At 34.4% G+C, this 71254-nt stretch overlaps 6 protein-coding genes across 12 annotated transcripts; 4 read left to right on the top strand and 2 right to left on the bottom strand.

The window, feature by feature from the left end:
- Window positions 1–2325: 2325 nt before the first annotated feature.
- On the top strand, window positions 2326–6083 carry LOC107846881 (zinc finger CCCH domain-containing protein 15). 2 transcript variants are annotated; one of them, XM_016691148.2, is made up of 3 exons: window positions 2326–2669; window positions 3614–4362; window positions 5337–6083. In XM_016691148.2, exons 2-3 carry the CDS (start codon window positions 3646–3648, stop codon window positions 5667–5669), a joined length of 1050 nt encoding a protein of 349 aa, XP_016546634.1. In that variant the 5' UTR covers window positions 2326–2669; window positions 3614–3645; the 3' UTR covers window positions 5670–6083. The 2 variants fall into 2 exon arrangements, with proteins under 2 accessions (XP_016546634.1, XP_016546635.1); XM_016691149.2 differs by having other exon boundaries at window positions 2574–2669; window positions 3624–4362.
- A 16362-nt stretch (window positions 6084–22445) lies between these two features.
- LOC107847557 (nuclear poly(A) polymerase 1) lies at window positions 22446–32378 on the bottom strand. Its single transcript, XM_016691889.2, has 13 exons — window positions 32161–32378; window positions 31407–32002; window positions 29579–29656; window positions 29395–29502; window positions 28284–28346; window positions 28035–28193; window positions 26983–27096; window positions 26837–26899; window positions 26388–26717; window positions 25018–25182; window positions 24083–24916; window positions 22955–23025; window positions 22446–22864 (listed from the first exon to the last, which is right to left on the bottom strand). The coding sequence occupies exons 2-13, from the start codon at window positions 31494–31496 to the stop codon at window positions 22822–22824; spliced, it is 2118 nt and encodes a 705-aa protein (XP_016547375.2). The 5' UTR covers window positions 31497–32002; window positions 32161–32378; the 3' UTR covers window positions 22446–22821.
- Window positions 32379–35159: 2781 nt separating this feature from the next.
- LOC107846889 (DNA replication complex GINS protein PSF3) lies at window positions 35160–42581 on the top strand. Of its 3 annotated transcripts, XM_016691156.2 has the most exons (8): window positions 36459–36505; window positions 36604–36709; window positions 36926–37033; window positions 37145–37216; window positions 37300–37400; window positions 37837–37935; window positions 41004–41143; window positions 42203–42581. In XM_016691156.2, the coding sequence occupies exons 3-8, from the start codon at window positions 36989–36991 to the stop codon at window positions 42310–42312; spliced, it is 567 nt and encodes a 188-aa protein (XP_016546642.1). In that variant the 5' UTR covers window positions 36459–36505; window positions 36604–36709; window positions 36926–36988; the 3' UTR covers window positions 42313–42581. The 3 variants fall into 3 exon arrangements, with proteins under 3 accessions (XP_016546643.1, XP_016546644.1, XP_016546642.1); XM_016691157.2 differs by lacking the exons at window positions 36459–36505; window positions 36604–36709 and adding an exon at window positions 35160–35303; XM_016691158.2 differs by lacking the exons at window positions 36459–36505; window positions 36604–36709 and adding an exon at window positions 35311–35403.
- Window positions 42582–43151: 570 nt separating this feature from the next.
- On the bottom strand, window positions 43152–48700 carry LOC107848210 (2-oxoglutarate and iron-dependent oxygenase domain-containing protein CP2). Of its 3 annotated transcripts, none has more exons than XM_016692913.2 (9): window positions 48227–48700; window positions 45778–45825; window positions 45357–45533; window positions 45113–45263; window positions 44915–45001; window positions 44681–44805; window positions 44253–44371; window positions 43594–43705; window positions 43152–43454 (listed from the first exon to the last, which is right to left on the bottom strand). In XM_016692913.2, exons 1-9 carry the CDS (start codon window positions 48539–48541, stop codon window positions 43422–43424), a joined length of 1167 nt encoding a protein of 388 aa, XP_016548399.1. In that variant the 5' UTR covers window positions 48542–48700; the 3' UTR covers window positions 43152–43421. The 3 variants fall into 3 exon arrangements, 1 of the variants encoding a protein (XP_016548399.1); XR_007047053.1 differs by having other exon boundaries at window positions 43279–43454; window positions 44253–44576; XR_007047054.1 differs by lacking the exon at window positions 43152–43454 and adding an exon at window positions 44464–44576 and having other exon boundaries at window positions 43631–43705.
- A 4410-nt stretch (window positions 48701–53110) lies between these two features.
- Window positions 53111–57978, top strand: LOC107847685 (fructose-bisphosphate aldolase 3, chloroplastic). Of its 2 annotated transcripts, none has more exons than XM_016692085.2 (6): window positions 53111–53556; window positions 55636–55905; window positions 56040–56149; window positions 56280–56370; window positions 56570–56839; window positions 57404–57978. In XM_016692085.2, exons 1-6 carry the CDS (start codon window positions 53395–53397, stop codon window positions 57680–57682), a joined length of 1182 nt encoding a protein of 393 aa, XP_016547571.1. In that variant the 5' UTR covers window positions 53111–53394; the 3' UTR covers window positions 57683–57978. The 2 variants fall into 2 exon arrangements, with proteins under 2 accessions (XP_016547571.1, XP_047255257.1); XM_047399301.1 differs by having other exon boundaries at window positions 53133–53556; window positions 56966–57789.
- Window positions 57979–59004: 1026 nt separating this feature from the next.
- Window positions 59005–65118, top strand: LOC107848056. Its single transcript, XM_016692716.2, has 2 exons — window positions 59005–60073; window positions 64756–65118. Exon 1 carries the CDS (start codon window positions 59158–59160, stop codon window positions 60055–60057), a length of 900 nt encoding a protein of 299 aa, XP_016548202.2. The 5' UTR covers window positions 59005–59157; the 3' UTR covers window positions 60058–60073; window positions 64756–65118.
- Window positions 65119–71254: the final 6136 nt, after the last annotated feature.

The raw sequence follows: 71254 nt of genomic DNA, 5'->3' as shown, positions 1-71254 counted from the left end.
ATAAATATCATCTGAACAACTAGACAGTGTATAAAATTAATCTAAAAAAGAAATGAGTTTATCTATTGTATATTGATAGTTTATCTTAACTCGTACACCAGTCAAATAAATTAAAGATAACATAAACCCTCCATAAAAATGGGATTAGTAACCTGAAAAATAAGACGTGTAATCTGTTATAACATGTGTGTTAAATATATTTATAGCACAAATATTAATTGTAATGTACATTGTTAGTATATATAAATTAGATTTAAAAAAGAATTGGAAAATAATAAAACCACCAAACAGCAATCTTGATAATCTTCTATATCAAGCAAACACAAGCAATCAACATATAGTCTTCCCTAACAGCAAGTTATAATGAGAAATTTTGTTGTAACCAAATCTTCTTCTTTTTTTATTTTAAGAAAATAATGGAGAAAAATAAATTTGATTTTGTGAAGTAAAAAGATGATAAATGATGGGACCCTATTTATTGTCTTTCTAAAGTTTCTTAACTGTAAAATAATTTAGATAATTATTTAATATATGGAAGTGTTTATAAGTTGATGATTGAGTACCAAGGCATAATAAGTGATAGTGAGGGGTGTGACATAATTAATCACCTACTCAAAGATTTATTATTATTGTCATGCTTGTTAGTAAAAGTTTAGGTTTGTACTTGCAAAATTGTGTAGTAATATTTTATTATTAAAAGACATGAATTTTCTGTGAACGTTTATCGTTGAACACTGTCAAAAATATAGGATTTTTGATGAAAAAATCATCTGAAATATCGTTAATAAGTCATTTTACAAGGGATCCCGTCATGGGCGGACCGACGTGTAATTTTCGGGTGCTCAAGCACCCACTAAACTCAACGTAAAAGAGGTATAATTATATAAGAATCGGGGAAAAAATGATAAAATATATACAAAAGCATCCAGAGAACAAAAGCATGGTTGGGTACTCTGGCTTTAGACATAACTTTCATGTTTTCCATTCTGGGATTGAATCCTTGTAGCTGCATTGTTTAGTAAATTTTTTTTTGAGCACCCACAACCTAAAAAAGTTGGGTCCACCACTGGATCCCATAGAAAATTGTGTTTTTTTTAGTAGTATTAACTTGCATGAGTCATTTGACATGCTAAATTAAGTATTTTGCATATACTGATAATGAAAAACAATATTTACACTATAGAATCACATTTTAAGTAATTATAGAAAAAAATTGATAAGTATAGATTGGTAATTTGGTGAATGATAAGTGACTTGCTATTATGTGTTAAATTTTTTTATTTTTTGGGGGGTAGAAATTCTTTATTCTAAAGCCTAAACATGCTATCTAATTATCTACCTTAATATATTAATTGATTCAAAGAATCAAATGATTACATGTTCAAACTCAAGAAGGTGATGTACTTTCACTAATCTTGTAAATTACACTTTTTTTCAATCAACTTCAATCATTATCTTTTTCCTTTAAAAGATTTACTTTACTCTAACAATTTTTAATTCTTGTATTGTATAATAATGTCACAAAGTAAGAATATATAAATTAATTTAGTCATATACTCAAGATTATCCAAATTTAGAAGGGAGAAGAACAAAAATTCATTAATTGGAACTTTATGTCTCTCCAATTGCTACTTTGTAGATCCAATTGCTAGGATATATAATTATTCAATAATTTAATAAAATCAAATTAAACTATATAAAGTTCTTGATTAATCACTTCTAGGAAACTGAACATAGTACTAGTTACTTTCTTTTGTTTACATAATAGTACAGTCTGGTGCACGAAGCATCTCAAGTTACCAGAATTTAAAGAAGAACCACACTTCAAGAATTGTGATTTAGACAATCAACACTAATACAAACATATCTATTAATTTCACAACTTAAATCTGTAACATATAAGTCACTATTTTGTACTTGAAATTTACTATGTGCGTGACATTAAGGATGATTAACTTGAATATTTTGGTATTTATTTTGTACAAGATATATAAATCGAGCTAGTAAGGAGTGTTTTACGTTTATATTGATCTATTAGGTGCGAAGTCAATAAATCAAACCAGTGGGGCGTGTTTTACCCCTCTGCGATCTACCCGGTGCTAATTCAAATAAGTCGAGCCGATAGAAGCGTTTTATCCCTATATTGGTTTACTCGATGCAAATCCAGATAAATTGAACCAGTAAAGTGTGTTTTATCCCTCTATTTGATTTAATCGGTGCAAATTCAAATAAGTCGAGCCAGTAGACTTCAAATACTGAATTGTTTAAAATAAAACAAATACAACTGAGGGTATTTAAGTCCACATATTATTCCCGCTTTAAACCAATTCATATTTCCACTTCATATCCCTTAGTTCGTTAGAGCTAACTTCTTGAAATGACGATACTACCCTCCAAAACTTTCTACATAATACTAAATTCAAGGTCAATAGTGTCAAATAACTGAATTGCAATTCTGTTACAGTTGAACACAAACGGTTTTTAATTTTCTTTTTTCCCAAAATACCCCTCCCCTGTTCCGAGAAATCTTTCAATTATATATACATGAAGTGATATCAGTTTCCATTATAGCAAGCTCATAATTTCTCTCTCTATAATTTTACTCTTTCTCTCTCTAGAATTAGCTGTATACTCAGTTCGGTTCGACCTGCTTGTTGCTGCTTCGTCAGGTATAATCTTCGAAATTCTTCGATTTTCGTGCTTAAGAATTGTGTGTTTTTGTTTCTGATTTCAGTTTCGATGCGATGATAGATTCAGTTCGAAGTAATTTTTGATTATGAATGTGTTCTCGTGTTAAATTCCGTGTGTTTTTTTGCTTGTGGAATCATTTTCGTCCGATGATAGATTCAGTTCTAGCCAATTTATGAATAGGAACGTGTGTAGATTTCAGTTACGTGTTATAGTGCTCCGTAAAGTGTGCATTTTTTGCTTCTGATTTCATTTTTCTCTCCGATTATAGATTCGGTTCGAAGTAATTTCTGGTTATGAATGTGCGTAGATTTCAATGATGAGTGCATTTTTCGCCTCAAATTCATTTTCATTCCGTGAATATCTCTGATTGCTGATGCAGCTGTATGTAATTTCTAGTAAGTGAGTAACTTTTCGAGTGATACAATGATCATAAATATCTGCCTGAAATATCATTCTCTTCTGCGTATTGAACGAAGAACTGCTCTTTGAAATGCATAATTTGTAACAAAATTGATAAAGTTGCGCTGTTATAATCAGAACAGTGAAATATCATCAACTTCCATTGCAAGTTTTCAAGTAAAAGAGAAATTATGAGCTGATATTGTTGTATTCCTGCTTTGATTGTTATTCAATTGATGCGATTTTCGCAAAATTGAAGGAAAATAACCGGTTGAATTTACTTCGATTACTCTCTATAGAATTACCATTGTATACTCTGTTTCACTCTGAATTTCAGTAGGAAAAATGATTCATTTACGCATTCAATTTTCTCTTATTATTGTGATCGAATTGATGCAATTTTTACAAAATTAGAACGAAATTTCCGGTTGAATTTGTTTCGATTACTCTGTTTAGGATTAGAATTGTGAGCTCTATTTGGATTAGTCATTTACGTATGCATTTTCTCTGATTATATCTGCAGCAACTTGCAGAAAATCGGCCGCGTATACGAAAATGCACAGAGAAATCTCAACCGCCGCCGGCCACGGTGGCGCGTTCAGCTATGACAACGAACTCAGCCAGCCTACCGCCTTCGATCTATCTTCACTTTACTCGTCAATGTTGCTCCATCCTACCGGACTTTTACTCGATGACAGTCAAAACTCAACGGAGACTACAGTGACGCCAGTACTAACACCACGGTTTCGTCAAAGTCAGAGCTCTAATCAATTGCTTATTGATCAGCATTATCAACAAGATCTAATGGACCGTCATAACAGAGTGTTATCTCAGTTACTTGAAACAGAGAAGAAAACTCTAGCTCTTCGTCAAGAGAATATCAATTTGAAAATGGCGAATTTCAATTTGAACAATAGACTTTCCTCGCTGTTGAGTGATTATGGACCTTCATCTGGTTTGGGCCTGGATAATGGGCTGCTGAGAGACTATGGGCCTTCATCAGGTTTGGGCCTGAATAATGGGCTGAGGAGGATGCATGTTGGTCTTGAAGAGGAGATGTCCAGTGATGGGCATTCATGGGAAGACGTAGTTGCGGATCGTCATCTGAGCCCAACAAGCGTGATGGATTCGGGTCGGGTAGAAGGCGTGGATCGGATACTATTGCCCAAGAGTATATCAGTACGTTCTAGTGGTTACTTGAAAACAATTCATGCAGCTGGTGGAAGTAGTAAGCAGCAGAATCGAGCCAAAGCATCATCAGTCAACACAGCGGTACATATTTCTTTTATCTTATTGCTTCCTTATTGAATTATTAAATATGTTGACAGTATGCCTTATATAAAAGTAAAATATGAATCTTAATTATTGATGGTGTCATATGGTGATTATAGTTACGTAGTATTTTGATTTTTGTCATGCATTTGTATTGAAATATTATGGACCGGAAGTTCGGAACAAAGCATAAATATTGATGATTCATATAGTGACATCAAGCTAGAATTTGAACTAAGGTGATACACGATAAAAAGTACGGAGATTGTAACATATATGGTACACATCTATAGACTGTAACTTCTTTCTTGCCAATAAGGTTGCTAGGCTACATCATTGCTTGGTTAGGATATCTTTATGATTCCAATTTTCTAAACTGAAAGATTTTTGCCAGACTAGGGTGGTGATCCAGACAGTCAGAAAGCTCTGTTTAATCAGATTGCAAACTAGAGAAACACCACCTTTGTATTCTTTAACTTTGACCTTGTAGATTGTTGGAAATCACCTTCCCCAATAGATTGATGTTTAATTTGTGCAGGGGCTAACACATGTATAAAGAGAAAGTTTTATAAACTTTGGGTCAAGTAAACTACTATAACAAGTGAGTTGGTATCAAGTAGGATGGGACACTAGAAAATACTCTACATGTAGTAATACAAGTAAACTTCTTTCTTGACAACAAGTTAGGATACAGCCTATAGCATGAATATAAAATGACACAAAGTTCCATTATTTTGCCTAGTCAGAAGTTCAGAATATCTTATGACACCAAGGATTCCGTAAGATTTAGGATGACCAAGACATTCAGAAAGCTCTGTTTAATCAACTTGATTGAGAACGAAGGGGAAAAACACCATCTTTGTGTTCATCTTTTACCCTGTAGAAACTGTTTGGGATCACATATGCAAGTCCAAGATATTGATGGTTAATTTGTGGATAGCCTAACACATGTTTTTGTGGTGATACTGATGCAGCAAAGGGTATATGTGAAAGGAGGAAATGAGAAGGAAGAGCAACCACTTGAATTAGATGTGTACAATCAAGGCATGTTCAAGACTGAACTCTGCAACAAATGGCAAGAAACAGCAGCATGCCCCTATGGAGACAACTGCCAATTTGCTCATGGCATTGAGGAACTTCGTCCTGTCCTACGCCACCCACGCTACAAGACTGAGGTATGCCGTATGGTCCTTAATGGTGATCCTTGTCCTTACGGCCATCGCTGCCATTTCCGCCACACACTCACTGACCAAGAGAAACTCATGAGATCACTCAACACTACAAGTTCTCTGTCTCTCAAGCCTTAATTTGACACACACTTTAAAATGATAATAACTTGATGATAAATTGAAAGATCTGTTTATAACTAAGTAAAATAATTGGAACACCTGTGAAAAAGAGTGACTGCAAATTGAGAATTAAATTGACTTTTTAAGTAAAAGAATAATTGCATCACAAGTGCTCAAGAGGAGGATGTCTGAGATAAAGAGAGTGGCTTGATTGCATGGAAGGTGGTGAAATGGTTAAGGGCTCATTATGTTCTTGTAATTCTGTTTACGTTAATGTGGTACATTTGTTGATACGTTATGATACTTCTGTCGAAATGTTTGTTTTGTTTTGTCTCTTCCAAAGCTAGTTAAAGACTCCTTTAGTGATGATTAATTCCTCCAACCATATGTCTTTGATTGTAATTCAAATGTTTAATACAGACTCCACTGGAAGTTGTTGATTTCTTTTCTTTTAAGTACTTATAGCATGTAATCATTAAGTACATTTTAGCAAATGTTGTAAACAGGATCCTCGTGGTAATCATCTCCATAAGTATTTCCAAGATTTTTGTTTCATTTTATGTGAGAAACACAACAAAGTATAGGTTTTATTTGCTTTGTTAAATTAAAATTGTTGCGCTTGCGATAATCCAAAGGTTGCGAAAAACCCCTTCAACCTCGCCCGCGTGTTAGCTTACTTGTACTATCGTTCGCCTGCCTGACCCGCTTTCTGGCTAGCTTCTTTATGGCAAGCGCTAAATCTTTAACCAATCAGTGATGGTATAATCCTCATTGGTAGAGTGTCATGCCCCGAACCCCAGGGCCTGGTCATGACGGGTATATCTCAAGTCCGCCGAGGACCGGAGACCACCCCTTTACCTAGCCAAATAGAACACAACACAGCTAGCAGCGGATGAATTCCGAACAAGTAGTTGTTAGCTACTAATGCTATGAAGGACTTTGTTAGTTGGTTTATTTTCTAGTCTAACTACCAAGATGGTCAAGAACTTCTTAAAATAAGTTAATTTGATAACCAAACAAGCTCTTCGAGAAATATGGCCAGAGAGAAAGAGGGCATGTCCTCTAATCTCTGCACTATAAATATGTACTCCATATGATGATTAATTTTGTTGCATTTCTTAATATAAACAAAAATATCATATATATTTTTTGGAGACGTGTCTCAAAAATCACTAGAGAACCAATGTTTAGTTGACTTCAAGTTTCATTTTTACTGGTATTATCATCCTTTAAAAAATATCAATGTTGTCATTGAAAATTCAAGATTACTATTACCCCTAACCTCTTAAAAAATTAACTTCAATTTGTTGGATTATGTATACATATCATCATAATAGTCGTCTTTGTGATGTGACGAATGAGTCGCATAAACTTAGATGGTTATAGATAATCACAAAAAAAAAAAAAAAACTTTTATAAACGTAATACAACAACTATTAGTGTGCTTCAACTCCAAATAAGTTGTCGAGTAATATGAGCAAATATCATATTTTTTTTACAATTACCAAAAGGTTTCAACAATTTTAAAACTCAATTAAATTAGTCAAATAACTACTTCCATTTAATTACCAAAAGGAGAAGTCTTCAATTTCGTAGGATGTTTCATCCTCCTACGTCCTAATTTGACCTGAACTTCTAGAAGAAGCCAATGGAACTGGGTGCATATGGTATGGTACGGTATGGTATGGTATGGTACGATATTTGAAATTTTGGTACGATAATTTTGGTATTCAGTTTTTAAAAATATTATATCATTATCATACCATATTAATTCGGTATGGTTCGGTATTTTGACGTTTTATTTCGGTATTTTGCAGTATGGTAATCGGTAACCATAGTTTGTTTAACTTTGACAATATATATTCGTATACTAGAGTATTATTACTTCGATTTTTCAAAAGCATGTCTTAATTGTATCATAAAAATGCATTACACATGTAGAAATATTGAAAAGGAAGTACAAACAATTCCTTTTATTAGGCAATTATACCAAAAAGACATTTCAATCAAGATAGAGTAGTGAAAGTTTCAAAGTCTAAACATTTTTATACTAATAGTAAGTTTTTTTTTTTTGTGTATATATATAAAAAAAAAATTACTTACGTAACTATATATACTTCGGTATGGTATTCGGTATTTCGGTATGTCATTTATAAATAATACCGAATACCATATCATATACCAAAAAAAAATTAAAATGTATATCATACACCATACCAAATACCATAATACCAAAAATTATAGTATCAAAAATTTTGATTCGATATGGTAATTCGGTGTGTATCATACCATGCCCATCCCTAAATGGAACCCATTCATGGTATTCTTTTCTAATGTAATGACTATAAGAAAGAAATAAAAATAACAACAAAATAGTGTGATAATTAAAACATAAGTAATAAATAAATGATAAATATTACAAATAAGAACTACAATAATGCGATTAGGAAGACGAAACTCTACTACGTACTGCTATTTTATCCTAATTTGCATCTTCGACAACCTCTTATCTAAAATCATGTTCTCAACAATATAAAGTTGCGTCATATTTTATATAAAAGATCATATTATTAAGTAGTACTACTAACAATAATGAAAGCTTTTTTACATCACTATTTAGAAAAGAGCTTCTCACCAATGCTCTTCAAAACAAAAGGAAATAATATATATTTACTTCCCCTTAAAAATAGAAACTCAAAAATATTCCCAAAAAAATGAAAATTAAAAATAAAAAGACAAAAAGCCTCAGCATCACCATCATCCACCATGTACACTCGCTCAGCTCAACGAAAACCAACCAACCAAATCACTAGCCACGCGCCGTCGCACTCTTCCCACGCGCTCACCGGCGACCAAATTCTTCCGACAAATTGGACAATTAAAATTCAACGTATTAAACCACCCATCCAAACACTCCTTATGAAACACATGCCGACATGCTAACTTACGCACCGGTTCACCTTCACTCAACCGGTTCAAACAAACCACACATGTACCCGAACCAGCACCGGTTAGATGATAAGATAATAACCGGTTTAAATTGAGCTGTTCGGTTAGGAAAATAACGCTGGTTAGACCCGACCCGATAGAATCGGAAAAGGAATTGTTGATTTGATGAGGGGTAAAATGGGAAGAAGAGAAGTGAAGGAAAGTGAGAATTAAGGAACGGAGGTAATTAATGGAATTAGCAAAAAGGGTGATTAGTAATATTGGGATTGATTCAGTAGAAATATCATTTAGCTGGTTTTGTAATCCCATATCTTTGGGATAATATGGTTTTAGAATTTGGTAGATACTTTTTCTTTCTCTTTAATGAAACGAGAGTGGGTGTGTTGTATATATAGTGTTATTTTTGTGGGATTCGGGGGAGTTGTAGAATTGGGTTGGGGTTGGGCAGAGGCGGAGTCAGAATTTTAAGAGGGTTTAATATTTAAATAAAATTAAGTTGAAGGTGGTTCAACACTTACTATAATTATATAAAAAATAATTTTAATCATATATATAAATAGTATATTTTTTCATTGTAAAGGGTTCAGACAAATCCCTAAAGAGGGCTGGTGTATGATAGGGGAAAGTGATGGGAGGTTAGTTGAGTATATGAATTTTAGCCTCACTTATTGAACCGGATTGAAGGAAAGCCTTCGAGTAACTGATAAAGTTGTTGTCATGTGACTTGGAGGTCATGGTTTCAAGCTTTGGAAACAGCCTCTGACAGAAATGCAAGGTAAGGCTGCGTACGATACACTCTTGTAGTGGGGGCTTTCTCGGACACCGCACATAGCGATAGTTTTATTGTATCGGGCTGTCCTTTTTTTATTGAACCGAATTTTATCAAAAATAATCTATCTACTTCACCTGAGATCGCTTAGCCCCGTTCATCTTCGACGTAAAAGCGCTCGATCAATGAGCTATTACGCACTTTTTCAAGGGTGGTTGCTTCTAGGTAAACCTTTTTTTTGTCTCTGTACCCCTACCTCCTTTATCACTGAACGGTCATTTATGGGTCTTAGCCGGTGATTCGGGTTGTTTCCCTCTCGGCGATGAAGTTTATCCCCCATCGTCTCACTGGCCAACTTTGACCCCTCTTTTTTAAGGTCATATTTAGTATTCAGAGTTTCCCTCGATTTGAGGTAGTGGTATGGTCTGCTTATATTTTACTCTCTCCAGACCTCGCTATGTTGGAATACACTAGGTATATTATTATTGTTGTTATATTAGTTTATTATATTATCTTTATTAATTGATGTTTAGAGTATTATATCTTGAAAATGATTTGATGAATAAGAGATTAATGTTAAGGATGAAACAGGAAAAAAAAATTATTTTTTCTTGATATGTCAAAAGTAATCAGTAAAAGTAAAAATTTATTTTAGAAATAAGTGACAAGTAAAAGTAGATGGAGGGAATATGTTTTAATTTTTCGATGTGCACGAGGAGGCACTTGAATTATTATAAAGTTGATGCATGCGCCTTATAAGTAAAATGGGGTGATACTTGTACTAAAGTGAGCTAGTTTGTTAGTTAACGCATATGATAATCAGCCAGTGATTAAAGTTGGTTATAACTAACTATGCTGAGCTGGACACATCTGTAGTATGCAGCTATTCATATATAAGTAGAGGTTGTTGTATGCGTTGGAACCAATTTTGTCATATATGAAAATATCTTCTTCCTCCCTTCTCTCTGCATTTCAATTTCTACCATTGCAGTAGCTTGAATTCATAGAAAACTAACATGGTATCAAAGCGGTAACGAGCAAAGTGACTGGGATCTCAAGCTTGAATATTCAATCAAAGTTGTTCTTCGTCAGTTGCATTATCTGAATGGCGTCGGAATTGCGATCTACCTCAGTTTCCTCTGAGAAATTACCTTCAATATCCACAGAAAAGGTGAGCAATACTCATCCCCTGTTGATACGAGTCAAATGGTCACCTTAGTTTTCGATGACATCATTCGAAGTCAATACGTGGGGCATCAAGCTTTGGTCGCTTTGAGGACATGGGATCCTACATGGAGGGGCCGATTTGAGAACACCAAAGAGCAATTCCACGTGTGGAAGATTGCTTGGAGCATTGAAAATTGAGGACTCACGGTTTTAGGCCTTCATTAAGGGTATTTTTTTCACTTAGCCTTGTCCAAGTAACACTTCATGACCACCCCTTTTCATTAAGGGTATTATGGTCATTTTGTTATGTAATAAGTTAGACTATAAATAGGTTCTATTAGTTCATTTGCTAGTTATTTTATGAAAGATGAAAGATTGAAACACTTGAAATCCTCTCTCTTGAGAGTAGACCTCCTTAGTATAGTCTTAGTTAGGACTTGGAAAAGTCATCCTTAGTATAGGGCTTGAAAAAGCCAATATTTTTCTTTGCTTGAAAACGGTGGATCTTGGGGTGAGTCGATTACCTTGGCGGTCACCGTAAGAGTGTGGTTTTAATTATTCCATTCATTAGGGGTTAATGTTGAAATATATTTGGTTCTTAATCTTGTAATAATCTTGGTCTCACTATCTATTCGGCTTATAAGTGAACCAAAGTAGAGAACTATTCGGTTCATAATCTTGGTCTCACTATCTATTCGGTTAATCTACTAGAGACCATAAGTGAACCAAAGTATTCGGCTCATCAACATATACATTTGCCAAATGGAAATACATCTAACCATCACACATGTAGGAGTTGTTGAGTTCATAAAGAATATGAGAGTGGATAATGTTTTTCATGTGCCAGATTTCAAGTATAACTTGATCTCAGTTTCAAAACTAACCAAGAGTCTATCCTGCTCTGTCACTTTCTTTCTTGATTTTTGCATTTTTAAGGATCTTTACAGTGGCAGGGTGAGGGGGATTGGTAGGGAGGAAGAAAGTCTGTACATTGTGAAGTCAGGTTCCAGTGATGAATGCTTAGTCTATACTATCTCTACATTCTACTGTACAGTCAAAGAAGCCAATAACTACTGAGATATGGCATCAAAGATTAGGACATCCACCAGTGCAAGTCATGAGCAAACTTGGTGTAGTCCAGAAATATGTTCCAGATGCATCTGCAACTGCTAATTATCCCATCTGCCCATTGGCTAAACAAAGCAGGTTAACCTTTCCTACTAGTACGTCTAGAAGCAGCAGACCTAGAAATGATTCATCTTGATGTATGGGGTCTATACAAAATTCCTACTCATGATAGAAAGAGTTTATTACTTACTATTGTTGACGACTTCACTAAATATACTTGGGTTTATTTGCTGCAGATAAAGAGTGATGTTATCACAGTATTGAAATCCTTTCTATGCTTAATAAGAACTCAGTTTGATGTTGTAGTTAAAATTGTCCGATCAGACAATGGTACTGAATTCTTTAATATGTAGTGTCATAATATTTTTTATTCTCATGGCATTATCCATCAAAGTAGTTGTGTCTATACTCCGCAACAAAATGGTATTGTTGAACGAAAGCATAGACACATTTTGAATATTGGTAGAGCATTAAAATTTCAGGCTCATATCCCTGCCTGATACTAAATTGAATGTGTTGAAAGTGCAGTATATTTATTAAACAGGCTACCAAGTGAAATTCTGTAAGGTCAATCCCCTTATACATTGTTGCATCATAAGGTGTTTTCCCTTAATCATTTAAGGGTTTTTGGATGCCTTTGCTATGCCACAAATTTAGTGCAATCTGATAAATTTGATATGAGAGCAAAACCTGCTATCATGATGGGTTATTCTACCACCCAAAAGGGCTACAAGCTACTTAATTGTGCTACTAAAAGATTCTTTGTTAGTAGGGATGTCATATGCAAGGAGCATCTGTTTCCTTTCTCCTATTCTTTTACTGATATTTGTCCTTCTACACTATCTGTTGATCGGGGGCAGTACCACTTGATCAAGAAGAAAGTGTAGAAGAACACTATGTGGATGATTATATAACAGAGGTGATATTTGTGATACTCTGAAGACATATCACATTATAGATCACAATGTAGGTGTGGAATTATTAAATCAGGAACACCATATAAATAGTGATGGTGTTGATGAACATTATGCAGATGTTGGTGGTGATGATAATAATGTAGATATGAACAATGATAACAATGAAGCTATTGGAGACAATATGATCCAAGAACAGGCACATGTTCTGCCTGATCAAGATGGAGAAAATGCTGAAGGAAATGCAGGTGCAGATGGATTTGAACAAAATCATAATACAGCTCTAAGAAGACCTGGAAGAGCTATAAAGCCACCATTGTGGCATGAAGATTATGTCATCATAAAGGGAAGAGATAAATCATCCTATCCCATCTCAAATTATGTATCTTATAATATGTTATCTGTTAGCTGCAGAAAAGTATTAGCAAACTTTTCAACATCAGTAGAACCACACAATTTCTATGAAGCCTCCAAGGATAACAATTGGGTGAAAGCAATGAAACAGGAAATCAAAGCCTTGGAAGATAACCACACCTGGGAAATAGTTGAACTTCTGACAGGAAAAAATGCTATTGGTTCTAAGTGGGTATACAAAATAAAGTACAAAGCAAATGGAGAAGTAGAAAGATACAAAGCTAGACTGATTGCTAAAGGATATAGTCAAAGAAAAAGACTTGATTATCATGAAACATTCTCCCCTGTGACTAAGATGGTGACTGTTAGATCTATTATAGCCTTGGCAGCATCAAGAGGATGGGATTTATGTCAAATGGATGTATATAATGTCTTCTTGCAAGGTAATCTAGATAAGGAAGTTTACATGAAACTTTCTCAAGGTTTTAAAAGGCAAGGAGAAAATAAAGTGTGCAAGTTAAGGAAATTATTGTACGGTTTAAAACAAGCATCGAGGCAATGGAACATAAAATTGACAGAAGCTTTGGTTGGAGTTGGGTACTGTTAAAGCAAGTATGACTATTCTATGTTCACAAAGAAGAAGGACAATGATATTGTGATAGTGTTGGTTTATGTAGATGACATGTTGATCACAGGCAGCAACAAAGAGTTCATACAAAAGACAAAACAAGCACTGCACAGAAGGTTCAAAGTTAAAGACTTAGGAGAAATAAAATTTTTCCTAGAAATTGAAGTTTTGAGATCAAAGAAAGGGATTTTGTTAAATCAAAGGAAGTATGTTCTTGAAGTTATATCTGATTTAGGGCTTGGAGGTACAAAACGATTAAACACACCTATAGATATGAATCAGAAGTTTACTACTGCAGCTTATGATGTGTGCATTGAAAATAAAGATGATACACTTTTGGAGGATGTAACAGGTTATCAAAAGTTGATTGGGAAACTGTTGTATTAACTATAACAAGACCTGATATCAGTTTTGTAGTGCAGACCCTCAGATAATTCATGCAAGTGCCTAAGAGGTCACATTGGGATGCAGCAATAAGGGTGGTGAAGTACTTAAAACAGGAACCAGGTTTAGAAATCCTGATGAGCAGTTGTTCTACTGATTCCTTGAGTTGTTTTTGTGATGCTGACTGGGCATCATGTCCCAATACTAGAAGATCCATCTCAGGTTTTGTCATTAAATTTGGAAAGTCATTAATATCTTGGAAATCGAAGAAGCAACTCACAGTCTCCAGGAGTTCTGCTGAAGCAGAATACAGGAGCTTAGCAACAGCAACAACTGAAATCGTTTGGTTACTGGGATTATTCAATGAGCTGGGAGTTAAAGTTAAGGCGCCAGTTGATGTGTTTTGTGATAGTAGAGCTGCACTGCAGATTGCAGCTAATCCAATATTTCATGAACGTACCAAGCATATAGAGATTGATTGCCATTTTGTGAGAGATAAATCAAAGAAGGAGCAGTGCAAACACATTACATTGGCACTAGAGAACAACAGGCAGACATACTGACAAAAGGACTTAGCAGAGGTCAACATGTGTATTTGTTAAACAAGCTTGGAGTGCTTAACTTGATGCAGCCTCCAGCTTGAGGGGGAGTATTAAAGTGAGCTAGTTTGTTAGTTAACACGTGTGATAATCAGTCAGTGATTAAAGTTGGTTATAATTAACTATGCTGAGCTGGACACAGCTATAGTATGCAGCTGTTCATATATAAGTAGAGGTTGTTGTATGCATTGGAACCAATTTTGTCATATATAAAAATATCTTCTTCCTCCCTTCTCTTGGCATTTCAGTTTTTATCATTGCAGTAGCTTGAATTCATAGAAAACTAACACTTGTCATATAGGATAGGTGTATCTAATATTTAATTTTATAATAATTTAAGTTTCTATTTGTATACTTTCTGACATAGATGGTCAAGCTGAATAGTATGTTTATGTACTCTGCATTTTTCGTTTGTTATGTCATTTTTTGAATTATTAAATATTTTGTTGTTAAATTATTTTTATTGTGTCTGAATATGTTTGTTTGTTCCTGCTTCACTTTTCCTATCAAAATTTGCTCTCTTTTGCCAATGTTATTTTTATGGATACTTGATGTTTCTCATTATTGAGCACTTGTTATTTTCAGTAAACACAAATATCGAATAATTTTATTCATCAAACAATTTATTGATCTCAAAAGTATAGACAATACTACTAACATAAGTATCAAATAACTATCTCTATTAAGACTTTAGATAATATATAAATCTTTAACACCAAAATATAAGAAGTACATAGCATTTCTTATATTGAACAACTTTATCTACCAAAATTTCAATAATTACGAAAAATCACCTATTATTCATTAGGATTTTAACTCCTAAACTTCAAAGTTGAGAATATATTATTTTTACCAAAAGTAACATAAACAAACAAGAATTGCAATAAAAATAGATTTATTTTTGGTTATTCTTGATTTCGAAGAATTTCAACCAGCTGTATATATATATTCTCTTGCAGACATATCTTAATTTTTGCTTTTTGCTTTTTACAAAGATTTGATTTTATCTATTACTAGCCACACAAATAAATGAGAAGAAAATTTATAGTAATATAATATTTAATTTTAGTCAATAGGAATATTCCTACTACCCTACCAATTTTCCATCAATTAAATGTGATGAAATTAGTGTATTAGAGAGAACAATTTTAGAGTCAACATACTTTACGAAATGTTTTGTACGTTTTAAATTATGATATAATTTGAATAGGTGTGAAATTTACATATATATATATGGTTTAAAATATGAAGTGGTTTACACAAATGTCTCTTTTTTAAGCCTTTGTTTAGAGTGTGTATTTAATTAGTCTCAATATAAAAAAGATTATTTTCAATAGACCATCGATTCAAGTAAAACATATTAAACAAGAAGTATGTAATGCGTAAATCAAATAAAAGAAAAAAGAACAATAATAACAACAAATAATATGATAATTGAAGCAAAGAAACAACATGTAATAGCAAAATCGAAGAATAACATAGTACGCGAGTTATAATACTAGCAAAACTAAACACTCTCGACTATCTACTAACCTTCTACGATAGTTATCGATCTTTATATCTTTTTATTTAGGATCGTGTCTTCGAAAAGTTACAAATACGCATGTTAATCAACTCGCCCTCCTTATAATACCCATTATAGTCAACCTCTCACACCTCTTCATCGAAACATTTGCCTATCTTTTCCTCACCTGTTCGAATTATCTCAACCTCGTTTCTCATATTTACTCATAGGGTTTAGGGTTTTGGATTATAATGTGTAATTTCTCCCTTCATTCCACAGTTAATTTCCTTTTTATTTTTGGCATGTTGCTTTGTGGGTATCAATCAATATACTATTTATTTATTTATTTATTTATTTTACAGACAAAAGTGAATTGAAATGTCCCATTAAAATCTTTAATTAAACAAAAAGCTACAATTAGTAGGCAGTTTTTGGATCAACCACACAGTTCTCTTTAAGAAAAAAACTTATAAATAATTAATGAACTGAAACAAAGGAGAACCAAGTGAACTAATTAATTAATTATAATTAATGGTATAATATAATACAGGTTATAATTAGGAAGAAGAATATTAATTGAGTGATCAGAAAGTACCAAAATAGTCAAAAGTTCTAAAAAGATTTGCAAATCCACCGACTGCACTTGTAATCTAAAAAATAACCACTCCCCTCCAACCCCACAACCCCACAAATAATTAAAAAAAAATACTCAAATTTATTGAATATAAACTCTATTCCATCATGATTAAATATCATAACAGGAAGGAGTATTTATCAATAAAAAAACTATTTGCATTTAGCATTTTGGTTGCTAATGTGAATTTGTATTGAAAATTCTCACTTTAGGATAAAGCGTTCTTCGCTAAACGAGACTTCATTCTCTTACTAAAAATAGTGAAATTAGTAAAAATTTATATACACCACCATTTTGGAAAACAAATATGTTATTTTCAATGTTTTTGAGTATACAAATCTGTATTTAGACACACAATAATTTTAATACAAGTTCAAGTCTAAAATAAGAACACCTATGAAGTTACACAACACCTTCAACGCTAGATTAAAAATAATCTATCCAAAAAGTGTGTTGTTATTTAAGAAATAAGATGAAACAGAAATTTAAAGTCAAATACTCGATATCACGGAATGTCCTTAAGGAATAATTCCCTCACTGTACCCGAGATTATGGAATTTTCCTCTCAGGATAAAATGACTCTCAATCCAACAATAGCGGTACCTCAAATTATTGAATTCTTCGAACTCACTCAATGGCTAATGATCACACTAAGTTTTTGTAAAGAAGAAGAGTGTTTTTGCTGTAAAAACCATGTCAATGCCTGAGGAATGTGTCAGGTGTTCATAGCCTTAATGTGCCCCTTCGAAAAGGATGGATGCATTGGTTCAGCAAAAAGACACCTATTCAGTACAGTCACGTCACCTGCGCCCAGTCTGTGTTGGAGCAGATGCCTCTTTACACGAAACAGTGTGCCTCTTTCCTCGAAGGGTCGCATCCGTTCGAGGTGTGTTGTGCATGCGTTTGCATGGCGTCCTTTATTCTTGTGGTCTTAAACATGTCATGTGAAAAGTTAAAATTAAAGTATTGTTAAAAAGGAAAAGGTGTCATTCTTTTTTAAACGGACTAAAAAAAAATAGATCATTCTTTTTTAAACGAAGGGAGTACTATATTATATTTATTATTATGGTTGTTCAAAGTTAGGCCTAAGTACAGCAGAATAATATCTGATTCAACAACTATATTATCTCTAGAAACTCCTAAAACAGGTAAGGAAGTCATAATATAGTTAATTAAGCAAAAAGGCAAAGAATTTTAAATTGCAAAATTTGGATAATCATGAAATTAAATTTAAGTTATATACACTGATAATATTTATATATATAAAAAAAAATTATATCTTTCGAATACCATACATAAAAGTTTATTATGAAAAATTACCTCTTGTTTCAGAAAATAAATATTATCAATAGTAGTGGAGTCGAAATTATTATTAAGAGGGTTCAAAATATAAAGTAAATATATGAACTAATCGAAGATGTCCGACATCTATTATATATACATAAGAAGATAATTTCAAATATGTATAAATAGAATAGTTTTTCACCAACTTTAAGCTAGTTCGCCCTTTAAATCAATATCATAAACATTTTATAATGTCAGTGTGCATAACTTAAACTCTATTATATTTACTATTAGTTAGAGAGGGGAAAGCCTATACCAACTTCTTGAATGTTCTTAGAAATTATTTTGAAAATTTGACAGCAAAGACACTCTTATATTATAATTTAATAATTGTAAATGCTTAATCACTTGTTGTTCCACTTAATCTTTTGAATAATTTTGATTTGCTAATTAATGGAATTGTTTAAGTTGGAACATGTGGAGGTCAATGGCACTACGTACCTGATAAAATTCAATTGGAGGTGATAATCATAGTGATTTAAAAGATAATTGTAAATGATAGTAATCTATTATTATATCTAGGGTGTTCATGGTTTGATTAAAAATTAAATCCAACCGCGAATCAAATCAAACCGATTAAAAAAATAACGTTTTGTTTGATTTAATTTGATTTTAAATTTTAAAAATCGATATTTATGTGGTTTGATTTAGGTTTTACTCTAAAATAACCGACAAAATAACCAAATCGAACCGATATATATATATATATATATATATAAATTATTTATATATTATTCATGAATAAAAAATAAATATTTGTTACATTTTAAATTTTATTCATGAATTTAACTTTAACCGTAACTCTTTGTCATATGTCTCCATCTAGTTGACAGTACGTTATGAGATTCTAAATGATTTTTGCACTTTGAATAACAAATGATACTAATTGTGAAAATTATCTTGTTGTCTAGGGAATTTTACAGGTGAATTTAATTAGATTATAAATAACCACTAATTTTGAACTTTCTTTTTGTTTCTATTGAGCAAAAAAAATTATGTGTTCACCTTTTGGGGGGTTTATTATATTGTTCTCTTATATGTAGTTTCTAAATAATTTTTGTAAAAGTGTTCATATGATGTTGTTCGTGGTTTTGCCTAAATATAACATTAAATTGACATCTTAGTTTTAAGATTAGGGCACAACACTATGTTTGATTGGATTTATTTTTTGTAAAATTTCAACTTTATCATTAGTTAAAGTTATAAATCGAACGAAACCGAACTAAACCGACAAGAACCAAACCAACGACTATTTTCTTGTGTTGGTTTGGTTTGGTTTTTGAAATTTAAAAACCGATTAAGTTAATTTGATTATGGTTTTGACCAATAACCGACCCATGAACATCCCTAATTATATCATTTAAAATAAAGCTCTGTATAAAGCATGACTTATTATTACAGTGAAATGTTGTTATACAGAACATATTAGTGAAAATTTTTTATAAAAGATTCTTATTAGAGAAACTAGAAAGTTCTGATTGTATCTTGTAAATGTTGTTTAATACAATAACAAGAACTCAACAACGATATATACTCAGTATATTCTCATAAATTTTGTCAGAGAATAATAAATTGTACTCGATCAGTTGCTATCACTATCTCAGAAGTAAGGTAGAGATCGAGATTGTTTACGATAGACCTTCATCTCAAAACAATAACAGTACAGAAAAAGACATAATGTACGAACTAAGAACAATAGGTGATAATAAAATAACAGACAGTAACAAAAATAAGATCTTGTAGACTACCATAAAAATAATACTATCATCAATCTATCAAAAACAACAAACATGACTATTAGCAACGATAACAAATACCGAGTTTCTCTTTACACTAACCTTCTACGCTAATTCACATCTTCCACGCCTTCCTAACTAAATTTTTTTCATAATTATTTGGTTAATTAATAGTTAATTATGCTATAAAAAGTAAGTAACGTGTTCCTCTTTTGCTTTTCAACTTTTAATTCTTTAATCAAGAAACACTTAAAATGGAAAAGAACTTGTAATATTGCTTAATAAATTAGAGAGTAGTCCGTATAGAGAATTTAAATACAGAAATATAAAAGATAATTGGCATACACTTTTATGATGATCCACAAATTATGTTGTGATTAAGGTCAACTTTTTTAAAAATAAATAAAGAAAATCACACCACAATGGCAATTTGACTCTATTTAATAGTTAAAAAAATAATTAAAGATAGTGGTAGGTAGACATATATAGCTAATAGTATTTTCTTTTTAAATGGACAAGCACATGAAACAACAAAATTAATCAAAAATTCTAGAGGATTCACACTTTATTGGGAATTAAAAATAGATAAATAAATAAATAAAAAGCACTCCCTCTTTCAATTAGTTGTCATATTTCTTTTTTGAAAGTAAATTCATTTATTTTCTTAAAATAACTTAAATTAGATCAACAAATAAGTCTACAAATTGTAAATTTTTCTCATGTTAATTTGATCAAAAAAAATATATTTTATAGTGCTAATTAAAGTTTATATAATTTTATTCTCGAGAAGCAAAACATGACAATTAATACGAACGGAGGGAGTAACAACAATTTAAGATGATAACCACAATATCATTAAGAAGATAAATCAAAGATTAAGCACAATAATCAAATTTGACCTTGAAAAGTACAAAAATGTCAATTACTTTCAATGATATGTGTGAAGTATTAAATCCAATAAAAAAGAAAAAGAAAAAAAAATAGTCACTATTATCACATGGGACTTTATTGGAGTACAATTCCTTCTTGCCTTCCCCAATTAATATTTACCTCAAATACATAAAGGGTAAAATAATTTGATGCATAAAGTATTTTGTATGTATATCGAGTTTAAAGAAGGATTATATGTTAAGACGTATGATATAAACAGTTTATCTTGATGTGAGCTCGCAATTCAGACCTGTAACTTATAGATCACACGATTTATTTCAAAAGTATATTTATCTAAAAAGATTTGCTAAAATTTTCAACTTGATCATAAAAATTAGCGTTTGAAAATTTAATGGAGAAATGCTTTATAGCATGTTTGGCTAATCTTCTACTATTTATTATGAGAAATACTCTTTCTCGTAAAGCTGTTTGAATGAGTATTTTTGGAGAATAGCAATTTATATTTAATTAATTAAATTGATAAACAGTCAAATAAACCTTACGTGTTAAAAAGGAGAAAGCAAAAGGATAGAGTAACAAATTAAATGAATGTTTTCTTTGATACGAGTACGACAATTTTTTAGGGAATTCTGAGTGAATTGTTAAGATAATATTGAAGTAAAGTCGATTGATTGTTGATTTTTTGTTTGCACTCTACTCATAACAAAATTTAAAGACGAGTAATCAAAATAGTCACTTCCAATCATATTCATCCTGATTGGAAGTCTCGAGTTCATATTAAAATTTGAAGAAAAAAAATGGTAGGGTTCATTTTCCCCTTTAATATTGGTATCGAAATATTCCAATAGAAATCTTATGCAATTATGAATTTGAATTAGCTGAAATTTCAATACGAATATCGAATATTGAATTCAAAATCAAAACAAAGATAAATAATTTTTTTTTTTTTAAAGAAAAAAAGCCAAGGGTATGAAATAGTAATACCAAGTGCAAATTGACAGGTCCATTGAACCTAAACTTACCTACCTGAATTGGAATGCTCCATTTAAGACAACAAAGAATGATTGTGTTTGAATTCCAACCCTTAGTGGCCACCTTTTCAACAATTTTTTATTTTTTTGGTTTCGTGCCCGCATTGGAGCCCCGATTAATCTGGATTGCGCGTTGCAGGGCCCATTAAGGTGGCAGCGCTCCCAACAGAGTTTTCTCCATACCTAGGGTCGAACCCTCGACCTCTGGTTAGGCGTGGAGCAGCCCCATCCACCGCACCACAACCCATGTTGGTAACAATATTTAAGTGTATCTACATATTCTTTTAACTACATGATAGCCAAGGTATTCCTGTAAAGTGGGGTCTGGAGAGGATAGGGCGTAAGCAGTTCATACTATCATCTCAAAAGTAAGGTAGAGAGTCGAGTCTAGGAAGAATAGAGAGTATGCAGTCCATACTAATACCTCAAGGTGAGGTAGAGAGGTTGTTTCCTATAAATCCCTCGAAGACAAAAGACAGTTTAGAAAATGATGCAATAGAGGTACAAGAGACAATGGAAAGGGTGGAGCGTACGCAAGCCTTACCTCTACCTCCTAGAGGTAGAGAGACTCCATGATGTTCTACCTATGCATAATCTCGATCCACAGTGGAAGGCTCCGCACCTGAGTCTCGTTAGACTCGGCTGAAGTGTAAGGTGTAAGTGAAGAAAATAGAAGAAATGAAGTCCATCCCTTAACCTTGTCTATATCCACATATAAGCATGTAAATGATTTTTTTTGGCTTTATAATATCCAAACTTGAATTACACAAACCATAAAAGTTCAGATACATATTATTTAGATAAGATATTATCCATATAATAATTTACAATAAGCACCCAAAAGGCACTTGAGAATGAGTCTCTTGTCCAAATGAAAGGTGGGTATTGAGTATTAAACAACTGATAATTTACAAGAAATCCAAATCTCAGTTAAAATTGGATTCAATTTTTTTTTTTCTTTTTCTCTCTTTTTTTGCTTTAGAAACATTCATGGCTTAGCCTAAGAGATTGCAAGATGTAGTTGCACCTCCAGCCGAAAATGGATAACAGCTCTCCTTTTTTCGTTATTCCATTTCTCTCCCGCGCCTTCAACATAGAAATAGCTCCGAGCTCCAGCATCTGATCACTGCACATATCTTCATGTGCTCTCAGTTGTTTTCCGCAAAGAAGTAAAATTGAACCTGCAAATAAGTGCGGCATATATCACAAATCTAAATAGCGCGCCTCTAGAAAAGTTCACTCATTCAATTTGGTAGTAGTCGATACAATACCTAATGAGAGGCTTCTGAGGAACCACAAATGCAGCAGCTGCAATGCTGGAGGACGGTGCTAGCTCAATCGGCTTTCAGGGGCAAGAAGAAAAAAAGCAAAAAAAATTAGAATTTCTTCGGTATTCATGTCCCACAGTAATTGTTACAGGATTTTGCATACAACATTTACACGTATGAGGTAGCAGGCAAGCTTATTATTATGGCATACAAGACAGAGAAATGGAGTGATCTTGCGGAGACCTCTTCATTAAAGTTCCTGTAAAATTCTTCAGTGCAAAGACTAATTGAAAAAGGACACTTAAGTTGCTCGGACTCTTCAAAAATGTCTCTGAGTGCGTGTCGGATCCTCCAAAAAAAGTGTATTTTTGAAGGATCCGACACAGGTGCGGCAACATTTATGGAGAGTCCGAGCAACAGACAAGAAGGTGGAGGAATTTTAGAAAAGCAACTTGGACCATATCAAGGTTCTTAATTTCAACAACTTTTTATGTCATACCAACATGGAACATACAAAATTCAGAATACAGCTAGCAACAAAACATACATAATAATATTGCAGGTGACACTAATAAAGTCGTCTGAAGGGAAATTCAAAAGGATGATTTGAACAGATTGTAAAGTAAGAGATATTTTGAAGATTTTTAAAATGGCAATTCTTATTCCTTCTTTTTATCTGACATAACATGTAAAGGGCGATTGAACTGCCCAAATTTCGTTTTTCCTACAAGAAGTAGTGAAGAAGACTAATAAGAATCAGACGTTTTTCCTAACATGATAGTCTGAGTAAGAGCACCATTGAGGGACAAACCCAACCAAAGACATCAAAGAAAAGCACAATTAACTAGTTTTTAAGCACAATCAACTGGTTTGTTAAATCCAAGAAGGCTAAGTAAGTTGGTCTCTGTATGAAACATTATCTATCAAAACAATAATCTAGGTATGATGCAGCAGCCAAAAAGTTGAACAGCAGAAAATTATTGAGGAGATTTTTATAATGCAACTGCATATCGATAGACTGAGGATGCACAAAATTGGGATTTCAAAAGACGCACAAAATTGGGATCTCAAAAGACAAGTATTCAACATGTTTTGGATTAAAATTGAAGTCTTATGAAGTTAGAAGACAACCTCAAGTTCTTCCAAGCTGTCGGTTTGTAAGACATTAGGGCTAGAACCACCAATTCTGTCCTTTTCCTCTGATGTTGCCGCCCCAACAATTTGCTCTGGTGTAGGGGGCTCTGTCTGCAGCTCATTAGCCCCATCAAAATGCTTAACTCCACTGGTCAACTCCAGTTCATCCCCAAGATTTTCAACACCATGAGATCCACTTTGCTGGCCCCCAGTCAGTTCTGCAGATTGCCCGACTGTTATTGTCTCTGTTACAGCAGCACCTGACGCAGGCAAAGGCAATGGGCTTTTGATAGAAACTTCAACTTGGTTATCAACAAGCGTAGCACTACTCAAGGTATCGCCAACATCAGCTTCAACGCGTTTCAACTCTCTAGTTTCACCTGGTGAGCTAGCATCACTGCAACTCATGGCCAGGGACTCTTTTGAGCTAAAACCTGTATTAACTTCGTCATGTTTTCTCTTTCTGCTAAAAGTCGCAGCATCGGGAGATGATGTTTTAGAAGAACCGAGTGATCTTGTAACTGAACGACTATCACTTTTTGCAGGCTGAGTAGGGCGTACTCCTCCCGGGAAGACAAAGTCAGGAAGATCTTTTCGTCTTACATGACACACATTAATCCACATGCTAGCTTTCCAAAATAAATATGCATATACATCTCGCCTAAATTCCTCAACTGTCGCCCTTATATCAAATTGTTCGCCTTGTTGAGGATTAGCACCTTGTTTTCTACGCAAACCCATAAAATAAGAATGGTGAAATGGCTTAGATTTATCTGAGAATTCACCCGGATGTGGATGGCATTGAAGTACACCGACGGTGTCTCTCTCAATCTGGATGAATTGAGCAAGGACGCCTCATCAATCAGTTACTTTGGCAAAAGCGATAGAGGTGAAACCATCAAAAATTTGAAGCAGAAGAAAAGAAACATCACCTTCAGAGTGAGCTGGCGAATCCTAGATTCAACCCATCCTTTCCATTGCCTCATGTCATCGTCACTTTCTGCAGCTATGTCTATTCGCAAGTAGTTTCTATAGGCTTCAAAGAAAGGGAAAGGCTCAAATAGACTTTCCCAGCTAGCTTTGTTAGCTTCTATTTCCTATATACACAAAAGTAAGCAAGTGAATGAAAACCTCAATTGATGAAAATACCTCAATTGATGAAACTATAAATAACGATAACAGTAATAGGACTAAAATAGAAGTCACAACTTTAAAGCAAAAGTGCCACAAAAACCAAATGAACAGTCTAAAAAGACCTTAGGAAATCAAGTAATTTAACCATGAACATTAAATTCATTATACGCATGCTAGAACCTCCAAAACAAATAGTTAATCATAAATCACGGAAAAAGCAAACATCATTTGAGCAAAGACTGAATGAAATTCAGTAAAGCACTGAGATGACAGCAAAGCTTTAAACCTTCATTGACGCAAGTTCTTATTTTACATTTTTAGAAATATGATGCAATCTAAAAACAAGAACTTCACATGGTCAAAATGTCAACCTTCTAAGATTGCAACATATGCTAGAGACAACAGCTGAATACTTAATAATTACAGATATGAATCACGACTTAACACATTAGGGCTAAGCAACTGTAGATATTTGTCTCAAAAGCAGAGCTTAATTTCTCCCAAGGTCTATTAGAATCACGCATACTCACCAAGTTAAAGTCTGCTGCTACTACCTCAGGTGTTATGGTTAAGATATAGCAGTCCATAGACATCTAATTTGGGGTATTACGCCTACTTCGTAAATTGAAATAATAGGCCTTTTGTATATTAATAGAGAGAGACAGACAGACAGAGAAGAGAGCAGCTCTAGTTTATGCCACCTTGTTGCAAAAGGATGTAAAAGACAAGGTGAATAGTCATTAAGGAAAATTCTGAATCACGTGGAGCTATAAGATTGCAGGCTACTCTCTGTTGAGAATAGTAACTTCAATTGCAGGCTACTTCAATCAGACTCTACCAAACTACAGTAATTATGACATGCATTAAGCAACGAAAACATGGAACACTGAAAGTAAGCAGCAAGTTACTTATCATGTGATAAAAGACAGTTGAGCAAAATGCTTCTACTAAACCAAAGATGATGCTCCCACATAATGCCACTCAATTCAACAACATGATTTGAGACAAAATCATAGTTTTTTTCTTTTTGATGTGTATTAAATAATAGAAATTAAATGGGTTAAATTAATAGAACCAATAGGTAAGATAAAACCTGCAGATCATAATGATTGTGCTCAGTATAATAGTAAAAGCAGTAAACCCCAGAAAACTAAGCACATATAAATACCTCACAAATTTCATTTCCTCTATGGAATTCTTCCATCATGACACGCAAGGTACTCGTTGAAACATTGTAACTAGAATTCATGCAGGGATATGCTGGAGTTATTATTGGCATTAAATGCTGCCTATCTTTATAATTCCTCCGAGGATCCCAATAGGCAAGCCCAAGAGATCCTTCAGTTATTGGACACAGCAAAACAGGGTTTGGCCAGCGCCACAAACTATAGACTCTGAAAAACCGAGAGACCAACATGCTAGGAGATGCGTTAGGATAAAGCTGGCAAATCCTAGCAACAAGCAATGCCCAATTTATACCGCCTAGAAATCCAGTAACCTGGTCAAAACAGAAGCAACACAAGTTTAAGAGACGCCAACTGTCTTAAACTAAGATAGCAGGTACTGCACCTTTTAAGTACACATAAGATGATACAAGGGGCCATGTCAGATTCTTACATTTGAGTAAACTCCACGTCTCTTTGCCCATAATCTCATGCATCTCAGTGTGGTGCGGAAACTCTACAGAAACCAAAGAAGGGGGAGGGGAAGATTAAGTGTAAAGTTTCAAATCAAATGCATTTACATAATTGTGAGGCAAAAACCTGAATATTGGGTACTAAATGCAAAACTTGATCAGTTACTCTGCATCCATTAAGACTACGAACAGTCTGATCGTCCACATTCTGTAGCATAGACTCCTGTGAAACATCCAAGTCCTGCGAGAGACAAATAGGAGTAAAATCTAATGCAGTGCATCTCGTTCACGGATTTTAAAATATTTATTCAAACAGCATACCAAGATTTCAGATGAATAGTATGAAAACATCACTAGTCAGAACTATGATCTAACAAATACAAGGAACACAGTATAGTCATTAGCACACAACAGAAGAGAAGATAACTGAACACTACTGCTAACAGATAACACTAGTGAAGAGTAAGTAGGAATGAGCAAGTCTATAGTTCAGATTTAGAAGAAGTAAACAAGAAAAAATAAATCTCTGTTTAGATACCTTGAAGCAGTGAAGTTCCAGAATCCTCGTGCAATTGCAGAAAAAAGCACATTAATTTGTATTTTACAAAAAAGAGCAAGGAGAAGTAGCAAGTAATTATGCACAAATTACATAGTACAGTAATAAGATTTCACTCCCCTACACCCCTCTTTCAGACGTTCAATTAGTTAAAGAGCCTAAAACAAATATATATCCTCGTAAAATGACCAGGTACAGCTTTCAATACCCATCTGTTGTTATTTAATAAGCATCCAAGCGGTTACTTAAAGATACAGCAAAACCATAGTAGCTTTCACTTGACCAGCTACTACTTACATCCAAACCAAGATAAATGGAGTTATAAAATCTATGAAGCCATCCATGTCATTTACATATTGCACATTCCTTGGCCACTTAGAAATTTGATCAGGAAAATGAAAAAAATAAATGCAGTTCATCAAAAGAAATGAGTAAGTAAATGCATCAAATGGAGATGTTGAACCCACCATGCTAGGTTCACCATTTCAACCAATTATGAAGATAATATGCACAAGCATTTAACAAAGCCAAATGCATATCAGAAGACAGATTTCCCAGAACTACAAAGGATGGTGCATCCGAAAGCAACAGCATAATCAATCACATACAAGAGAATCATATACCTCAGGAATAACCCAGAGTGATACATTTGCATAAAGAAGATCTATAGAAACCCCATTGAACTTGAACTTCATAACAGGAACGTGAGCATCAGGAACAGGATGAAGTTCTTGTATTTCAGGCATCTCTTCAAGCATTCTATGAAGTTCACCAAAGAAGTCCTGAAATGTGAAGAAGAATATTACATGCATCAACCTTCAGCACAGAATCCTAAAATTAAAGGATGTAAACTGAAACAGCTTTCATTGTACCTCCCGCATTGCATGTCGAGGTCCTACACATAAAGTGTCTATATCAGCACCAGGACCATGTACCTGTTAAAAGAGACCCAAAAAAAAAGGTTAACTTGATAAAGTGAAAGGGTAAGAATCTAACAAGCAGGATAAGCCAAGAAATATAATATACAAATTACTCCTTTGGCCTTTATAGACTTAAATCACCTTTTTTGTAAAGATACAAATACATTCAAAACACCAGAATGCAAGATGTTACTACCTGAAGTTTCTCCTTCCAGTTTTGAATGCCGCCTCACAAAGGGTGACAATTACTAAAAACTATCACTACATAATCCTTTCCCATGACTTCCCAAATTTAAAAAACTATCAAAGTCAGAGTGATGAGAAGAAAAATATGAGGTCTCAAGTTCAAATCCCAACAGAAGAAAAAACACTTGGCGATTCTTCTCCATTCGTCCAAAGCCTTGGTGGTCAGAGTTACAAACTCTGGTGTTGGTAGGAGATAGCTGGTACTACATGACTAAGTCGAGTTGCATGCAAATTGACCCAAATATACTGGTTATAAAAGAAAGCTGAAAAAAGGTCAAGTTGCAAAACCAACTCATAAATAACACAAGAGTCGGAAAACACAACAGAATTGACAAGACAAAAATAACATGCCAGTGTTGTTCCACAAAGTGGTGAGATTTACGGAGGATAGAGTGTATGCAGACCTTACTCCCACCTCATAGGTAAAGAAGTTTCCAATTGATGGGAGAAGGAAGTGAAAGAACACCAAATTATTCTTGCTTACTGAAGTTATCACAAGATTGCTATAAATTAAAATATCTGCAAGGACCTGAAGAAAAGTTCTATACCAACTACCCTCTCATAAATCAAGTACTATATAAGATTTGACATATTCATTATATATGCAACTGCTGCCTTTGACCTGAGAAAATTTGGTACTCCCTAAAGATCTAATCATAAAAATAAACCCCTTCTCCCAACCCCTAACTCCAAATAAAAAATCTTCATTTAAAGTTGTTTCAGTATTGAGCCATAGACATGCAAAAAGAAGAAACCAAGACTAGATACTACCAGTTGAATTTTACAAAGGGTTATAACAAAAGGAAGTGAGACATACACCAAGCCGATATGAACCAAATGTGAAAATTTTTGCATTTGCCTCATGCACCAGGTCATCATTGAAGCCTTTAGCACGACAGACATTTTTCACCCACGTCTTCACAATCTGTATTATTCCAAAATCAGCAATTAATGACTTTGTTATAGAAAATTAAGAATTCTTAGTTCAAAATAAGATTAACCTGGTCTAATCTCCCTAGTACTTCTTCCCTTTTAATGGCTTCTTCATGACTTTCATACAAGCCTGCATCTGAAAGAAACTGAAAAAGTACCGTCCTTGTCAGGTATTTTTTTAAAATACAATCCACGCACACACACACACACACACACATATATGATTGGTTCAAACATTGTTCTCTCTTGAATCAGACATCAATTATGGGACACAGATCTGTGTTAGCTTAATCATTCAACGGAAAAACAATATATGGTTGAGAAGGAAAACTTGGCTTGATTTTAATCACATCTTAGATTGATTTTTAAAGCACCCTCTCAATGCCACAAGTACAAAAGCATGGTAATATCTGGCTAACTTCAAAATTGCATGTCCTATCCTATTAATCAACCAAATACAAAACATTTATACTAAACACTTCTTTAGGCAGGATTATAGGCTTATAGCTGACGAGCCTTCTGAACGGGGATTGATGTAAACCTACCTGTACAAGCATTTAGGTAAGACCTAAGTTTAATTTGCTTGGCTTAAAACTTTTATTATCACCACTACTTAATAACAGTATTTTCTTCTCTTTCTTTATGACAAGGGAATCCGAAGGGTAGCACATAGGATAAACCCTGCTTCGGCGTAATAGCTCGTAAACCACACAAACGATGTAAACCTCACTAGGCACGCCACGTGTGACCAGCTCGACCAAAAAACATGCAGGATTCGAATCTGAGAAACCCAATTTGGAAGACCCCTACTCAACAAACTTGGCCACCCTTGCAGGTTACTTAAAACCAGAATTTATAATTACTCTTACTCATAGATATATATCGCCTTGGTCTTTTTGGAGTTGAACGACGAATCTCTTTGAAGATCCATGTGTTCTGACTGATATACTGAAGTATTTAACAAGCTTATGATGCAACTTTAACTTACAAATCTGTTCAAGAAACAAGGTCGACAACACACAAAATCCCAGTTTATAACCTTTGAATTATGCAAAATCAACTCTCCCAGGTATTCAGAGTCGGGGGAAATCCCTTAAAAGTGTTAAATCACGCTCTTTATTGACAATATGAAAACCCATCACAAAAACAGCAACAAGGACATACCCCGTGTAATTCCACAAGTGGGGTCTAGGAAGGGTACTGCTTCCGATCATCACAACACAGCAACAACAACATAACAGCATACCAAGTGTAATCCCACATTGGAGTCTCAGGAGGGTTGAATGTACGCAGACCTCTTACCCCTACCTCGTAGAGATAGAGAGACTATTTCCAATCATCACAAACACAGTAATAACAATGACATACACACTGTAACCCCACAAGTGGAGTCTCGGGAGGGTTGAATGTATTCAGACCGCTTACCCCTACCTCGTAGGGATAGAGAGACTTTCCAATCATCACAACACAGCAACAACAACATAACAACATACCAAGTGTAATCCCACATTGGAGTCTCAGGAGGGTTGAATGTATTCAGACCTCTTACCCCTACCTCGTAGGGATAGGGAGACTATTTCCAATCATCACATACACAACAACAACAACAACAACATACACAGCATAACCCCACAAGTGGAGTCTCGGGAGGGTTGAATGTACGTAGACCTCTTACCCCTACCTCGTAGAGATAGAGAGACTATTTCCGATCATCACAAACACTAAAACAATAACAACAACATACACAGTGTAAGCCCACAAGTGCGTTTTGAGGAGGGTAGACTCTATGCATACCTTACCCCTGCCTCATAGAAATAAAGATGCTTCCAATCATCACAAACACATCAAAAACTTAAATCTTCACACTCAAAACTACAAACTAAAGCAAGAACAAACCTTTTCTAATTCGCGATTTCGAACAACATCCAATTCAGTTGGTCCACCAGTTGAAATTGGCTCAGATATTCCATAAGCAGTGCTACTCATCGCCTCCAAACAACACTAAAGAACTAATTTTTTCTCCTTTTTTCTTTTTTACTCAATAAAAACACAATAACTCTATAAAGCTCTAATTTTTTCCTTTTTTTGACAGGGCCAACAAGGCTCTAATCTTTTTTTGCATATAATAACAAAATTAATCTTCAGCCACAATTTTTTTCCCTTTTTTTCCAAATAAATTCACTTACAACAAACAAATGTAACTGATGAACCAAAAAAAGGCAAAAAACTAAAAATAAAAATTATGAGTATTATACTTGAGACAAATTTCTCATTAAATTACGAGAAGCAGCTACAAATAAACTAAAATACAATAAATAAACACAAAAAGACAAATTAAAAACTAAAAACCCTAATTTTTTTCTCGATTTTTTTTTTTGCTATTTTTTTCCTATATAATACAAACTTCAAATTGGTCGAATTTAGCTCGAATGTCTCAATTGATGCTGAATGTTTTGCTCGATTATAGCTTCGTTCTTCGCTCGATCGAAACCCTAGAATTTAACAAAAACACAAAAAAAAGTAAAAAAATTAATTAATTAATTAATGATGTGATTGAAATTGAAATTAATATGCATATAAAAATAATTGATGAGAATAAATTGATTAGAAAAAAAAATAAAGTAGAGAGAGAATTAAAGATGAAACTTACAGGAGAGACAGACGAGGGACGATGAATAGAGAGAGAGAGCACAAAAGAAGAATAAATAATGGAGATAATTTTTATTTCCTTTAACAAATAAAACAAATAGTATTGCGTAATAAAACTTTCGCTATGTGTAGAACAGCAGAATATTGAGAAACGGTCTTAGTATAAGAATGTATAATAGGCGGTCTTGAATGCATAAACTTTTATCATATTGCAATAACCTTTTGGGTTGTTTATCGGTTGGATAATTATATTTAGCGGTTCGACTTATTGATTGTCTGCTTTTAATATATTAATCCGCTAGTCACCCAATAAGATAACAGTTGGTTCGATATTGGATTAGCAATTAACGGATGGTTTTCGAATGGTGTGATGGATTAATTTAAGAGATAATGAAATACCAAGCAATTATTGATAGTTCCTCAATTTTTTACCGACTAAGTTATTTGTATACTACAATTGATCTATTTATAAATCTTTTAGGCTTCTTATAGTTATTTAATAGGTTAAGGGTGTGTTTGGTATAATGAAAAATATTTTCTGAAAAATGTTTTTCAATTTTCCCTTGTTTGGTTGTAATGAAATATTGGGAAAATATTTACCACAACAACTCATTTTTCTCCATTTGATGGAAAATGACTTCCCTCGTGGGTCAAGGGAAGTCATTTTTCAGAAAATGACAAATGACACTTATAAGTTCGTTGAATGTATTGTTATTTTCATATTCATAGAGAAAAACTTACCTATGTTACAATTTGTTAATTGCATATTCCATCTTGTCATTGATGTAACTTGTTTCACGAAGCTGAATAAGCTTGTTGTTCCGTTATATTTCTATTGATTGTAGTATCTTGAGATTGTCCTGACAAAATGTTGAAAAGTGTCTTCTATATTTACTAATTAATAGTTGTTTAAATTTAGTGATTGTAGTATTTTAGAATTCGATATTGATATTATTTGTTATGGTTAAATTATTTCTTATAAATTGTTGACTTGTTAGAGTCACTAATATACTAGTTAACAGTTAGTAGTATTTTCTAAAAAATATTTTTTCACTCACCAATCAAACACTAAAAAAAAAAAAATCTAAAAAATATTCTCTACTCACCAACCAAACACCATAAAATATTTTCCAAAAAAAAAAATTCACTCACCAACCAAACATGAGAAAATAAGTAGAAAACCAACTTATTTTTTAGGAAAACATTTTTCATGAAAAATATTTTCCATCATACCAAACACACCGTAAAACATAGAATCAAATAAGAATTTTTTTCTAAACTTAAGATGTATGTAGAAACATTTTTAATTACTACGTCGATAGAAAAATCAAAACTTTAATATTATTTGAATTTTTATGTTTTATATCAAACTCTGTGAAGGACACATTTGAGTTGTTTCATTTTTGTGCGGTCCTTTGTGTCGTCAAGAATAATTTATGTTTGATTTAAGAATTATTTTTAGGTTTTTTTTTACATTTTGGAAAGTATGACTGTGCTTTATGGTTAGATGTCATAAGAAGTGATCTATTTTTTTTCTAAACTAACAAGTGAATAGAACAATAAATAGAGTTTTATACGTTGGATTGACAGAGATACTTGATATATCTAGGAGTAAAATATAATTATAATAATTCTTAATGGGTTAATGATTTGTCCGATAAGAAAATTGAGTAATCCACTCCTGCACCAATAAGCCACTAATTGTAAAATTTTGATCTGTTCTCCAATCATTAATCCGATAATTCATTACCAATAAGCCAATAAACTAACTTTGCGGTTGGATTAACGGTTACGATTACGATTACGATTCGGTTTTGAACAGCCCTAATAATTTTATCAGTTAAATATGCATGAGTTAATAATCAAAAGGTCAAATAAATAAACGTGTCGTTTAACTTAGCTTCAAATGACATTTAGGTACTTAACACTTAATTTTAAGTGTGCACAAATAGATATTTAGCACTCATTTGGCCATAGATTTTTCAAGTACTTTTTGAGAAAAAAAAAAAACTTGGGAAAAAAATTTGATCATTCAATTTGTCATTATTATTAAATATTTTTGAAAAGCAATTCAAATTCTTATATACTAGAAAAAATTAGTATTCGGAAAAAATTTCATTATTTGAAAAACTTTAAAAATTTAAAATTTACCTCAATTTTTTATATGTACTAAAAATACTCCATCATTTATTAATCTTGACTAATATTTATTTGCGAATTAATTCCATTAATAAACTTTGTTAGTTGACTCGAGTATGTACTAGTTGACTCAAGATGTTCACTAGTATATTAGAAATAGTTGTTTAACTTTAATTTTCTAATTTTAATAATTAAAAGATAATTTATTATTTTATGTATTTTTATTCATACTATTAAGTACTATATGTGTTCAGTATATTAAAAATAATTATCCAACTTTATTTGTCTAATTTTAATAATCAAGAGATAACTTATCATTTTGTGTATAGTTTATCCTAATTATCAAATACTACTATTCACTTCCCAATTGTTATTGACTTATGATTAATAGTTTGTGATATAATAAAATTATCCTTAACTATTTATTGTATATTAAGAGGTGTGTCAAGTCAAACATAGATCGAAAGAATATGATTTTGACTTGTTTTTATTTTTTGGCTTAAAAATACTCTTTCGTTCATTTTTATCTGTCACATTATCCTTATTGAGAGTCAAACCGCATGAAATTTGACCAATATTTTAAAATTTATTATTTCATTATGTTAATATAAGAAGGACTACAATTTAAAATATTTTTTTTATACTTTTCAAACATATAAATTTTAAATATTACGATCATCTACTTCAATTCAACTTTGAAATTTAGTCAATTATATATATTTTATTTTGTTAGAACATTAAAAAAAAAAAGTGTTTAAAAGCACTTAAAACAAAGAAATGCAAAAAAGTACATAAATCGGGCTCCCCATCAATGCGATTTACGTATTCTGTCAATCCCTTCATATTTCAAGGGTATTTCCGTTAATATTCATTTTTTAAGGGGCAAAATGACACACTCTCTCTCTTTCATGTACAAAATTCCTCTATTATTTAACAAATTTAGCGCCATTTTTCTTCTCAAATTTCAAAATATTAACAACTCCCTCTTCCATTGTGTACTTCAAAGTGAGTAGTTTTTTTTTCTTCAATATGTTTTAATTTTTTTGGTTTATCATTCGGTGTTCGTTACTAGTATTGGAGCTCGACTTATTTGAATTCGCATTGGGTAGGGCGTTCGATACGAGCATTATAGCTTGACTAATTTAGATTCACGTGCCTGATTTTTGTTAAGATCTAATGGCTTTTTGGTCTAATTTTAAATAATAGCAGTCATTTTTAGATATAATTTTGTGTTTTTTAGTTAATTGTTGTAATTATTCTGAAATAAGATAGGTTTGAAATGTTCTTAAAATTTTTGGGTTTTCTATTTCTGCAAGTTGCAGAGTGAGTATTTTTTTTATTTTTTTTTCCATGTAGTGGAGTGTGATTTATCTGAATTCTCATTAGGTAGGGTGTTTGGTACCAGTATTGGAGTGTGATTTATCTGTATTCGCGTTGGGTGGGATGTTCGGTACCAGCATTGGAGTCTGAGTTATTCATATTTGTGTCTGGTAGGGTGTTCGGTACCAGCATTGGAGTCTGAGTTATTCAGATTTTTGTTGGGTAGGGTGTCCGGTATCATCATTGGAGACTGACTTATTCAGATATGTGTCAGACAGGGTGTTTGATACTAGCATTAGAGTCTGAGTTATTCAGATTTATGTCAGGTAGGGTGTTCGGTACCAGCATTGGAGTCTGAGTTATTCATATTTGTGTCGGGTAGGGTGTCCGGTATCATCATTGGAGACTGACTTATTCAGATTTGTGTCAGGTAGGGTGTTTGATACTAGCATTAGAGTCTGAGTTATTCAGATTTGTGTCGGGTAGGGTGTCCGATACCAGCATTGCAGTCAGACTTATCTGGATTTGTGTTGGTTAGGATGTTCGGTACCAGCATTGGAGTCATACTTATCTAGATTTGTGTTGGGTAGGGTGTATGGTACCAATATTAGAGTCTGAGTTATTCACATTTGTGTTGGGTAGGGTGTTTGGTATCAGCATAGGAGTCTGACTCATTCAAATTTGTGTTAGGTATCAACATTGGAGTCTAACTTATTCAGATTTGTGTTGGGTAGGGTGTTCGGTACAGCACTGGAGTCAGACTTATCTGGAATTGTGTCAGGTAGGGTGTCCGATACCAGCATTGGAGTTTGACTTATTCGAATTTGTTGTGTTGTGTAGGGTGTTTGGCATCGGCATTGGAGTCTGATTTATTGAATTTGTGTCAGGTAGGATGTCCATTATCAGCATTTGAGTTTTGAGTTTTGAAGATTTGTGTCGGGTAAGGTGTCCGGTATTGGAGCTTGACTTATCTGAATTTGTGTAGGTTAGGGTGTCCGGTATCACATTGGAGTCTGATTTATTCGGATTTGCATTGAGTAGGGTGTTCGGTATTGATATTGGAGTACGGCTTATATGTGAGTTCATGTCAGGTAGGGCCTAAATGGTAGTGCTTTCTATGTAGGATTTTTTCATACCCAAGGCTTGAGTGAGTTATTAATATCTGTTTCTGCTAATTTTGCGTGGTAAAAAACTATTTTTTTTGTACAAATTTTCTTGATGGCTGTATCAATGAACTCAATTATGGTCCGATTATGAAATCAGATAGGTTCAAAATATTCATAGTTTTTTTGGGTGTTGGATTGCAGCAAGTTGTCTACTGAGTCGGAGCCCAAACTGTCGTGAAGTTCCTTTTTTTTCTCCAATCGAAGATGGCAAGTTATTATGACATTGATGATATATTAGCTGAAGAAGAGGTAATCACTAGTTCATGAATTTTCATTATGCCTTTTCTCTTTTGTTAAAAATGATTCTCATGAGCTATTGATGTAAATATATTTATGGTTGATACTTGTTTTGTAATTCAGATGGTTCCAGCTGTGTTTTTGCAAACAGCTAATGAAGTTGGGATATTTGATTGTGCTGATGATACTAACAAGGTAAAATTCTGAGGGAAATCTATGTCGAATCTGTTTTGTTTTCGTGACCAAAAAGTGATGGTTATTTCCTCTTTCAAATCCAGGTGGAGGCTGGTACACATGTAGAAATGCCCTTTTGGCTTGCCCAGGAGCTATATGTGAGACAAGCAGTATCGATCAAAGTTCCTCCTTATTTTGATATCAAGTAAGTAAAGATCATAGTGTTTCTCCTTATACTTTCATGCTTTCCTCTATTTTAAACAAAAGCTGAATTAGTTAGTATGCGAAAAGTGGTTGTTATTGGAAGAGATGTTGGATATGTATGGACACTTCGTCTTACTTGTGCCGACATCAATTTATTATAGTATATTTTAGAATTCAATTAAAGGATTGTAAGTCGCTTGATGTTCTCTTTGGCCTGATGAAATTTTGCATGCTCAGACTCTATTCTGCTCTTTAGAACATGATGTGTATCTCATATGACAATTCACATCTCAAGTCTAACTTTTCTCCCTTGTGGTGGGGTTGCCGAAGTTTGGGTGTCTTATCTCAGTATTAAAGTTCTTTGTATACAAGTGGTCCTCTTGTTTTGTAGATCTGACAGTGGAAACCTGTTTGTTTTCTGTATGTTAATTTACCAGAGCCAAAACGAGAAATGAGATAGGAGCTGATGCAGCACATGTTGATCTAAGAAGTTTATGCCCCTACTTTTACAATTTCGGATGCAAGATAGCACACCTGTGAGTTCTTCTTGACTATGTTTCTTTCTGCCTGTAACTTTTGTCATTCTATCCCCAGACCCCAATGACCCAGGTACGGAAGCTGGTTTAGAGTTTAGTTTGCAATGGTTGCCAAGTAATGAGCGTCAAAACCTTGTTCTTTCGACTTTTAGTTTGTTATTTAATTGTAAGCATCACTACATTTATTTGATATCTTGATGATTAGAAAATCATCACTTGTACTTGCAGTTGCCATTTCTAGTACAGCATTATGTTCTACCTGGTCTGACTCGTCAATGGTTTAAAAAACTCTTTTAGTGTACTGTCATGCTACCTCCACGAGTCAATGGTAAGGCTACATACTCTCTACCCTCTCCAGACACCACTTGTGGGATTTCACTGTGTATGTTGTTGTTGCAGTGTGCTATCATGCTGTCAGAATATTTAAATTATTCGAGAGATATAAATTAACAAGTTACGAAAAATCAACCTCATACATCAACAAAATACAAATGCTCTTATCTAAACATCAACAGAGTTTTGGGAATACGAACTTAACAAGTTGATTCATATCTTCCATCCTAGTTTCCTTACTCGACAAGTACACGCTTTTTATACAACTATTTTTAACAAAAGATAAATGTTGCTTTTTTCCTTCAAAACATCTCCTATTTCTCAATCCAACTCCAAACTCCACATGATACAGCAGAATTATCCTCCAAATCCTCTTGAACCTCCTGCCAGTGTTATGACTTCTCCGGCATTGAAGTAAACTCTTTACATATGCTGGAATGACCAAATGAACGCCAAAAACATTGAAGAACAGCATCCAAGTTGCCAGCTACTTTCACAATGCAGTAGTAGATGATTTGTATCTCTACTGATCTTTCACATAGAAAACATCTAATACATATCAAAAACCACATTTTCGCAAATATCATGGGTTAAACAAGCATCCCTTGCAGCAGGCAACCTTAGTAGGTGCATATGTTTTCCACAACACTTCCCATGGCCAATCATAATCCCACCTCCCAACTCTCTTCCTCAATAAGTTATAATAGTTCCAACTGAAAAACCACCAATAGATTGAGAAGATTGGACCAGTATGCTGTCAGGGAAGAAAACTTTTGACTTGATACGGATGTAGTTTGTAGTAGTTTATGTGAAGCATGAACTTTTAACCTGGAACTAGTGCAGTATGTGGTACTTTATATTTAGCACTCTTAACTTACGGTTACTGCTTTATAGGGCTTGCATTTCTTTGGTGATCAGTGCTTTGCTGAGATTAGGAAGTTGGAAGCTTTGCTTCTAGAAAGATTGATTTTGTTGTTCCTTTTTTTTTTTTCACTCTGAGTTGCTATATTAAATGTGTGCGTGGATTTTTTTTTTGGGGGGGGGGGGGGGTTTGGTGCGGGTGAGTCTGGTTGAAATCTTGACTCTCACAAGGCTCGTGTTGTTTGCATATTTCCAGCCATTAATTGTACTTGATCCATAGGGGTTTTTTGTCAACTTGATTACAATACCTTGTTCGTTATCTTTAATCATGGCACGACAGATCCTTAATTCTTCTTGTCAATGTAATTCAAGTACTTCTATTAAGTGTACTTGGACCAGCGTTGGTTTAGATTCATACCTTGTCGCATCATGCACTCAAAATGTCATGAGCTCATCAAAGTCTTGAATCTGCTGTTTGCTATCTTATTTTTTCCTTCAAGGAAAAAGAAAATAAAGGGCAATTTAAGTGCATGCATGTAACTTGTTTCCCTTTTATTTCTCATTCAATTGTTGTTGGAGAGGCTCTTCTTTCTCTTTTCTCAATATTGTGGGATAGTCCTTGTTATTAAGTTTTTCATGCAATTATTCATATAACAATCGCGGTATTTTTAACATATCAATTTTAAACCTAGTAAGTGACGACCCACAAGGGAGGATAGGTGATTTTATTTTTTAAGTACTAAATTTGACCCGTTGAAACTCATTCACCTCTAAACCTAATGAAGCGAAAGCTGTCAATGCAGCTGCATTCACTGCAAATAGACTCTTTTTATTTTATTCAAAAGGTAGTCTGATTTGGAGAACAGTGCATCAGAGCATGTGCAACTCTACTTGTGCTCATTCACTTTATCGATTGAGTTGGAAGTCTATTGAACTAGCGTTCGAATTTGAGTTAGTGTTGAAACCAATAGCTACGAGGAAAGAGAGCTTTTGACATGTAATGGATGTAGTTCATACTCATAGCACTTCATGTCAAGCACAAAGTTTTAACCTGAAACACCTGCAGTTCATGGTACTTTATCCCCCAACCCCAAAAATCAAACCTATAGAAAAACAAAGGAGAAAAGGTCCAACCTTGCTATGTATGCATTACATCATTAGCTGATGGCACTCTTTTTAGTCCTTAAAGGATATGATGATTCCACCCGATAGGATGTTTGCACAGTTATGTGATTCTGTATATGCAATGAGCTGTCAAAAACAGCCAGCAAAGCTGGAATTTTTCCAATGAATTCAAGAGCTTTTGGTTCTACCAGAGATAGAGTGGTTTTCTTCTTATATATGGATTACGTATTCCTTTAAAAGCACATTTCTTGAGGTCTAAAACATAAGAATGTGGTTGATGGTTGATTTGAGCCTCTGTAGAGATGAAGGGTGCCTATGTCCTCTCATTTGATTTCACTTGTGCAAAATCAGGACCTAGTCCCCCCGTTACATGATGAGTTATCAGTAAGGTGTTCATGGATCCCCCGGCACAATTGATATATAGTAGTAGCAAGACTGTAGCTACTTCTAATTTGATAGGAAACCTGGAATCGAAATTTTAGCTATTCTCAGTTTTCTTCCCTCTGTTACATTGTAGTTTGCCGCGTTAAATGATGTTGTTAGTCAACTTTTTTCTCTTCAAATTCTGGTCCCTTGTTTGAGTGTATCTTGTAATAAACTTGTGAATTGCAGTTGCAACTATTTGTTGTGTCTCTTGATTTTCTTGTCCTTCCTGTTTGGACATTAATCGATTGATAAACCCAGGTGCTAAATTGGTTTTCCTTGGGGTCAACGTTAGCTCATGTTCAATATCTTTCTTATTGGAACAGGATTGGTGAAAAAACTATTGGACCTTTGCTTCTGATTGCATTTCGAACGAGATATAGAGAAGTTCTTATCAAGGCTCATACTGCAGCATCAATTGTGGCACCCAAGCACTTGACGCTTCTTACAAAAGAAGAGACTAAATGTGAGAAAATTCTTCCAAACTATTGATTCTCCACCATAATTATCCCCCTGCCCCTCCAAAGCTATGTTGCTCGGACTCTTCAAAAATGCCACAAGTTGCATGTCGGATCCTTCAAATGTAGTGCACCTTTTGGCTATCTAATACGGGTACGTCAACATTTTAGATAGTTCGAGCAACATAGCTCCAAAACAATATAAAAAAACAAAAAAAGAAACCACCCTCTTCTGATTAGGGGCTTTTCGACAATTTACTGGAGAACATTTTTGAAAACGCTTCTTTGGAAAAGTTTTAGAAACACAATGAAATGCTGTTGGTAGTTTTTATAAGTTCTATTCCCAAAAATATGTTCCCCAGAAACAGTCTAAGGTTGCTTTTATAGGCCAAAAGACTTCTGTACTGTCAGATTTATTTTTGAAGGAACAAAATCAAACAAACATTTTTTTTTGCTATAAAAATGATTTATGGCCCAAGTACTTATAAGATTTAGGGTGTGTTTGGTCTTCCCAACTTCAACTAAAAGAAACCAAGTTTCTTTAAATAATCAGGAAAAATGACTTTCCTAATGTTGATTGTATCCTTGTTATGGTTTAGTCCCACATTGCTACTACTATATGCTGAGGTGTGATTTATATAGCCTTAGGCTCTCCCACCTCAATAACTAGTTTTTGGGGTGTGGTTCTCCCTGGGCTGTAATAATGATATCAGAGCCACCCACCGCCCTTCAGTGCGGAGCATGGTGGTGTGTTATGGCCCAATCTCACATCGGTACCACTATGTGTTGAGAATTGAGATGGAGTTTATTTAGCTTTGGGCTATCCCACCTCAATAGCTAGTTTTTGGGGTGGTTCTCACCGAGTTGTAAAAGTCATTCGCAACCCAACACCCCACCCCACCCCCATCCCATATCATGTATATAAATGTTCGTGGGATAATATTTTGTACTTATCTACCAAATACAAGAAAATAAATAAGAAAACCACTTATTGTTTAAGAAATCATTTTCCATCCCTTATAAGATTCATTAATATATTATTTTTTTGGTTTTTATCAATGGTGAAGTGTATGAAGCTGGTCAATCCTCAACGGCAGCATTTAAGAAATGGAGAATGGGAGGTCCTAGACTGCAGAAAGCTTCTGTACTTGGTAGAAAGAGGAAGCCTGTTGAATGAGTTTTTTGTACTTCAAATCATTTCTCCAATGTGAAAATGTGTTTTGTTTGTTTTTATATTTTTTTTGCTTGTTATACTGTTATTTATCCTGAGTTGGGGGTCTATCGTAAACAACCTCTCTACTTCATCTGAAGTAGTGGTATGGACTGCGTACGGTTTACCCTCCCCAGACCCCCACTTTGTGGGAATACACTAGGTATGTTGTTGAATGTGAAAATGTGTGTTGTACCATCTATTTGATTATTCTATGAGATTTACATCTCCTTCTAGCTTCCAAGTGTATTATAACAAAGTTGATCTGGAGACTAGCTGACGAAGTTAATATAGGCATATAAATTGCTTTTAAACTTCCAACTTTATTTGTAGTACCTTTTTCCCTCAAAGTGGAGCAAGTATTTTTCATCATTTTGGTAAGATCGAATAAAGGTTATAATAGGAAGTGAATAAAGAATACTTTAGGGAGTTGTTTTGGCATGAGGTATAATAATCCTCAAATAAAATACAAGATCTATTTTATCTTGTGTATGGTTGGAGTTATTCTATAACTAATTCTAGAATATTTGATCTCAAGATTAATTATGCTAGAATAACTTGTTCCCAACCATACAGGTAGCCGGGTAGGTGATGGTGTTAGGTGCTGAAAGAGCAAATGCCTTGCCTACGAGGAATGTTGTATGGGCACATAAAAAAGCTTATGTAAGGGGATGGAAAGGGAACAAAGTGGGAAAATGTACTGTGCACCCAACCTACAAAGTGAAAGTTGAGTTAACCAAAATCAACTGGTGTACCATAAGTAGAGAACTTTTCATTCTATTCAATTGGTAAAACACCAGCCAGACTTGAAAAAGAAATTGCCTCCATTAACAAACATTACTACAAAACAATGCTTACACGATTGCCCGTTTTATGCTGCTAACATCTCAGTTGGCAAACAGGAGGTACCTACTCGATTTACATGTACAGCTATTTCAGTAAAACGAACAACACCTTTTAATATTATATCGAACATGAAAGTGCCTCTGCCTGAATATATGAGAGTTGAGCTATATTACATGGGGCAAAATACAAAAAAAAAAAAAAAATGATATATAAAACTAAAACAGAATGAACTATATAGCAGTTTCTCCTCTTTTCAGCAGCTCCTGAAAAACACAGGACAAGAATTTAGAACGTTCTTCGACAGTTTGTAACTATATTTCAGCTTTTAATGTCGTATTGCATAAGCAGAGCTTGTTAACTACTTGCTAAATGTCACGAGGGAAACAAGTTACGGCGGCATACCAATTTAGTAGCGGCAACAGCCTGCCTTTGCCTTTCCTTCTTCTCGCGTTGGCATTCTGCACACCAGCTGGAGGCGTCTTTGTGGTGCTTCCTTATCTCTCTAAAGACAGAACTGTAAGGGCATGATAACAATCATTCAGTTGGCAAATGCGAGAGCAATCAAAGTACAATGTATTTGTCACCAACCACTATCAAAGGCTAATGACAAGTTCATTGATTTGGACAATGGAGCCCATTTTAACGAAGTTTCGGTAAACATGCTTAAAACAAGCACTGATACCAGAAATTAAATGGAAGACATTAGAATATATGCATCAAGGAATGCTGTGTTGATGAAAAGGAGGTCATAACTAAGCATCAATATTGCAAGCACTACATCGGCTCAACACTTTCAACACAAAAAATTGTAAGGCGAGAGTATCTAATACCTTTGCATTTGCATACAGATGAAAGTTGTAGCCCTCTGAGTCTTAACACTTTCAAAGCAATTAAAAGTTGTACTATATCTTGTTTAAGTATGGATATGTTGTTTAAGTAGCCGATATAGTGCTACCTAAAAGTTATACCTTTGCTTTTTAAAAAGCACAACATCGGCTATTTTGCATACAGATTGTCAAGTGCATGACCAAATTTGAAAGGTGAGAGTATCTATCTAATACCTTCTGCACCACAACAAGAAGTTGATCCTCTGCCCTGATGTTGTTGCTCTAGCACCATGGCGATGGCGACCACGATGCAGCACTGCACGCCCTGGGGCGTGGGAGTAATCAAAGAGCTCCTGTTATAATAATAAAGATCCAATAGTGAATGTTCATACAGTTGACATGATTAAGCTCTTTTGTGAAATTGATGATTGCTACTCTAACACACATCTAAAAGGTGGAGTTGCAACTTTCTTCATCATTTACACCATATGTTGACAACAAGTATCAGCTGATACACTTGGTGATCAAGCAAACACAGGGTGCATTCATTATCCTTTGCTGTTAATGGAAAGATAAAAACAAAGTAAATTTGCACTTTCTATCAGAATACAGAGATTCCACATGCACAAATTACTCAACTCAGACAATGGACTAACAAGTACCTCTGGTTGTGTTTCAGAATTTACATGCTTCTCACACCTCACTCCACGGAGGAACAGCTCTCCACCACAAAATTGCTTACCCAAGCACACATTTAAAGTCACTTCTGAATCATCAACATGGAAACCTGAAAAATAAGCTGTTTAGAAGCAAGGCAGTACCTCTAAGAACCAAATAAATTTTGCGGCACTCACCAATAGTTTGCACCGTGTAAATACTAAAAAGAAACAACTCACCCAAGTCAACGTCTCTATCCATCCCATACTCGACAACAAAACCATGATGGGAATCAAGTGTGGATCCACCAACATCAGAAAAGAAAACTGCACAAAAAATTCAAAGTAGAAGATCAAAACAGATCCAGGCAAAACTTCTCAATAAGCTCCTCTTTTTTTCCTTTGCTGCATCCTAGTAAAAAATATACAAGTTCTTACCTCTTGAAATGGGACGAATGAAATCTTCCATCAACTTCTCCAGCATGTTTTCAAGGCCAAAGTCATCAAGAACGGCACCAAATTTGTTCATCGTATTGGGACGCATTATTCTGAATTTCGTCTCACGGACCCACCTCTCAAAGTTTTCTACCTAATCAACCAGAAATTGATAAGAAAATAGAAAAGGTAAACTACAAAGAAGAGGTAGATTGCCTGCAAATAGAAGCAGCAAGACAGTTAGTACCTCAGCCAACATCATCTCACAAAATCGTGGTTGAAGCATTTCGAATGTAAAAACTCCAGGAGAGGGTTCACACATTATGTTCCTGTAACTTTCCTCTGTGTTCTCACTAACTGCCTTAAGAAATGATGGCACAAAGAAATTCGCAGCATGCAACGTATATAATTCCCTGTGTAGAGGCTGGAATAGAAGGCAAGCTAATTAGAAAAGAAGACTACCAATCCTGATTCACAAAGATCAATGAGTGTTACACTCCTATGCTTCTAATTCGTCAAATGCGAAGGCATTTCTCTCTAGAGAAAATACATGTAAAGTCCAGTAAACTTTAATAGACTTAACATAAAAAAAACATGAAAATTAACGTTGTCATTTACAACTACCATTGAAATATTAACCGCAAGTACCTTCAGCAAATCGTAAATACCTGATAGTTTGATACAATCTTCTGTCTGTATTCTCTATGCTTCTGGACCTGTTAAAGCAGAGAAGATGAGAATATAGTACTGATAGAGTTTCGGAATGAGAGAGAGTACAAATTTCACAAATAGAAGGAAAAAATTTGGAAAGCAAGGACAATCAGAAGAATATATCAGCAGACAGCATTCCAAATAATTCTCATGTAAACAAAGATTTCATTAGGAGACTGGCATGTTTTACTCCACTATTCTACCAAATAATAAGCAAATTAACCAGATAGGTTTAACTTACGTTATTAGTTCTGTTTAACCAAAATCTAGGTGGTTCATACATTCATCTATGCTCTGGGAATATCACCCCTAAATTATTAAATCAATTGCCTATTGAAAAAAGCAAAATGATATGTCAAATAAGAAGAAGTTTGGTATGCACAAAATGACTAAAGGGACACAAAATTATAGTCATCGTAAGATAGAAATCATATATGCAGTTGCTGCATTTTTAATCAAAAAGTCTTCTAACAATGGTCTATGCTGTCTATACAAACCATCACTGGTGAGCGCTCCAAAACTTCACAAGAAACAAAGGACATTCCCTTATTCATATAAAATCATTTTCCACTATTTTAAACGACCTTCTATTTTTTTTTTCACTTCAACTAGTCCTTTTACTTTTCACTTTTCAAACTGTATAAAAGAAAATCCAAAAAATAGCATAAGTAATTCTGCAGAACACAAGATCAGCTGATAGTTAAAGGCAGACACTATATTTTCCAAGTTATTCACTACTAACCCTGAAGGGTTCTATAATAATCAAACATTTTTGCTGAAAATCTGGCACATACAACCCCCACCTCCCCAACCGAACTCCCAAAATCCACCGACAAAAGAAAGCCGGAATCTACAGCAACTTGCATAACGGCAGTTACAAGCAATACAACGCCTATAATTTTAGTAATAACAAGCCCAAAAATCTTACTTTTCATTCTCAGAATAACAGCATTCTATCACACCTCAAATCACAATGCATATCCCACATAATTGAACTCAAAAACCTCCCTTTGGCATTATAGCACCAACAAAGGAAGGATTTTCATGTACTCAAAGGAGAAACAAGCACTACAAAACCGCAACCCACATTGAAAAAATCTGTACCTAGAAGCTACAGCAACTTGCATGTAAAGGCAATACATGCAAAATTCTGCAATACAAAGCCCAAATTTTTTCCAGCTTCTAATTTTTTCCAATTTTCAGCTTCTCAGCATTCTATCACACCTCAATTCACACACATTCTAAAATAATAGATCCATAGTCAAACGGTGAAGCAAAAAAGATAAATACATGCATAACAATTCTAGCTTCTACTTTTCCTTTTCATTTTCACCTTCTTAGCATTCTATCGCAGCTCAATTCACACACAATTCAAAATGCACAGGAAAACCAAAGCCAAATACATGAAAAAATCACTTTTCACCTTCTTTGCATTCAATCACATTTCAATTCACACACATCATACACACACCCATCAAAATGCACATAAAAACAACCGCATTCACATGTAAAACACAATGCAGAATTGAAGATGCAATAACTTAAGCAAAACGCAAAATTGAAGATGAAAAACACACAATTTTTCCATTTTCAGCTTCTCAACATTGTAGCGCAGCTCAATTCACACACATTCTTACACGACTTAAAATGTGCAAAATTGTGATACAAAGCCCAATTTATTATTTTTCATTTTCAGCTTCTCAGTATTCAATCAAAACTCAATTCACAAACACTCTAACATTATATATACTAATCAAAGTGTAGAGAAAACCAAGGAATCCAAATACATACAAAATTCTTCTATAGAAAGCCCAAAATTTTCATTTTCAGCTCAATTCACACACATTCTAACATTAGATATACTAAAGAAAACCAAGGAATCCAAAATACATGCAAAATTCTTCTATAGAAAGCCCAAAAATTTTCATTTTCAGCTCAATTCACACACATTCTAACATATATACGCACATAAAAACAACTACATGCGACATGTAAAAACGCGAAAAAATGCATTACACATCCCCATTTTTTTTACATTTCCAGCTTCTCAGCATTCCATCACACCTCAATTCACACACATTCAAGCTAAACATATATACTAATCAAAATGCACATAAAAACAAGGGCGCCTCACATGCAAAATCGCGAAAAATGCAGAATTGAAGATCCAGCAACTTACACATCCCAATTTTTTTTAACATTTCCAGCTTCTCAGCATTCTATCACACCTCAATTCACACACATTTATCAATTTTCACATGCAAAAACGCGAAAATGCAGTACACATCCCAATTATTTCAATTTTCACCTAATCGGCATCGTATCACAGCTCAATTCACAAACATTAATCAATTTCCACATGCAACAACGCGAAAAAAATGCCGAATAAAAAATGCATCAACTTACACGAACACGTTCGCCTTCAGGAAAGTATCGCAGCAGAATTTCACGCATATAATTCACCTTCTGATCCCTTGTCGAAGAATTCAGAAGCGCAGGTGGAAGATAACGTTCAAGTGAGCTAAACAACAATGGACTAAAATCCAATTGTAAGTCATCATAGTTATCCGATTTGTGATCAACACTAGGGTTCAGCCGTAAACGGTGAGATGCATACGACGGGTAAACGGCGACGCCGTTTGATACATTCCGATTGCCGTTACTGTTACCGGCGCCGTTAAAGTTAGGGTTATCCTTCTTTGTTGCTCCATCATGAGACATTGATACAAAACTTTTTGGAATTTTGGGAATTGGGAGAGGATTTGTGAATATTATGGGATCATATATATACTAACTATATGAAATGGAGATTAGGGTTTTTTTTTGGTTAGTTGGATTTTGTTGAGCGTGATGAAGATCTTTTTTAGGGTTTAGATTAGATCTGTCAAACTAGATATATATATTTTTTTAAAAATGAATTATTTTTGTGTTTTTTTATTTTATTTTTAGGCAAAATTATAAAAGATATTGCCGAGAATGGAAGTCTTGGAGTAACGAGTAAAGTTTTTTTTATGTGATCAAGAGGTCATAAGTTTAAGTCGTAAAATTTTTTTGTAGAAAAGATGAGGTTGTGTACAATAAACCTTGTGGTCTGGTCCTTTTTCAAACTCCACGCATAGCATGAGGTTTAGTGTACCGAACTACCTCTTTGATATAAGATATTCAACGAAATATATTTATGTCAGTATAAAAATTTTCCATTCGGGTCGAGAACTTTTAAATCGTAGGAGCATTCAACATTCAACATCCAACATTCCGAATGGGTCAATTAGGATATATTTTTATCCGTTGGTATCGAATTCAAAGGATTAGCACACACAACAATCAACACACGATTTCCTTAACCCTTTCGCGATAAATTATCTATAGTCGTAAAAAACAAAAACAAAAAATAGCATACATACTATAATATAATCGTAGGTAATTCTTTGGCATTGTTATGGTTGATGTCGAACTTGTTTGAACTTTTGTTTTCATACCCATCAATCTATCGACCTAAGTTTCAGATGGCTTATTACCATAATTCACGGGTCAATTTCGAGATTTATTATGTGTCATTTGTGACAACATTAAATCCAGCTCCGCATTTTATCCTTATCACTCTGTCATATTCCTATACTTATCCCGTTGAATTTGGACTCTCACATGAGTTGTTAGGCTCCGTATCAAAGATACTCTTACATAATGTGATATTGTCTATTTTGCGTCAAAGTCGCACAGTTTCCTTCCAAACGTCTCACTCCATTAAAAGAGACCCTACACCTTATACCTAGTTTCTCAATCTTTTCAACTATCATTGCGGTACTTTTGTTCCATACCTGATATATCTGAACTGATAATGTTCAAAATTGTGCTAGATTATGCACAAAAGATCCTTTCTTGGCTCTCTCTTTAGTCCTATTTCTTTTATTCCTATGAGATCTTTCTTCGCTAGTAAATTTTTCTCGTAAACCTATTTATTCGGGTGTGATTTAAGCGATCAATTATTAAAAGGTCAATCTTTAATTTAAGAATGTTGAACTATTGTATTAATCATTCAGAGGGAAGGAAGACATTGCTCGATGAGCAACTTATCTAAAGCAAATGTATCGAAAGTGTACGAAAGTATTATCAAATCAAAATTATGCTCAGAATTGAAAAGTTGAGTAAAATTTTACAAGTTATATGATTTTCATATTCATAAGAACAAACATAATATTGTATAAACCGAATTTATTAAGAATTTGACAGTCTTTTATAATGTTTAATCGAAATATAAAAATATTGTTTATTCTCAATGCAGTATAATTAAATTTATATATGAGTCAAGAATATGCATTACACTTCAAACTTATTTTAAATTCGAGTTATTGGCAAATTAAGTTCTGCTGACTAAAGAAAGAACTTTTTTTTTTGGTCACAAAGGATAGGTTTATATATTACATATTAATAGAAAACTTTACAGGACTAGAGTTTGTGACCTCTTTATTATAAACGTGTTAGTAGTAGATGCACTTGCTTTAATATTTACAACCTGAGTTGTAGTACAACTATTAAATAAGCTAGTAATATTAACAATAGACCTAGTGGGTATAGCAAGGTCGGCTACCGACACTTTCACTTGTCTAAATACTGAGCTCCATATTTGTCTGCACGCAAAATTTTCAGCAAGAATGTTGGAGGCTCCCAAAACAAAGTAGTAGAACTTGTAGTAGAATTATCCAACATTATTATAGTAATAGTAGTTGAGGTCATAGCAACTAGTCCATCAGCTAGTTGATTTTGTTCCCGATATACATGATGCACCCGGGGGTTACCTAGTTCTCAAAAAAGGTACTTGTAGTCAGCAAATAAAAAGGCATTATCATGAGTAGGAGCAGATATCATATGTACAGTTGTTGTGAGTCAACATTTACTTCCAACGGAACAATGTTATATTGCCATGCAAGGCTTAATCCTAGTAGAAGTGCTTGGGCTTCTCCTTCTACTGGTTGACTAGTGTGGCAATAACTTTTAAACCCAAGCCACCAGTCCCCATTTGAATTCCTGAAAACTCCCCCAGGGAGCATTGGCTCAAAGGAGCAGTCAGTATTGAGCATAAAATTCGACTTAATAGTAGGATTCCATTTAACATATATAGCAACTCGAGTTCCTTTTATGAGTTGTGGTGCCAGTAACGAACCAGTATTCTGTTGCAAGTTGTGTAATTGAGAATAGGAGAGAGAGAGAGGGGAGGGAGGGTTGGGAGCGTTTAAAGATTACTGTATTTATTGAGAGTGTGAGAGAGAATATCCTTTCACAAGTAAGTAGAATAATAACGACTATTTCCAGTTTATAATCTTAGGCTTCGGCAAATCACTTTGACAATATTGTTCTAAAAAATTAAGGTATTTGTGGTGTGCACGTGTCCGATCATTCAAGGATCAACTCATATTCTTCTTATGCTCTGCTCCATCTGAACTCGTCCACGCCCTTAGAAAGTCTTGACATTCCTATCTCCTATTTGTTAGGAGTCGTTTGGTAGAATGTATAAGAAAATATAGTGTGTTAATAATGCTTGTATTGGTAATGTTTGTGTTAGCTATACTTGCATTAGTTATGTTTGTGTTTTTCTTATGCAGTGTTTGGTTTGATGTATTAAAAATAATATGAATTAAATAATTTCTTAAATTTTTTTTTTTTTTTTTACAAAAATATCCTCCATATATTTGTTAGAAAGAATGTGAATTTTTTTGAGGGATAATAATATCTTTAATCATGTTAATGCATGTATTGGATCCATTGCCTTGCTAATACCATAGATTTTGAGGTATTGATAATACATACCTTAATACATAATAGAGTAAGCATTAGTTATACATAAGGTGCAAAAGTATACCAAACAAGGTATTAGTAATACACATTAAATAAATGCATGTATTAGTTTTCTAATACACTCTACCAAACGACCCCTTATTGCGTAATGTCACCAAGGATGTTGAGCATAGTTCCCTCATCTTTTATGAGAGGGCATCTTTACTACTGATGCTCCGAGATAGAATCTTCATGATCGTATCTCCTGTTGCTAGGGGTGGGCATTCGGTTTGTTCGGTTTGATTGTTGAATATTGGTTCGGTTTTTCGATTTTCGGATTGAGGAAAATGAAAACCATAACCAAACCAAAATTATTTCGGTTTGGTTTGGTTTTTACAAATTCGGTTCGGTTATTTCGGATTTTTATTTCGATTTTAAAGATTAAAATAGTGAGCATAAAATTGGACATTTTTCTAGAAAAATAATCTTTTTTTCAAACCTATTTTTCATTTCAAATATAATTAATTCAACATGCATGAAATAATCATAAATATCGACCTTGCTGAGTCATCGCCGCTGGCGTGACGGCAGTGGCCGCACTCGGCAGCGACTGCCGACGGCAGTGACGAACTGAGCAAATGAACTGAGCAAACGACTGTCGTTGGCGATATTGAAATTTTAAATGAATTGACGAACTGAGGATGGTTGAGCGCTGCTGCAGCCTTCACGTTAATGTTAGGGTCTAAATTAAAGCAGTATATTAGGATTTAGGGTTACTAAATGATTATAATTTATATATTTATATGTTATATCAGATTATATTATATTTTTAGTATATTTACATATATATTAAATTATATATATATATATTATAATATATTATTTATACAATTTCAATTTTTCGGTCTATCCGATTTTTTTTTTGTAAATCCAAAAAACAAACCGTTTAACCAAATTTCTAAAATTTGAAACCGAAACCAATCCGAAAAACCAAAAAATTAAATCAAAATTAAATTTCGATTCGATTTTTCGATTTTTTTGATTTAAATCAAAATATGCCCGACCCTATTTGTTGCTATGTCACACGCTCAAGCTACCTATACTAATCGTGCCACGCATCATCATACTACTTTACCCCATACAAATATATATACAAAAACCTATCTGAATTTTTTCTTTTATGTAGCTGTAAAATATTTTCTTTGTTCCATTTTATCTGTTCTAAATTGAGATGACACAGCTATTAAAAAAACACTGATTGGTAATGTAACTTTATTATTTTGTCTGTCTTAATTGTATCTTGTTATTAATTTCAATATTGATGGATGACTAATAACAAGGAGTAATCAATTATAATAAGAGCATAATAATGGGGAAAAAAATTATTTTGTTTTGATAAATAAAAAAGAACAAATATAATGGGACATTAAATTAAGAAATTTGGGATGAATAAAATAGAACGGAGGAAGTATTCTTTAATTTTTCAATTTAAATATTTTATCATAAATAAAGAATAATAGCATCATTCTTTTTTAAAGTGAACGAGTAAAGTCGAGTAGATTTCTAAATATTTTTCCTTTGCATCTCCGCAGCTATATTATCTTTGAGTTGTCCACATACTGTTTACTAGCGGACTCTTCGAGGACCCCAAAAATTACAAAAAACAAAAAAAGTAGTAGCCGTCTCTACCAACCCCCCCAAACGTCATTTTCTATTTTCTATAGATAGTACTAGTATTTTATTCAACAGTGACGCTTTGTACGCACGAGAAAAAGCACTAGTCCTTTTTGCAGAGAGAAAATATGGCGAGTTTAGTGAAGCTCAACGCGTCGTCTTCATCGTGGATCGGTCAACAGTCGTTTAATCAACGGTCAGGATCTTCGTCCTGCCGGTTGCCGATTAATAATCGCCGTGTTGCTGTTGTACGCGCTGGATCTTACACCGATGAGCTCATCAAAACCGCTGTAAGCACTCTATCTCTCTACAGATATATATACATGCATATGTGTGTTTCTGTCTGTATGTGTTTATCACTTTATTATGTGTGTGCGTTTTTTGTGATTGGATCTATAAGCTGCATGATTTTGACTTGCTGTGATTTTTTTTTTTTGGGTCAAATGATCGTTTTTTTTCTTGTTGATTTTGTGTTTTGAGATATTTGTTCCTGGTAGGAGGTGATAGGTATCCCGTGCATTTAGTCGGGCGCCGTCCAGACACCACGGTTATCAAATGATTATAATAATAATAATAATATGATGATGATGATAATAGTAATAGTAATCGGTTTTAGGTAAATTAGTGATTAGTATAATGAATTTTGAGGAAATTGGTCAGAATTGTTCTTTTTAGGTGTTTATGTAGTTATGCCTTATGAATTTACATCAATGAGCTACTCAGAACCGGTGTAATATCTTTGTGTGTTTCGCACTTTTATATGTTTTTGCATGTTTTGTGGTTGTGTAACTTGCTATGAGTTTTTTTGGGGTTAGATTTTGTATTTAGAAATGTGATTAGTATAATGAATTTTGAGGTAATTGGTCAAAATTGTTTTCTTTAGGTGTTTATGTAGTTATGACTTATGAATTTTACACCGATGAGCTCCTCGGAGATCTGTTGTTTTTCTGTTTCTCACTTTTATGTGTTTGCATGTTTTGTGGTTGGATCTAAAAGCTTCTACCTACGACACATTGATTTTGACTTGCTATGAGTTTTTTGTTGTTGGTGTTAAATTATGCTTTTTCTGTTAGATTTTGTGTTTAGATATGTGATTAGTATCATGAATTTTGAGATAATTGGTCATTATTATAGTGAATTTTGAAGAAATTGGTCAAAATTGTTTTTTAATTGTTTCTGTAGTTATTCCTTCTGAATCTTATACCGATGAGCTCATTTCTCTCTCTCTCTGTGTAATGAATTTCTTACTTTTATGTGTTTTTTGCATGCATACTTTTATAGCATGCTACTTTTTACACTGGAGTTTTTTTTTTTTTGAGGCTAGATTATGTATTTTTTGGTTTAGAGATGTGATTAATATACTGAATTTTGATATTGTAGGATTGATGAAAACTGAAAAAGGTTTTCTTTTGGTCAAAATTGTTTTTTTTTTTTTGGTTGCTTATAGTGATGTTGATGTATTTGGCTGTAGTTATGACTTGTGATATTTACATCGATGAGCTCCTCAGAAATCTTTTGCGTCTCTGTTTCTCAATTTTATGTGTTTGCATGTTTTATGATCAGATATTTTCTATTGAATTTTTGTATTGAATACTGAATTTTGCAACTGTGCTGCCGTTGTTTCAATGAATTGGTTGATGTTGAAATGGTTTAGTTTGGTCAACTTTTTATTTGTTTATATTTCTATATTGATGTTGATATGTTTGGCTGTTCTATCAATTGGATTCTTTGTACAATGCAACACTTACATGGTTTATTCTAGTTGTACTGGTCTTCAAATCCTTATTTTAGTCTGATATTTGGAAATTTGTATTCTAGGAAAGTGATCCTATGGAATTGCGCTCTTCTTTTCCATAGGTCACCACATACAAAAATGCTCATCATGTATGCAAATTCTTGTTAGTTCAGGATGGATAGATTTTATGAAAGTTGCATTAGGATTTTTGACCTTTCTACCTATATACAGTATGCGTGTTAGCTGATGTCTTGTCTATTTCATCTTGTAAATAACCAGATAAAAGTAATATTTTTGTTTTTAGGTTGTTCACAAATCATTTCTAGAAGCACTTTTATTGATGGAAGCTCATTTCTGAAATTTTATGTAATTTTTCTTCAAAGTTGAAAAAAGTTACAGTTCCAGCTTTGATTTACGTGTATGTATCTTAAAAGGTCCTTTTCCGCATATATAGACATGGTTTGAGCTGCAATCAGTGGGTTTGGTTCAACATGCTACGTAGTTTTAGAATATCCGCTTCCTTATTAGAAGTCACCTTTGCCTAACATTCCTGTGAACTTGGAAGGATGTGTTGTAAAAGATGTTCTGCAAAATATAATAATGCTGAACATTGTCTATTGCTCACTTGATGTAGAAAACTATTGCATCTCCTGGAAGGGGCATCCTCGCCATTGATGAATCGAATGCAACTGCTGGAAAGAGATTGGCATCAATTGGGCTGGACAATACAGAAGCAAACAGACAAGCTTATCGTCAGCTACTGCTGACCACTCCTGGCCTAGGTGATTACATTTCTGGATCCATACTATTTGAAGAGACACTTTTTCAGTCCACTACTGATGGAAAGAAGTTTGTTGATGTCTTGCGCGATCAGAATATTGTACCTGGGATCAAAGTTGACAAGGTGTCATTTTAAACCCTTTTCTACGTTTTGTATAAAAAATTTCTGCACTTCTGAAGTTCGCTACTTAACTTTATTGCAAATATTTTGGTTGTTGAACTTCGTCCAAGTTTAACCCTTTCTTTTTTTATTTACAGGGTTTGGTTCCCCTACCAGGATCCAACAATGAATCTTGGTGCCAAGGATTGGATGGATTGGCTTCTAGGTCTGCTGAATACTACAAGCAAGGGGCCCGTTTTGCCAAGTGGTAAGTTGTGCCCCTTCACTGTTCTTTTGGCTATTCCTCTCTCGTGTTTTCTCTTATAGATCTCCAAAGTTTGTTGAACTTTTCTGAAGAGTTCTGGAACATAAGTTATATGCGACTTTGAAATTTTCAGGAGAACAGTTGTTAGCATTCCTTGCGGTCCTTCTGCTTTGGCCGTGAAAGAAGCAGCTTGGGGTCTTGCTCGATATGCTGCCATCTCTCAGGTAGTTTTTAGGACTTTTTCTTTCTATCCTTCCAAAGATGTAAAAGAGAAAATATGAGATAACTAAGTCACTGGACTCACCTCCTAAAGCATTTGTCGGTCGCACTTGTTTTTGGATGTCCTCCCATCTTTTGATTTGGAGACAATTGTTGACCAGTTTTTCTATTCATTGCTAAAGATAATCTTTTTATATTCTGCAGGACAACGGTCTAGTGCCAATAGTGGAGCCTGAAATTCTTCTTGATGGAGATCACCCAATAGATAGAACACTTGAAGTTGCTGAACGTGTTTGGGCAGAAGTCTTCTACTACCTTGCAGAAAACAATGTGGTTTTCGAAGGAATTCTGCTTAAACCTAGCATGGTTACTCCTGGGGCTGAACACAAAGAGAAGGCTTCTCCAGATACTATTGCTAAGTACACACTCACAATGTTGAAAAGGAGAGTTCCTCCTGCTGTTCCTGGGATCATGGTACAGTTTCCTATCCCTCCTAACTGATTCAATAGATCATAAATATATGCAATTACATGTTTACTAGTTCAAGGGCAAATTGTTTTTCCTGAGTTGGTATTTAATCCACATCTTTCTTATGGGCAGGAGCGGTGTCTTTCCTCTTCGATTCGTCATTTGTTTATTTGCTTTCGTCTCAAACTTAACTGAGTTTAAGGCCAGAATCTCACATCTGAGTAGAGAGGGAAAAATTATTGTTAAAGTTTAACCATAAGTAAAGGTCAGGGAAACTTCATTTCATAGATCCCCTGTGATAATGCCAGAAGAAGTCGGTTTGTATCTTCAGCATGGATCCTCATTTGGATACATGTTGTCGCCATCATTTTGCAATAATGATTAATAGAATATTTGATGCGAGATCTGTTACCAAGAAGTGGAACTTAAGTTAATAACATGCTTGAAGTTCTTGTTTTTTTGAAAAAAAGTATAGCGGGGCGCTACTCGGCTCCTCCTTGTGATCTTTATATATTCCTTCTCTTTTTCTTGTTTAACTGTGCTAAGAACTGCGTGCTTCTTACCTGGCAGTTCCTTTCCGGGGGACAATCTGAAGTGGAAGCGACACTCAACCTCCACGCAATGAACCAAAGCCCCAACCCATGGCATGTATCCTTCTCTTATGCACGAGCCCTCCAGAACACAGTGCTCAAGACATGGCAAGGACGTCCTGAGAATGTGGATGCTGCACAGAAGGCTCTCTTGATTCGTGCTAAAGCAAACTCTTTGGCTCAGCTCGGAAAATACTCTGCAGAAGGTGAAAGCGAGGAAGCTAAGAAAGGAATGTTTGTCAAGGGCTACACCTACTAAGCAACACCGCTTAGCCGCTACTTCATGTACTTTTTTCGGTTTTAATCATTTGCTAGTTTTGAATGCTGAAGAGGGCTTGGTAAACGAATTGCTCGTTCTTCTTTTTTTGTACTTGATTAATAAGCTATAAGGGGTGGATTCGTCGATAACACAATCCTAGAAAATGCTCGGGTTTATGTACTTTATATATATGAGGACATGCGCTGTTTAAAGAATGTGGGAACGTGTAGAATACCTTGTATTATCCCTATATTGTGAACTGCTTAAAAACATGGAACTTTTTTTCCAAGTGCTCATTGATTTTGTTTTCCTCAGCTGCATCTGTTCTTCCTTTTTTATATTTCAAAGTCCTCTTTAACCTTTGCCTGAATCTGGACAGAAGCACTAAATGGAAATTTGCATATGAACATCACAAAGTCCATCAGTCCATACAACGAACGAAAAGTAATTTTGCCATCGACTTCATAACTTCCTTATCAATTTCCCTTTTCCATGGGATCACCGTTCTCCTAGAGGTCGAGCATGAAACTTTATTACACAAATTCGATTTGATTCCGGAGACTAGAGATTGAACATATTGATACATTTGATATATCTTTAATATCAAAATATTCAGGGGCGTGGCTTAGTATTAAATTTAATACCAAAAGTTTCAGGAGTGTGGCTTAGTGTTTCAATGAAGTTGGGCGGCCATCAAGTCTCAAGTTTAATTTTCAACAGAGACAAATATTAAGTGATTTTTTTCCATTTGTTCTAGTTTTGGTGGACAAAGTTTCCTAATATTAAGTGATTTTTTTCCATTTGTTCTAGTTTTGGTGGACAAAGTTTCCTAATACCTGTTGCTGGTGGGAGGTGATAGGTATTTCGTGAAATTAGTTGAGGCCAGATGGGAGGTAACAGATATCTCGTGGAATTAGTTGAGGTGCCTGGTGGGATTAGTCGAGGGCTAGATGGGAGGTGACAGATATCCCGTAGAATTAGTTGAGGTGCCTGGTGGGATGTGACAAGTATCACGTGAAACTAGTAGAGGGCCAGATGGGGGGTGACAGATATCTCGTGGAATTAGTCGAGCTTGTTCCTGGGACTGGTAACTATTGCCGATGGGAGGTGACAAGTATTAGTTGAGGCCAGTGCGAGGTGACAGATATTCCGTGGAACTAGTCAAAGTGCTTTCAAGTTGACTCAGATATCATAATTATAAAATAAATTCAATAGTTTTAAAATTTTGCGTCAACTCAAAATAGACCATGCAAATTAACACGTAGGACCACAAAAAAAAAGATCCTTTAAAATATTTTGAAATATTTAATTATTACCAAGAATTTAAGTGTTCCAACTTTAAAATATTGTATAAAACTTTATAAAATCCCAGCAACTAGTAAAATGCAACAAAGGGAGCAAACCAAACCAAACCAAAACCAAAAAATTTCACTCATTATACATTTGCTCCCGAGCTCTCAATTTTTTTTCACACAATGGCGACTCTAATGTATCACATGTTATCATCTTCTTCACTATTATCCCTCGGCCTTTACCACCTCATCTCCACCACCCGCAACCGTCTCAAATCCCCCGGCGACTACTCCGCTAAACCCTACCACCCACTCTCCTTCGCATCTCAGCCGCATCTCCGCCGTATCCCTCTTTATCTCCTCCTCCTCGGACTCATCATATCTCTCATTCACCAATTCATCGTTTCGTTCGATGATGATCCGCTCCTCAAAGGCCATACTCCCGTGCACAAATTCACTTCGCTGCAAGCCGCCGTGGTGATTCTTTCGTTTGTTATAATGGTTTTGATTGTTTTAATAACGGAAGCGACTTCGGTAGCAATAGTACAGAATGATTTGTTGTTTGCATTTGGATCAGTGCTTTTTTGGCTGCAGTATACGGTATCGATGTCGGCTGCATCCGTACAGACGTCGGATCTACAAGCGAAATGTGATTCGGTATCTGCGAGGATATCTGCGATATCCGCGCTGTTGTGTTTGTTCATTGCGTTTCAGCCGAAGGTTTACTTAGCGGATGTGGGATTAGCAGGTTCGATTTGTTTGCAGGGTTTGTGGGTGCTGCAGACGGGGCTTTCGTTGTATGTTGACGCGTTTATACCGGATGGATGTCATAAGCTGTTGGATGTTGTGAGAGGAGTTGAAGGTTCGACTAAGTGTGATTTGGATGATGCTAAGCTTAGAGCTGTTGCTATACTTGATTTGGCTTTCGTTGTTCATGTGCTGTTTGTGTTGCTTATTGTTATTGTTACGTATGCTTTTGTTGCTAAAAGTGTTGGGATTAGGAGATTTGGGTCGTATGAAGCTTTGCCGAATGCGGATTCGAGTCATATACAAATGAAGGCTATGACGGGAACTCAAGCTTGATTTGTTTCGGCATTAGGTAATTTGTTTTCTCGTTAAGTACTTGATGAAGGATATATTAAATGTTTAAGTAAAGCTATTGAAGGGAATGATAGTAGCATGATTTGTCCCTGTTGAGACTTGAGATGGTTGTTCGAGTGTTTGTTACGTTACTTTTTGTTCCATCGGTATATGCATTGTTGAATCTCCTAGGCTGGATAGATTCCTAGAAATGTATTTACGCAGTGAAGAACGCTTAAGCAAACAATTGAAGGAAAGATAGTGAACATGATTTATCGACCAAATTAATCGTCTACGTTTTGTTTTTGTCTTTTGAGATGATTGTTTGAGTGTTTGTTATTGTTTATTGCATCGGTACGTGAATTATGTAGGGTGGATAGATTTCTAGGTCTGTATTGCTCAGTGAAGGACATGTTAAGCACTTAAGCAAAACAATTGAAGGGAATGATAGTGAACATGATCTATCGACCAAATTAGTTATCTACATTTTGTTTTTTGTCGTTTGAGATGGTTGTTCGAGTGTTTATTACTGTTCATTCCATTTGTACATGCATTGTTGAATCTCGTAGGCTCCACTTGATAGATTCCTAGCTCTATAATACTCAATGAAGGATATGTTAAGTGCTTAAGCAAAACAATAGAAGGGAATGATGGTGAAATGGAAAGAGATTCATTGCTGATAATTCATGTACCAATGGAGATGCATTGCAATGTATATAACATCTTCTGAACACATATATCGACCAAATTAATTATCCACATTCTAGCTGTCCCCGTTGAGATGGTTGTGCCGAGTGTTTGTTGCTGTTTATTCCATTGATATATTCATTATCGAATTCCTAGGCTGGATAGATTTCTAGCTTTGTATTAGTCAAGTGAAGGATATGTGAAATGCTTGAGCAAAACAATTGAAGGGAATGGTGGTGAAATTAAAGAGATGCATTGCTCGTTATATAACATCTCGTGAACACCATATATCGAACAAATTAATTATCTACATTCTGTTTTGTCCTTTGAAATGGTTGTTTGGGTGTTTGTTACTGTTCATTCCATCGATACACGCATTATCGAATCTCCTAAGCTGGATAGATTCTCAGTTCCATATTACTCAATGAAGGATATGTAAAGAGATGGGTTGCTCAACATATAACATTCTGTTTTGTTCCCTTTGCGATGGTTGTGCCGAGTGTTTGTAACTGTTCATCCCCTTGGTACATGCATTATCGAATCTCCTAGTCTGGATGGATTCCTAGCTATGTATTACACAAAGAAGGATATGTTAAGCGCTTAAGCAAAATAATTGACGGGAATGATGGTGAAGTAGAAGCATAGCTCAATATATAACATCCTGTAAACACCATATATCAACCACATTAATTATCTACGTTCTTTTTTGTCCTTGCTGAGATGGTTGTGCCTAGTGTTTGCGACTGTTTATTCCCTAGGTACATGCATTATTGAATCTCCTAGGCTGTATAGATTCCTACCTCTGTGCTACTCAATGATGGATATGTTAAGCGCTTAAGCAAAACAGTTGGTGGGAATGATGGTGAAATGTAAAGAGATGCCTTGATCTGTATATAACATCTTGTAAACACCATATATCAACTGAATTAATTATCTACATTCTGTTTTGTCCTTTCAGGATGGTTGTTCGTGTGTTTGTAACTGTTTATTCCATAGCACGTGTATTATTGAATCTCCTAGGTTGGATAGATTCCTAGCTATGTATTACTCAAGTGAAGGATATGTTAAGCTTTTAAGCAAAACAATTCATGAGAATGATGGTAAATGTAAAGAGATGCTTTTTTAATGCCGCATATCAACCAAATTAATTAGGCTGGATAGATAACTAGCTCTGTATTTATCAATGGAAAAAAGTTCTTGCATTTTCCAGTGAAAATGTTTGAACAAATGAATAAGCACATCGCTTGATGAGATAACACAACATAATAACCCAATGAGAGACCAAAGAAAAGAAAACAACCAACTGTCTAATCCAAATATAGAAAGAAACTGGGTCATACAGGCCTATCCAGAGGAGGATAATATTAGTTGGTTTATGATTTATAAAATAGTACCTAAATCACCTTCAAAGTAGAGGTGATAGTATTGCACCCATAATAACCAAAGCATGATCAACACCAGTGTCAATGAGGAGGAAAGGGTGGTTTCATTAGGACTTTACTTCCTCTTTATTGGGTGACCTACTGGATAGTTTGAGAATCAGAGGCTCGTTATCCGTCTTTTACATATTATAGATCACAGTGCAAAATATTTGGCATTGACAATGCAAATCACTTTTACAACTAGCTTTCCAGCACACAAAGCGTAAGAAACACATGCAGAAATGGCTTCATGTCACATCTACATACTACGTGTAACAGAAAATCTGAGCTCATAAAAAGGATAGTTTCATTTTCCCCGGGATATCCTGTTTGAAGAACACTAAATCACAGCTAAGTTAGCACAGCAGATCTTGCCTGCTAAATTATTTCAGCGTTATTGTCACATACTTGGCTCTTATTTTGCTGCAACTTTGCTCCCGGACTAAATTAAACCTATCAATGTTTTTCCCTTATAAAATGAACCTATGAATGTGTTTTTTGTGATTTGTAAAATCTTTCTATTAACTATTAAGCTTAAGCCTTAAGTCAGTGATTTGTTTCTGCTTTCTATTAACAAAATGTCATGGTCTGGGCAGGATTGTCCATGAAAGAATCGTTCTTGCTCAGGAATTATCGAAATCACTGAAACCACTAGGGATTCTTCTTTTTAATTTCTTGTTTATTTGAGAATTGATATGAGTAAAGCCCTTTGATAGAATTAACTGGGACATCTTACAGAGGGTCCTCCTCAATAAGGGATTCTCTCCTGTATTTATCCTTTTGAAAGATTCACCTGCCGAACTCTTCAAATCTTAGTGCGGTCTTTGACGAGTCCTCTATCCCCATGCTTGTTCATTCTTTATTGAGATGCCCTTTCTAGGACCCATATCGAAGTATTGTATAAGAGCGGCCTATCTGTTGAAGTATCCGAAGAATATGAACTTGCTTGACCCATTCTACTTTCCACCCTCGTTTTCCATCTCAGTTCATGTTCTTCTGAGCTCCACAAAGTTGATATGATCATTCATTTGTCTTGATCTGGAGACCCCCACGGAAGATCATTCTTTTTCGTAACCTGTAAACCAACTCTTTTTTTTTTTGGTTGGGGGAAGGGGGGTGGAGCGTTACTTGTCTTAAAATAAAGTTCGTTGGAGTATTTGGTGTAGAGACGGCTCTGTTCTTTCTTCTATCAGTAAATTGAAAATATAGCCCTCTCGTAGTCGCTCTGTCAATAGCAGAGTCTTGGACCTGGAAAGTCATCTTAGTTGGTAGAGAAGGTCTCTATAAGTAGTTAAACTGCAAATGGGTGATATGAGAACAATTAAGGTCTTGGATAACTCTATCCCCTTTACAGCTGAAATGATTCAGTTCCTCCATTTTCCTTTAAAATACTGCTCTCTAGATCCTAAGCATTCCACACGCATTTTGCTAGGGATAATAATATAATCGCGCCGGTTACTTGGATTTTGTGAGCCTAAGTGATTCCACTCTTCACTGAGAGTTTAAGATAGTTAATTCAGCATCCAGACGCCTCAAGCTTAAGAGTGCGTAGAAACTTCCTTTGCCTCTCCAAAGCATTTGTTTCACGTGGTCCTACTAAAGCTCGGTTAGTCAAGAGAGCTTCTGTTAATATCTAGTGGGCTGATGGTCCTTATGTCATATATTCAAATCGTTAGAGCAGAAACATTTTGTGCTGAAAAATGGAATTCTGGTTGGAACTCTTTATGCTTTTTCTAGGATTATGAGATAGAAGCTGCACACAATCTTTTTCTTGAATCTGCCTTCACTTAGATTGGTATGGTTCGTAACCCTCAGGGGTTGGCCTGGTGGTAATTGGCTGAGCTTTGGGGTGCTCCCTTTCAAGGTCTTAAGTTCGATATCCACTGGGTGCAAACAATTTCTGAGGGCCAACCCTGATTACCCGTGGTGCACTTGCGGGAAACTCCTTGCCGAGGGCCTGTGCCCCCCCTCCCCCCCCCCCGGATTAGTCGGGGCTCGAAGAGTCTCGGACACCCGGTGCAGGTCAAAAATAAAAAAAAAGATTGGTATGGTTCGTTCATCTTCTTTCCCTCGCAAATAAAAATCTTCCACCTATTATTTGGAGTGATTCTCTTTAGTGTTCTAAAAAGCCTCTTCTCTATGTATGAACCATGGTCATTACTGTTCCAGCAACTCTTTGTTTTCTAATACTAGCTGATAGTTAAGAAGCTTTCAGGTCTACTATATCTTATGTCTCGGACTCTTCAAAAATGTCACCGGATGCGTGTCTGATTCTCCAAAATTAGAGCATTTTTGGAAGATTCGACACAGGTGCCACAACATTTTTGTAGAGTTCGAGCAACAGTCTATAGCTTCAACATGGCAACACCCTTTCAGCTCACAACAAGTTTGGTTATTGAAAAACTATTCTTAATTCCGATCATCAGAAACTTGACTGCTAAGTGTTGAATCCCGTGCGATCTCAATTCCTGTCGATTCTCTGTACCTTATTCTTACAAATATTGAAAGTTTTGCCCTTTGTGTTGCTAAATTAATTGACCTTACATATTTGTTCTATTTCTAATCAATTTATCTTATGTTAATCTGCTTATAGGGAGAAAGCGTCATTCCAGTTAGATTAGTTGATCATTCCCAGCTGCCGTTTGTCAGATCAAGAAACAGCTGCTCGTCAAGAAGGCTGCCAAAGAAAAACTATGGTACACACTCAATTCGGTTTTGTTTTCGCTGACTTCAGGTTGATGGGAGTAGTCAAAGACTTTAGATTAGATTGTAATTTATTTGGACAAAATGTTGTATGAAATGTCAAAAGGCAGTGTAACCCATTAGGAAGAAGGTTTGATTCTTGAGGCCTTTAAATACTATATAATATACAATTAAGCTCTTCAAATCGTGTATCAAAGGACATACCAACTTTGGCTATTTAATTTTGCAAATCGACAAAGCCGGATTTTGTGTGTGGCATGTGTGTTCATATGAGCTTGATAACTTTTGTCCAGACTCTGTTTATGTATTACTAATGTATTCACTAAATATCTATAGGTATTTGACGGCGAACTTGGTTAATGATGTATATTCTCTTGACGTCATTGTAAGAATGAATGTTTTGTGGATGTCGTACCTATGTTATTTTATCAGGTTCTATGCTTTTGATGCTTTTGTATACTGCCTTGTATCTTGAGTCGGGGGTCTATCGGAAACTTGTATCTTGAGCCGGGAGTCTATCGGAAACAGCCTCTCTACCTCTTTAGGAATAGTGGTATGGACTGCGGACACTCTACCCTCAGACTCCACTTTGTGGGAATATACTGGGTTGTTGTAGTCATTGTAAGAATGAATGGACTTCAAATCTTGAATCCGTCTTTGCCTCCAATAATGTCTTAATTAGTTATCTCACATATATATGGGATTCAGGGACTAACTGCTGCCTCCAATCAAACGCAAGATAAAATAATTTTGTATTTCATCTTGGGATTATTATACCTTATGTCTCACACTGAACTATCCCTAACTGTGTAAGGCAGATCTAGAAGCCGACATACGAGTTTGGTCAAAGCCGGTAGTTCTGATTCAAATCTTGTATTCGTATTAAATTTAGTAAATATATATAAAATTTAAATTTAGAACTCAATCACTAACATTTTCTTAAGCTTTTCATTAGTAGTTTTTTTTTTTTTTGAGCTGAAATAGAATCATTACAATGTAAATGTAAAAAAAACAAGAAATGTACAATCGAATTGGAAAAAAAAATACAAGATAAACGAAAGGTGGGGCCAATATTTTTGAGTCTTTCTCCTATTTGAAGTCCTTGTGGTCCAAAAAAAACTTTTTGTCCAAAGCAAGTGCCCTTACATATATATCAAACACTAACTAAACACACACTTCTATAGGACATATATAGGATAGGATACAAGTAGGGTACCATTATCTATCTTCATGTTATATGGTGTCTCTTAACACATCATAATATTAACAAACACATAGGAGTCGTTTGGCTGGGAAATAAGTTATTTCGAAATTAGTTATCTCATAATTTACTTTCTTTTGGATCTAGGCTACTCTAAACTTTAAGTCATGATTGATCAACCTACTTTGACTAGGCAACTATAAGCCTCTTGACCCATTGTTGGCAAAATTGATCAACCTACTTTGACTAGGCAACTATAAGCCTCTTGACCCATTGTTGGCAAAATCTATGTGAAATTTGATTGGTTCATTATAATTACTTGCTTCAGGATCGATAACTTCATTGTTCACAGCACATTTGCCTCTTGAATCTAGACCAGCCCTCCTAACACTCTTACACTCGTGATAGGCCACAACTTCAAGTCGCGATGGAGCAACCTATGTCAATATGTTATAAACCTCTCACCAAGTGTCGGTAAATTCAAAATTGATTGGTTCATTTTAATTTCCTCTTGAATCTATGCCACCAATCCTGACACTCTCACACTCGTGATAGGCCACAACCTCAAGTCGCGATGGACCAACCTATGTCAATATATTATAAACCTCTCTCACCAATGGTCAGTGAAATTCATGTGAAACTTGATTGGTTCATTTTAATTTTCTTTCTTCAGGATCAGCAACCTCGTTGTTCACATGAATCTAGGCCACCACTTCGGATGCTCTTACACTCGTGATAGGCCACAACTTCAAGTCGCGATGGACCAACCTATGTCAATGTTATAAACCTCTCTCACCTATTGTTGATGAAATTCATGTGAAACTTAATCTATTCATTTTAATTTTCTTTCTTCAGGATCAACAACCTCGTTGTTCATAACTTAAATTCCTCTTGAATCTAGGCCACCACTCCTGACACACTTACACTCGTGATAGGCCACAACTTCAAGTCGTGATGGACCAACCAATGTCAATATGTTACAAACCTCTCACCAATTGTCGGTGAAATTCACCTGAAACTTGATTGGTTCATTTTAACTTTCTTTTTTCAGGATCAACAACCTCGTTCTTCACAACTTAATTTCCTCTTGAATCTAGATCACCACTTCTAACATTATTACACTCTTCATAGGCCACAACTTCAAATCGCGATGGACCAACCTACGTCAATATGTTATAAACCTCTCACTAATTGTCGGTGAAATCCATGTGAAACTTGATTGGTTCATTTTAACTTTCTTTCTTCAGGATCAACAACCTTGTTGTTCACGACTTAAATTCCTTTTGAATCTAGGTCACCACTCCTGACACTCTTACACTCATGATAGGCCACAACTTCAAGTCGCGATGGACCAACCAATGTTACTATACTTGTTAATAAGTTGAACGAGTGAGTCCAACCTAAAAGACTTCACTTATTAGGTTGGATTTTGATAGTTAAAAGTGGTCCATTCATTCAACAAATCCTATACACCATCATTTTCTAGAAAAATTCATGTGAGACTCAATTGGATTATTATTTATTACAAAAAAGTTTGGAATTTTGGACCACCTTTTATTTATTTATTTATTTTGGTAATTTTTATCAATATTTTTGTAACCCAAAAAAAAAAATAGTATACCTCGAAATGAGACATTGATCTGGCTGTTGGAATCATGCAATTAAATTAGGTGAATAATGTTAAGAGAAATGGAATCTTAGACCATATGAATTTGAGACAACAAGTGAAGTCTCTGATATTTCTTGTCTTCTAGATTTTTTTTTTAGTTTTAATGAAATCTTGTTTTTGTCTATTAGACCAATTTTTTTTTTTATTGTTGGGGTATTAGAAAAATGTTTTATTGTTTTTTTAGGTAAATTTATGATTTAGAATCAATGAGTTTAGAATGAGTTTGATTTGATAATTGCAAATACGATGATTTGATAATGGCAACAACGATGGTGGAGGCAGGTTTATCGACCTTGTATACACAATAAGGCAAAAAGGGTTCGAATGAACCCCTTTTCGCTCCTCTAGCTTCGCTCCGGGGCAAAGATATGAGCAAATTAAAAGTCTATTGAATAACAGAATTGAGCAATTTCGAGTAATACATGAGTAAATTTAGACATTTTCTCTTTATGATGAGCCATATTTACTTTTAAATGCTTCATTTGTATATCTATAAATAGTTAAAAATGAAAACAAACGGATTCAGTTGAATTTACAATACTCGCTCCGAGTCCGCCTCATCAAAACCATATTTGAACCTTTTCTGGAAATCGAAGTAATGTATTCAGTTGAATCTACTAAACTCGCCCTGAATTTGCCTCATCAAAATTAAATTTGAACGTTTTTTTGAAATAAAAAATAACGCATTCAATTAAATCTACAAAACTCACCCTAAAATCCACCTATGGTCACATTTAATTCTCACATCAAAATCAATCATGTAGGTATGTTTTGCCTCATGACCTAAAGGACCAACAATGTTGTCTGAGATGACACCATTATCTTATAAACTTTAGTCAAATTGGTTGTAATGTTTTCTTTTCTTGTCTTTGTTTGTGTGTCTTTGTGGTGTGTATGTGTGTGTTGGGGTGGGGTGGGGGTGGGGGTGGGGGTCAATGTAATGTGACCACAAAAGGAATAGTGTCACATTCATACATATTCACAAATCACAAGTTCCAAAATGACCTCTAAAAGTTAGTGTCACATTTTTATTTGAGTTTGACACTTGAAAAAGCTGACCGCAGTGACGCAGTCAAAATTTTGATTAAGGAGGTTCAAAATCGAAAAAGCAAGCATACGAATTATTTGAAAGGTGTTCAACATCAACATTATATACGTAAAAAATAATTTTAATCATATATAAATCGTACAATTTTTCGCCGACTCCTAGTCATAAGGTGGCTCCGCCCCTGACTCTCGGGGGATCTAGTGCATCAATTATGAATTTATCCGAATCCAATAATTTTAATTCACACTTTATATTAGTATGTGTTTTAAAAAAAAAAAATCTCCTTTATTACATCAACTTGAGGCAATTGACTCACTCAATAGCAAAGTTTTTGTATTTTACAATAATTAGTATTTCGACTCGTTTCGAAATATTAATTATGAAAAAAATTATATCCAAAGTCTTAATATTATTCATGTTCATTTTATCATTTAATTCGCTTTTTTCATCTCATGACATGAACGCAAATTTTTGAAACTTCTATATTTTTTTTACACTATACACACAAATATAATTATTTTGAAATATATGGATGGTTCAAATTATCAATTGGAGAGGATATATTATTCTTCTAAATCTGATCCATATTTGATTTGGATCTCAAATTTAAGATTCCCCTTTAAATAATTATTTTAAAAAAAAAAAAAATAAGTGGACAAGATATTTTGGTCAAAATCTCAAACAACATATGGTGATGGAGGAGTTGTCAGAGTGATAAAAAATATATTAATTATTTAATTTGGTAGATCCAACAAATAGGGTGAAAATTAATTGGATTATTACTAATTAATAATATGGTCAAGCGGTTATCAATAATAATAATAATAATAATAATAATAATATTGATAAGCTGTTTATTTTTGTCCAATCATTCGTGATCAGTAGATTAAGAAATTAAAAAGACAATTATGTTGATGGATTAGTTATTAAAGCTAACAACTTTTTATTGTCTTAGTGATTAGTCCAACAATTATTGTCCTTTTTTTTTAATATCCCATCAGTGTTCATCCTGCATTAGAGCCCGATTAAATTTCAATTCGTGCCGGAAAGTCCAACTTTTAAGAGGTAAAGTGCTTATTCTGTACTCGGGAGGACTTAAACTCAAGATCTCTGATTAAAAATAAAGAAGTACTTATCACTCCACCACAACCCTAATTGGTATCCAACAATTATTGTCTTGATGTCTAAATCACATTATATTTCCTTTACTTTTGTGTTCTTTATTGGTTCATGTCTTTAAAAGTGATCATAATAATGGGGAGAAGAATAAAGGAATAATTAAGAATATTCAGCTTAATTTATCTAGATACCTTTTCTTTATCTTTTTTTTTTTCCACCTTTGTTTTGTCAAAGATTTTAGTTTGTACAAATAATAATGTAAGAGAATATTTACATTATTAGATCATCTAGAGACGCTTATTCAATACTCGCAACAAATATATAAAAATTGCCCTTGAAAAATTTTTGAACCTTTGCATGCCAAAAATGCGTCGAGCCTGTGTTATAGATTTTGAAGGTCAGTGGGAGCAAACACTTACTTTTGACAGAATTCGCATATAATAATAGCTGTCATTTGAGTATTGATATGACGTCTTTTGAGGCATTGTATGATAGACGATATCGCTCTCCGATTGAATGATGACGTCTTTTGAGGCATTGTAAACGAAACATCTGAGATTTTTATTAAGTACTAGTTTAGGTGTACGCGCCTTGCACGTGTACCTCACTTTAATGAGTTCAAACATTACATTAAATTGGATATTTGTTTAAATAATAAAGATGAATATAATAATTAAATTTAATATCTTTTGAGTATGTAAAGATGAAGAATTTATTTATTAAACCTAATCTTTACCAAAAATATTTTTAAAAGTCGATCGACATTCATCTACCATCTGTAAATTGCAACAAAACAATACAATGATAGAGACATCAAAATAATACAATTAAATCTAATCTTTTACACACATAAATTTTCTCAAAGTCGTCCAACGCTCATCTACCTCTGTAAACAATAACAAAATAATATGATAATAGAGATATTAAAATAATACAACTAAATCTAACCTTTACATAAAAAAATTCCTCAAAGTCGACCAACATTTATCTATCACCTGTAAACTGAAACAAAAAATACGATAAAAGTGATATTAAAACAATACAATTAAGCTTAAATTTTACCCACAAAAATTTCTCAAATCCGATCTAGATTCATCTACGAACCGTAAACTACTACAAAATAACAAACTAATGGAGATATTACGATAATACAATTAAACCTAACCTTTACCTAAAAAACTTTCAAAGCAGACCCACATTCATCTAGTATTTGTAAATTAAAATAAAACAATAAGATGATAAAGATATAAAAATAATACAATTAAATCTAACCGTTATACAAGAAATTCTTCAAAGCCAACCGTCATTCACCTACGACCTGTATACTATAAAAAAAAAATATAATAGCGATT

This window comes from Capsicum annuum, chromosome 11, assembly GCF_002878395.1.
Source record: "Capsicum annuum cultivar UCD-10X-F1 chromosome 11, UCD10Xv1.1, whole genome shotgun sequence".
NCBI classification, from domain to species: domain Eukaryota; kingdom Viridiplantae; phylum Streptophyta; class Magnoliopsida; order Solanales; family Solanaceae; genus Capsicum; species Capsicum annuum.
The sequence above is the reverse complement of the archived record's forward strand: the minus strand, read 5'-3'. Positions and strand labels throughout refer to the sequence as shown.

Excerpts from the sequence above, each read along its gene's own strand:
- LOC107846881 (XM_016691148.2), top strand. The coding sequence starts at position 3,646 with ATGCACAGAGAAATCTCAACCGCCGCCGGCCACGGTGGCGCGTTCAGC. Across the intron at positions 4,363-5,336 it reads CATCATCAGTCAACACAGCG|CAAAGGGTATATGTGAAAGG; the intron begins GTACATATTTCT and ends ATACTGATGCAG.
- LOC107847557 (XM_016691889.2), bottom strand. The coding sequence starts at position 31,496 with ATGAGTAGCACTGCTTATGGAATATCTGAGCCAATTTCAACTGGTGGA. Across the intron at positions 29,503-29,578 it reads TACTAGGGAGATTAGACCAG|ATTGTGAAGACGTGGGTGAA; the intron begins GTTAATCTTATT and ends GGAATAATACAG. Across the intron at positions 24,917-25,017 it reads TTCGCCAGCTCACTCTGAAG|ATTGAGAGAGACACCGTCGG; the intron begins GTGATGTTTCTT and ends CAATTCATCCAG.
- LOC107846889 (XM_016691157.2), top strand. The coding sequence starts at position 36,989 with ATGGCAAGTTATTATGACATTGATGATATATTAGCTGAAGAAGAG. Across the intron at positions 37,034-37,144 it reads ATATATTAGCTGAAGAAGAG|ATGGTTCCAGCTGTGTTTTT; the intron begins GTAATCACTAGT and ends TTTGTAATTCAG. Across the intron at positions 37,401-37,836 it reads CCTCCTTATTTTGATATCAA|AGCCAAAACGAGAAATGAGA; the intron begins GTAAGTAAAGAT and ends TTAATTTACCAG.
- LOC107848210 (XM_016692913.2), bottom strand. The coding sequence starts at position 48,541 with ATGTCTCATGATGGAGCAACAAAGAAGGATAACCCTAACTTTAACGGC. Across the intron at positions 44,806-44,914 it reads GGATAGAGACGTTGACTTGG|GTTTCCATGTTGATGATTCA; the intron begins GTGAGTTGTTTC and ends CTTATTTTTCAG. Across the intron at positions 44,372-44,680 it reads ATTCTGAAACACAACCAGAG|GAGCTCTTTGATTACTCCCA; the intron begins GTACTTGTTAGT and ends TTATTATAACAG.
- LOC107847685 (XM_016692085.2), top strand. The coding sequence starts at position 53,395 with ATGGCGAGTTTAGTGAAGCTCAACGCGTCGTCTTCATCGTGGATCGGT. Across the intron at positions 53,557-55,635 it reads ATGAGCTCATCAAAACCGCT|AAAACTATTGCATCTCCTGG; the intron begins GTAAGCACTCTA and ends CACTTGATGTAG. Across the intron at positions 55,906-56,039 it reads CTGGGATCAAAGTTGACAAG|GGTTTGGTTCCCCTACCAGG; the intron begins GTGTCATTTTAA and ends TTTTATTTACAG.
- LOC107848056 (XM_016692716.2), top strand. The coding sequence starts at position 59,158 with ATGGCGACTCTAATGTATCACATGTTATCATCTTCTTCACTATTATCC.